General features: G+C 38.2%; 2 protein-coding genes across 6 annotated transcripts; one reads left to right on the forward strand and one right to left on the reverse strand.

The window, feature by feature from the left end:
• Nucleotides 1-607: 607 nt before the first annotated feature.
• paqr6 (progestin and adipoQ receptor family member VI) lies at nucleotides 608-21698 on the forward strand. 3 transcript variants are annotated; one of them, XM_053227857.1, is made up of 8 exons: nucleotides 608-1347; nucleotides 11322-11566; nucleotides 12539-12666; nucleotides 15046-15251; nucleotides 16637-16763; nucleotides 17546-17642; nucleotides 17750-17894; nucleotides 18175-21698. In XM_053227857.1, the coding sequence occupies exons 2-8, from the start codon at nucleotides 11438-11440 to the stop codon at nucleotides 18456-18458; spliced, it is 1116 nt and encodes a 371-aa protein (XP_053083832.1). In that variant the 5' UTR covers nucleotides 608-1347; nucleotides 11322-11437; the 3' UTR covers nucleotides 18459-21698. The 3 variants fall into 3 exon arrangements, with proteins under 3 accessions (XP_053083832.1, XP_026779882.3, XP_053083833.1); XM_026924081.3 differs by lacking the exon at nucleotides 608-1347 and adding an exon at nucleotides 1393-1900; XM_053227858.1 differs by lacking the exon at nucleotides 608-1347 and adding an exon at nucleotides 2159-2176.
• A 6354-nt stretch (nucleotides 21699-28052) lies between these two features.
• ntrk1 (neurotrophic tyrosine kinase, receptor, type 1) lies at nucleotides 28053-53236 on the reverse strand. Of its 3 annotated transcripts, XM_053227856.1 has the most exons (18): nucleotides 52862-53001; nucleotides 52024-52134; nucleotides 49957-50031; nucleotides 49513-49584; nucleotides 45909-45977; nucleotides 44217-44368; nucleotides 43994-44136; nucleotides 43297-43435; nucleotides 39917-40249; nucleotides 39000-39017; nucleotides 38811-38872; nucleotides 38618-38720; nucleotides 37161-37325; nucleotides 36951-37081; nucleotides 35777-35949; nucleotides 33360-33600; nucleotides 33050-33208; nucleotides 28053-29825 (listed from the first exon to the last, which is right to left on the reverse strand). In XM_053227856.1, the coding sequence occupies exons 5-18, from the start codon at nucleotides 45953-45955 to the stop codon at nucleotides 29640-29642; spliced, it is 2052 nt and encodes a 683-aa protein (XP_053083831.1). In that variant the 5' UTR covers nucleotides 45956-45977; nucleotides 49513-49584; nucleotides 49957-50031; nucleotides 52024-52134; nucleotides 52862-53001; the 3' UTR covers nucleotides 28053-29639. The 3 variants fall into 3 exon arrangements, with proteins under 3 accessions (XP_053083831.1, XP_026779880.2, XP_026779879.2); XM_026924079.3 differs by lacking the exon at nucleotides 52024-52134 and having other exon boundaries at nucleotides 38811-38869; nucleotides 52862-53236; XM_026924078.3 differs by lacking the exon at nucleotides 52024-52134 and having other exon boundaries at nucleotides 52862-53236.
• Nucleotides 53237-72089: the final 18853 nt, after the last annotated feature.

Raw genomic sequence — 72089 nt, forward strand, 5'->3', positions numbered from 1 at the left:
TTAAAAACGAGGAATTGTACGTAACTTGACTTTCAGTTACAGCTGAACACTAATACGTTATCGTTTCTATAGTAACAGCTCGTTCACGGGGATTTGTACGGTGGACACTCGACTAATAAACGGATAAAAAAAAAACGTGTAACGTGTGATATGTTGAAGTTTTCTGCAAGGAGACCTTTTTTTAATTTAACACTGATGGAAGGAGTCTCCAGTGTCAGCGCTTTGTAACAGTCAGAGGTAAAGCTGTAACTTTCCAACACCTTCAGGACAGAGGAGTTTACGCTTCATTGCGGTTTCTCGCTAACATGACAAGCTGCCTTTTTTAGTGTGTGTTTTTGTCGTAGTAACTTAAGAGCAAGAATTAGTTTCGCAGACATTCCACTTCAGTAGATGTAACTATAAACAGATAAAAAGTATAACATGGTGCTGTTTAAGAAATAAAAGAATTGTAATTGTTTACGAAGCTCTGTGGTATAAGAGAGGTAAAAGACTTCAGGCTGGTAACTGCACCCCGTCGTTGATGATTTTCCTCCAACAGCATGACACGGAGTGTTTTATTACTCACTTATGATAGCGGTAGTGTACAGTGTCACTCAGATTGTTTGCTCTAGTGTTTAAGAGGTCTAGCAACTTTTTAATGAGTACTGAACTGAACGTCCCTCAGAGGTGTGTCTTCTGTCCCGGGTGTGTATCTCTTACCTGGGAAATGGCCACAGTGCACGTTTAAATCTCATCTGAGATGCATGATTGTACCCTAAATGGACAAAAAGTAAACTAAGCTCAAGCTGTCCTGTTGCATGAAGATTCGTTATTTATTTTTATTTATTTATTTATTTATTTTTTAGGCTTTAACTTAGTTGTATGGCTGGATTTGAAGGCCTGGTGTCACGCAGCCTGTTGTGAACCGGGTGTTTTTGTGCAGCTTTGTTCTCTTCACTGTCTCCTGATTCCGCAAAACAAAGCGTCTTTTCTGCGCGCTGTCCAATGAGCGCTGCGCTCCGGAGCGCACAGGCGGAGGAGGATCTCCACTCTGCTCCAACAGCTCAGCTCTGCGCAGCTCCACACTGATCAGCTCCACCAGCTCCACACTGATCAGCTCCACCAGCTCCACTCAGCTCGCTGCGTTTCACAGCTCTGCGGCGGAATGTGAGGGGGAAGAGATGATCCTCCACTCCACTGGAGCTTTCTGCTTTCCCCTCATGGAGCTTTAATCCCAGCTGGAGCTCAACACACTGAACACATTTCACTTCATAGAGAGACAGGAATCAGCCCTGGATTCCAGGCTGGCGGCTGCGTCCCTGCACCCGAGACGCGCTCATGAGCTCATAGACCAAATCAAGTGCAAAGGTTTGGCCTTTATTTCCTTCATCTGACCCATTTTCATCTGTATAGCTGTGTGGGTGTCTTGTTAAACTCGTAGTGCACTAAGTAGGGCTCATCACTCACTCTTCCACACCCTACATACTTCTCTTGCTTTTGTTGTTTAGATGTTTTTCACACCACAAGTGCCACTAAATCCATGTTGCCAAACCAAACACAATAAAACGCATCACAGCTTCAAAACAACTTTTTTAAATACTTATGGTCTTAAAATCTCACTTCATCCCAGTCCCTAAGCAAACATGAAGTTCTTTTGGAGGAGGTTTGGCCACGCCTACTTTGGGGCCGCGTCCCAAATCGGTCAGTTAGTCATCCCACTTTATAGTGCGCATGGATAAAGGACTTCTTTAAAAGTGTCTAGTCTGCTCAAGCACTCAGTTTAACCTCCCTCGTAGTGGAGCACTAGGTAGGGTGCTAGTGCGGATTGGGACGCGGCCACGCTGTAACTTTTTCCCTCCACTCACTCAGAGGTGGTGTGCAACAGTTTCTCTCGCAGGGATGAAGAACATTCCTCAGCACTGTACGTATCCCAGTTTTGCCACTTGTTTATGGAATTATTTCATTTTAGTTTGGGTTCAGATCTCCTTGGGGAACTTCTCTGCATGTTCCATGGAGTGTAAAACAAACTGCATGTGTGTTTTTATGATGTTTGAGTATTATTTTTGTTTGTTTTGTTTAGCAGTGGGATTATAAACTTTTCCTGAAGTGAGGTTTTGGAAAATTCTCTCTGCGCGTGCTGGTACTTTTTTTCCTCTGCAGCATGCACACAGCAAAGCCTTTAAAAAAATTCATCTATGTATGTATGTATGTATGTATGTATGTATGTATGTATTTATTTATTTATTTAGGTAAGAGTTGCACACGATTTGCTTGTAGCTCGTGCTCCAGTATGAACATGAACATTTTCTAAAAATATACCATACACATTTGCATTTGGTTTATCATTAACACACTCTCAGGTATAAAGTTACCTAACTGTACTTGTCCTTGTCCCAGGTCAGAAGCATGAATGGTGCATGCTCTATATATTTGCTATTATTATTATTATTATTAATATTATTATTATTATTAACCTGGGAAGGGCCCTTTACTTACCTTTTAGAGGTGCTTCAGTGGTCCATCATTTATCTTTCACCTTTAAAAATAAATACTAAAGGTACAGATCATGCAAACGAAGGAAAAGTACAGTTCAGTGCCTCTTATTTTTATAAGCTGAAGATCAGCATTTGGCACCTGATGATAACAGAAACCTTGGCACGAGTTCTCTTTTGTTTTCTCAGAAGTCACATCATTTTCACACATTTCACAGCTATTTCACGTCACATGCTTTATTGCACATGTGCTGTTGCTTCAGTGTAGACAGGCTGGAAGTTTCCCAGGAACCCATTCACTTTGCATTTCTGTTACATTTCCACTTCCTAAAAATGCACGTTGAGCAAGCTGGGTTTTTCTTACAGCTCTCTGAACAGCAGCTCGGACCTTCCTCAGTTAACAGCTGCACTGAAACCTGACATTAAACCATCGTTTGTAGGTCAAATCTCTGTCCTGACATGCAGCTGATGAAACGTTTGTGTGTGTAACCGGTTTGGGGATGAATTATTGAATGGATTTGTTTAAGAGGTGGAGGATATGACCAAATTATCATGATCCTTAAAGACATTTCTGCGATACTTGATATGTATCATGATGAACAGGTTTGCTAACAAAGTGCTGGCAAAACAATAGCGCTTTTAAAAATTTGTTTAAAAATAGGTAAGTGATTTAAGACGGGGAGGGGGGTTTGGGTGGTAGGGGTCCAAAAAAATGAACATTTTACTGTTTTAAAGATTCAAAACTGTACAAATCGGCGGCTTTCTATCAGTTCGTAACTATTATTAAAAAAAAAAAAAAAGAAATATTATAATATTATGTGACAGTAGTATATTGTGACATAATCGATATCCATGATATGGATATTATATCGTCATATCGACCAGCCCTGTTAAGAGGTGATACGCAGGTCTACATTCGGTGACCTGTAAGTGCAAAACACACTAAAAAACCAAATACACTGCCGTGAAATCGAACAAACTCATCAACTCAAAACAGAAAGGGGAGGTCCTTATTCAACACACACTTGTTTCAGTATTTTCAAAAATGCTGTTTGTGTGAACGGGGATTTTTTGAAAATATTGTTTGTGTGAGGTCACTTCAGAGTTCAGAGTTCACTTCAGAGTTCAGAGTTCACATTAGAGGTCATTTCGAAAACACTTTGTGTGGAAGGAGATAACTTCAACAATGCTGTTAGTGTGAATGGGGATTTTTTTGAAAATATTGTTTGTGTGAGGTCACTTCAGAGTTCAGAGTTCACTTCAGAGTTCAGAGTTCACTTTAGAGGTTGTTAGAGGTCATTTCAAACACTTTGTGTGGAAGGAGATAACTTCAGAAATGATGTTCGTGTGAACTGAGATATTTTACAAAATGCTGATTGTGTGGACAGAGAGATTTTCTAAAAAAAAAAAAAGCCATTCCTGTGGATGTTCATTTGCTCGTTTACGAGCCTCTTGTGCAGTTGACGCAGCTGCAGTCGGCCTCCTGACTGCGTCCACTGCGCAGACGTGAAGCTCGACACACAGCAAGCACAGACTCGTACTGTGGACCACGAGTGATAAAGACGTCTATTGAGGATGGTCATGTGACCAAGTCACGAGCCGAGGGGGAGAATGGAAACTCGTCTCGTCTTAACCTCATCTCGTCCAGACACACGGAGCTAGACGAGACGAGTTTAGGACGTCACGCTGTTGGGAAAAGTGTGTAACAGTGATGCAACAGTGTGAATGCATCAGAGTTCATCTTTATTTTATTTCCTGCAGTAACACAGTGTTACATTTTCGGATTAAAGCTGAGATCAGTAATATTTAAAACAACACTAATATTAGTAATATTGTATTTGATGATGTTTTTGCACGTATTTGGGCAGCTTTAAGAAAATTTCTGCTCAGATCAGGTGTGAATCTGAGTGAGATCGTTTGCACACAAATGTTTAAAATAAATTACATATATTGAATATGTTTTCATAAAACATCTGCTAGGATTATATAAATAATTGTATTTTATTAGCTAGTAGTTCATGTAACTAGCTAGTGATAGATAAATTAGCTAGTGGCTAATGTTAACTAGCTAGCTAGCCTGGTAATTATAGCTTATTGGTTGATGTAAATTAGTTAGCTATTTAATGATAGATAAATTATCTAGTGGTTAATGTTAGTTAGCTGGCTATCGTAGTTAATGTTAACTTAGCAGTTGATGCAAGTTAGCGAGGGATAGCTGATAGATAAATTAGTAAGTGAGTAATGTAAATTAGCTAGCTAACCTACCCACAGCTTAGTGGTTGATGTAAGTTAGCTAATAATAGGTAAATGATCTCTTTACTAAAGTTAGCTAGCTAACTGGTTAACCATGTTAGTGTCAGCTTAATGGTTGCTGTAAGTTGGCTAGCTTACTAATGATACGTTACTTATCTAGTGTGTAATGTTAGTTAGCCAGCTAACCCAGTTCATGTCAGGTTAGCAGTTGGTGTTAGTTGTTAGCTAATTAACCTTAACTGAAATACCAACTTGTATTTAAATGTTAGATGATTTAGCTAGCATGCTAGGGCTGGAAAGTAGTTAATAATAACATTTTAGCAGACAGAAGAAGATACAAAATCTTTTTCCATGATATATAGCGATATTCGATCCACACTTCAATTTGTTGTCACTAATATGTGATTTATAAAAGCTGAGAAGATGGCAGGGGATTGTGGGTAAAGAAATGTCTCATAATAAAATGTATAAGATGCTGTTGAGGTTCTCAGATTAGCGAGATTTTGTAATGCAGAATTGCGCTAATAGTGTGAGTGTTTATTGTGAAATGACAGTAAACATCATGAGATGCAGTCATGGACTCGAATCAAATCACATCCCTGAGTCATGAAAAAAAAAAAAAGCAAGAGCTTCTTCAGCAGAGCTGTGTGTATGTGTGTGTGCGCTAATCTGTTGTTTATAATGCAGTGTGTTTATCAGCGGGGGACTTGGAGGAAGTCTTGCTCATCGTCATGTTCGACTGTTTTATCGTTGTGGTTGTCGCTGAGGGAGTTGAGCTACTGTTTCGGAGTGTTGTGAAATAAACTGGTGTGTTTCCAGGCTAGAAATGTTGTGGAATGTCACAAAACAAGTTAGCGCTTACGTTATAGCAGGGATTCCCAAACATTTTGAGCAAAACCTAAAAAAAAAAAGGACATTATGAATTTTCTGCCTTGATCGGCTTATAGTTTTTTTATTCCAGATTTATAATTTAAGAATTATTGTAACATGTGGACATTTTATTACATATAAGTGATAACTACAAACCTTTTAAGTGCACACAAAGATATATCTGCATACTCTGGTGTGGTTTTTTTTGGGTTTCTCGTTGTTTAGAATCACTTGTGACTCCATATTCAAGAAATGTTCTGTTGTTCCACCGAGTCAGAGTCACTCAGTGTTGTCGAGGAATTAGCAGAGAATTCTGAGAAATCCGTTTGTCCATTTTTATTGCTGAATTGCTATGTGAAGATGCACTCTTTATGTACACTCAGTAACATTTCCAAATAGCTACAAACAAAATCCATCTTCATAGCTAGAGCGATGACAGATAATAGATAAATATGATAGATAAGATAATAAGATACGATAATGATCGATAAATTATTTAGTGGTTAGTGTTCACTGGAGAGCTAACCTAAATAAAGACAGCTTAGCAATTGGTGGAAGTTAGTTAACTAGCTAATGATGGATATATTATCTAGTAGTTAATTGTAGTTAGCTGGCAAACCTTGTTAATGTCGGCTTAGCAGTTTGTTATCTAGTGGTTAATGATGTTTGTAATTTTAAATTCATAAAATACATGAATGAAACAACCCTAGTTTGGGAATTCTGCATTTGTCAGTGGTTGAAATATATAGTATATTTTTCGCAGATGTGTGCCAGTAAACTACGAAAACAGTGAGGCAAAAGTCCAGCGAAACTGCAACCTAAAAATAAGATACAGTCCCGTCTTCCTGTTTTCTATTGGCTCACAAGACCGTGGTTTGTGAATTCGCAGGTCACGAAGATGAATTCTGTGGAAATAAATGAAAATAGCCATTATGTTTGTGTTTCAATTCCTTCTTTTCCCCTTCAGTGAATTTTATCTGCATGTGTACTGACCGCTGCTTTACCCAAGAAAGAAAAAAGCGTAATTTTCGGATTTGGCACCCCTATCACCATAGCAACCAGATAAAATCATAAGTAAGGTTAAACCGATGGTTGGCACCTCTACTCTTGATGTTAATAAGACAAAAAATGCAGGTTGTTTACCAAGAAACTGGGAAAAGACTTTCCCGTGGTGGAAAACTAATATCGCTAATGTTCGCTAATTTAGCTAGTTGGCTAGTTAAGTGCTCGTAAACGTTCTCCAGATTGATAAGTGGGATTTCAGTATCATCATCATTTTTCTCACTGATTTATTTATTTTTTATTAATCCAAAGCCAAACCTGTCAGAGTATAACGTTACCATGACAATTTAAGGTAGCTAAGGTAGCTAGCTCGCAACTTTAACAGGGAGGTTCTCTGAGGAGAATTTCTGTGATTGGTTCGAAGACCAGTGACCAGTTTTATACAGTAGTACTCAGAAATTCTCAAGTCTTTAAGGCGTTGTTAACAAATCTAAATAAAACGCCAGACTACAAAGTCAGAATTAGGCATCTCTGACCATTTAGAAATCACTTTCTTAAGTTTCAGACCCAAAACACAACAGCTGGGAACAGCAGGCTTCCGAATGCGACCTTAAGGCATTGCTGGGAAATTAAAGTCGGCTCTTTTACGGAGACCCTCGTCACTTTTCTGCTGTCAGTTGAGGGCAGTGAACGCCGGTCCAGTGACGGCTATGTACAAAACTTCACCATACAACAGCAACAGTACTGAGACGCGGCGCATTTCCATCTGTTTTGTTTGTGAATGGAGACCGCGGTCATCTATATTTTCATACTTAAACATCCTGCTTCTTGTTCAGTGTTTTACATAAAACCACAGTTCAGTTTAATTCTGGATTCTGATTGGTCATTGATATAGTGACGTTTTCTTTAAGGAGGTGTTTATTTATGGAAGATTTATGGAAGGAGTCTCCAGTGTCATTGCTTTGTAACAGTATGTTTTCCGCCACAGGAAAGTGTTTCTAGTTTCTTTTTTCACAAGCTGTTTTTTTTTGTTTAAGAGAGTGAAAAAAAGGAGAGGCTGGTGAAGGAACAAAGAAGTAAATGTAACTATAAACAGATAAAAATACAACGTGTCATTCTTTAATAAATAAAAAAATTGTAATCGTTGGCAATTTGCTGTGGTGTAAAAGGAATAAAACACATTGTGACGTGCTGTTATAGGAAAATTATCAACTTCAGGATGGTAGCAGTAACTTTGCGCCAGCACATCACTCCACTGTTGATTATTTTCCTATAACAGCACAACACAGAGATTGTTTTTTCCTCAGTAGTTATGTAGTAAATGATCAAGGATTCCAATGTGTTCTACTGGGATTGGGATTTTAATTTTGTTTATTTCAAAAATGCAAAAATTGTCTTGTTTTATTATCTGCCAATTTTAAAGACAATTTATTTTTTTAAATATATATTTTCGAATTCCAGTGGATGGAACTTAAACGTATTTGTTGAAATTTCTCTTTTGACATGCAGTGTAAATAGTGCAGTAAAGCAAGATGGTATCCTGTTCTGATGTTTAATCTATAAGCAGGAAATCGTAAATTATTTTCTCGAAGATCTCCCTCACCGAGCAGGGTTTAAACTGGAGGAACCTGCTCTACTAAAGTTTCTTCACGCTGTTGCACTCCTCCACCTCTCTTCAGCAGGGGGGATCCAGCAGAAAAACCACCCCGAGCCTCCCTCCTGAGTTCTCCGAGTTCTTTCCCCTCCCACATTTCCACGAATTAGTTTTTTTCCAGGAATTTGAATTGTTCAGAGGAACAGAAGGACAAACTCTGGTGTGGGATCACAGGCTACTCTTCTTCTTTTTTTTTGGGTGTACGATGAGTTCTTTAGGAGGTGAAATGTTTCTCTTGACATGGTTTTCCTTCTGCGTGTCTCTGCTTGTCTGTTTTTTTGACACACACGTGGGGTTAAGTTCAGGTTTTCCCAGATGCTTCACTCTTATAGATTACTGTACAAGTGTGGGCTCAATCATACCTTTAGAAATGTCATGACGTAAAGTAAGTGTGTGTGTGTGTGTGTGAGAGAGTGAGTGTATGAGAGAGAGAGAGAGAAAATATATCAGGATACAGAGTGACAGCAAAACATTTAACGTTTAAGTTAACACGGAAGAAAAATATATCTTGCCGTCCAAATAGCTACTAGTTTATGAAATATCACTGGATTCATGCAGGGTATAAAAGTAACGATTCTTAGAAAAGTGTAGTGCGACATAATTTATTATGATATTGATTTTTTTCATTAATTAAAGAAATATTAAAGAACTTATTAAAGTCCTCCTCTGTCCTGAAAATGTAGGAAGACATAAACTTTTAGCTTTATCTCTGAATGTTACAAAGCACTGACACTGGAGACTCCTTCCATAAATGTTAAACAAACTTCTCAGTAACTTTCTTACAGAAAACTTATCAACGATTATACATGTTTTAAAAATAACTTTTAGCATCGGCTTTGCGAGTCCCAGTGAATGACGTGTTACTATAGAAACGATAACGTATTAGAAAGAGCGCATTAATATAAACCTAGGATTTATAGCTGCACTACTGGCAGAGCCGCTGTTATAGAAAATGAATCAACACCTTCTGACCAATCAGAATCCAGAATTCAACATCACTGCGGTAGACAGCAAAAAAAATATTATAAAGCTTGAACAAGTGAAGTATTTTGGATTTTCAGAAAGAACAAAATAATATAATCAAGCAGTGTTTTAGATGTTTTCTAGATTCTCATCATATTCTGAAAAAGTATTTCTGGGGGAATTGATTGTGATTATCATCATCGTACATGAGAGAAGTGACGAATGTGATGAAGGATCTGAAGCAGGTCACACAGTGTTTAGTACTTTTAACGTGCAGTTTAGGTCTTCGGAAGTTTTAAGTGAAAGTGTGAGCATTTCTGTCGTTCTTTCTTCCTCATTTTTGTGTGTGAGACGTGAAATGGTAAATGCCAGCGCTTATTATGTGTATGTGTATTATTACATGAACAGGGGAGCGTGTTACGTGTTGGTGAAGAATAAGAATAATGGGCAGGAGAGCATGTCGTGTGAATGCGAGAGTCAAAATGAGCGACGAAGTTTAAATAACGACCCAAACCAGACTGCACATCAAAAGTGCTAAACGCTGTGTGACCTGCTTCAGATCCTACAATAGTCCTTAACTAAAATAAAATCACAATATCTTAATAATTAAAGACACTTGATTAGAAGTGCAGTTTTATATCATGGATTGTCCTCAGCTCACAGCTCCATGCACGCTTAACACGTAAATCACAGTGAAATATAAAGATAAATATAAATGTGTCAGGAATGTTGAGTGTGTTGCCAGAAAAAGAATAAATCACTTTCATAAATAGCATCACCATCCATACAAAAGACACTTGTGTGTGTGTGTGTGTGTGTGTGTGTGTGTGTGTGTGTGTGTGTGAGATGATACGGCAGGCACAGAATGGTGTGTTGGCACGCTAGCATTGTTTCAGGCCTCACATCAACACTGACCTCTGTGTGTCTGTGGGTGTGTTTGGACACATCACACTGCTGCGTTATACAAATGTGACCAGGAACAAGATTACACAATAATATACTGCTACAATAAAAGTTTACACAATAATATACTGCTACAATAAAATAATACACAATAATATACTGCTAAAATAAAAGATTACACAATAATATACTGCTAAAATAAAAGATTACGCAATAAGAAGCTGCAATGACAGAGTCAGTGAGTCACTGTCATGAATACCACAGAAACGAACATAAAACTAAGCTATACATGTTATCTGTTTAAAATATCAGGCTAGCTAGCGAATGTTAGCTGTCTAGCCAGGTTAACATCACATAGCGCTCCCTAGCTTTACCTCAGGGTTAAACTTGCTGCAGTGTCATACTGATATTATTTTTAATCAAACATTTATATGACAAACTAATGAAAGAAATAATAATAATAAAAAAAGACGGAAGAGTTTCATTTGCTGTTTCAGGTAAATGCTTTTAGCGGCTAGCTTTACAGTAGCGTTAGTGATACTAAGTGTTTTGCTGTGTTTTTACAGGGTTTTTTTTTTCCTGTAATTTTAATTTACATACAGTGTATTGGTGTACAAATGTTACTGGAATGTTGCACAACTAGTACAGACTCACAACGTCACAGAGTTACTCTGCTGCTAAGTATCTACAACTTTTATTTTGTAGTTGTCTAGTTGTTATGGTAAAACTTTGGTAACAGGAAACCTCGTGGCTGTGGAATGACGGCGTAATTTGGTAATTTGGTTAGCCGGGGTGACTGTGGGAAACAGGAGCCGTCCTCTTCATTTAAAAATGTTACAATGTTCAGAGTCACGCTATTGCTTTGTGCTAACTGTATATGGGTCATATGCAAATCTCCCCCCCCTTTCTCTCTCTGTTTCTCTCTTTCTCTGTTTTTCTCTCTCCCCTCCTCTCTCTTCCCCCTGTTTCTCTCTCTCTCCATTTCTCTCTCTCTGTTCCTCTCTCTCTCTCTCTCTCTCTCTCTCTCCTCTCTTTCTGTTTCTCTCTCCTCTCTCTCTCCCCCCTCTCTGTTACCCCCCCCTGTGTGTATCTCTCATCCCCCCCCCCCCGTGTGTATCTCTCATTCGCTCTCTCTTCATTTCTCTCTCTCCCCCTTTCTGTCTACCCCTCATTTCCCCCTCTCTCTCTCTGTATCCCCCCCATAGTGTTTCCTGTGTGGGCGGGGCCTGGCAGGGGCCGAGGCTGGTCCTGGCCTCTCTGTATAAAATGGGAGGCCGGTGAAGGGCTTCAGTCCTGGGGTTTGGACTCTCGGGTCTGGTGCATGCTGTGCCACGGAGGCCGAGAGAAGCTCGAGCAGGCCTGTCAGAGAGGCAGGGGGGCGCTGCAACTACCAAAAGCCATGCTCCAACTCAGACTCCCTCGCCTCTTCAACATCCACCAAGTCCCAAAGGTGTGTTTCCGTTCAAGTGCCCTAGGTGTAATCTAGTACACTTCCTACCTTTTATACCTTTTAGGAATAAATGGCGTGAGACAGAAGGCCAACTTTCGCAACAGACGTCCCACAGGTCCAGACAATTCTGTGAGATGTTATAACACAAGCGTGAAATAATATTTTACTGTTAACAGCGTCAAGTTGATTATTTTCCTATAACAGCACACCCCAAAGTGTTTTACTCCTCTTAAACTACAGCAATTTGCCAAGTTAGTTCCTTTTCTCACTTACGTTATAGCAGCTATAAACATTCGTTCCCTCACCCGCTTCTTTTTTTTTCTACCTCTTCAAGTTAATAAGACAAAAAAAACTCAGCTTTTCACATTACTGTGAAACTACAAAGCCTTCCATAAGCAAATAAACATCTCCTTTACAGAAACTTCACCACATCAACGATTATATGCTTTTTTGTGAAATAACAACACATTTATAAAATCCATTTATTAATATGTTTAGAGTATGTGGAGCGTCTACTGTACAAGCCACTGTGAATGAGCTGTTACTATAGAAACGATATAACGTCGATATAATGTGGTGTAAATATAAAATACTCTCATTTAATAGCTGTAAATGCAATACACTCGGAAATAAGATGATTATGTTTTCTTTTTTAACTTTTTTTCCACATTGCTATTCGAAGATCTAAGCACCTTGACCTGTTGTTAAGCTACACTCTTTCTAAGAAGGTTCCTCAACAGTTCTAGCTTTCGAAAAGGGATCTGCTTAGAAGATTTCTAATAGGAACAGTTTGTTTTAGGGTTCTACATAGAACTTTTAACGTTTCTTCCTGAGAGACGAATCAGAAGAACTCTGTGGAGTTTAATATAAATTATGTTTCATGTTCATTAGCGTGTATATAAAGTGATGAAAATTTTGTACAGATTTCAAAGCTGAATTTTACAGTGTGGACGTCTGCTTGGTCATACCCAGGTGTTTTGGGAGGACGGCATCATATCCGGTTACCGACATCCTCAAAGCTCCGCCCTGGACTGCATCCTCAGCAGCTTTCAGATGACCAATGAGACGGTGAATATCTGGACCCACTTCCTGCCAACATGGTGAGAGATGCGGAGCAGCATGTGATGTTCACTCGCTGCCAAGTCTTTTAGTCGGCTTTTGGGGAAAAGTAGATTAGGCAGCAGTGGAGTGTGCACGTGTAGTTCCTCTTTGTGGTATGGCATGCATTTTTCAGTTCTCCTATAGCTTTTAACTATTAATATTAAGATTGTGGACTAATTTGTAAAAACCTGGTGCACTTGTCTTGGCTTATTGTGTTTATTTTTGAATTTCATTTTAAAATTCCATCGTCTGTATACATTACTTGGCAGGCATGATATAATTAGTCTTATAAGCGGCTCACTTATAGCCCCGTTTGGTAGTGATCGGAATGTTGACTCTTAAGTGAATCAAATCATTTGATTCAATAAGAGTCGACTCCCAGATGGCTCCCAAATGACTCTTTGCCATTTTATGGGAAACTCTGCAATATTTTGACCATTGAGAAAGTGGTTTTTTTTTTTCCCAAAAGAAATGATGACATGGGGACATATATTATATGTTTCAGCCATAGAGTACACTCAAGCTAAACCCCGCAGTCCATACAGTAATGATGTGTCATTTAAAGATTTGAGATTTTGTCATTCAGCTAAAAGAGCTGATTCAAAGAGTCAACTCTTTTGCGAACAACACATCACTAGTATTTACAGTGAGGGAAAAAATTATTTGATCCCCTGCTGATTTTGTACATTTGCCCAGTGACGAAGAAATGATCAGTCTATAATTTTAATGGTAGGTTTATTTTAACAGTGAGAGACAGAATAACAACCGAAAAATTCAGAAAAACGCATTTCAAAAAAGTTATAAATTGATCTGTATTTTAATGAGTGAAATAAGTATTTGATCCCCTATCAATCGGCAAGATTTCTGGCTCCCAGGTGTCTTTTATACAGGTAACGAGCTGAGATTAGGAGAACTCTCTTAAAGGGAGTGCTCTTAATCTCAGCTTGTTACCTGTATAAAAGACACCTGTCCACAGAAGCAATCAATCAATCAGATTCCAAACTCTCCACCATGGCCAAGACCAAAGAGCTGTCCAAAGATGTCAGGGACAAGATTGTAGACCTACACAAGGCTGGAATGGGCTACAAGACCATCGGCAAGCAGCTTGGTAAGAAGGTGACAACAGTTGGTGCGATTATTCGGAAATGGAAGAAACACAAAATAACTGTCAGTCTCCCTCGATCTGGGGCTCCATGCAAGATCTCACCTCGTGGAGTTTCAATGATCATGAGAATGGTGAGGAATCAGCCCAGAACTACACGGAAGGATCTTGTCAATGATCTCAAGGTAGCTGGGACCATAGATAACCAAGAAAACAATTGGTAACACACTACGCCGTGAAGGACTGAAATCCTGCAGCGCCTGCAAGGTCCCCCTGCTGAAGAAAGCACATGTACAGGCCCGTCTGAAGTTTGCCAATGAACATCTGAATGATTCAGAGGAGAACTGGGTGAAAGTGATGTGGTCAGATGAGACCAAAATCGAGCTCTTTGGCATCAACTCAACTCGCCGTGTTTGGAGGAGGAGGAATGCTGCCTATAACCCCAAGAACACCATCCCCACCGTCAAACATGAAGGTGGAAACATTATGCTTTGGGGGTGTTTTTCTGCTAAGGGGACAGGACAACTGCACCGCATCAAAGGGACGATGGACGGGGTCATGTACCATCAAATCTTGGGTGAGAACCTCCTTCCCTCAGCCAGGGCATTGAAAATGGGTCATGGATGAGTATTCCAGCATGACAATGACCCAAAACACACGGCCAAGGCAACAAAGGAGTGGCTCAAGAAGAAGCACATTAAGGTCCTGGAGTGGCCTTGACAGTCTCCAGACCTTAATCCCATAGAAAATCTGTGGAGGAAGCTGAAGGTTCGAGCTGCCAAACGTCAGCCTCGAAACCTTAATGACTTGGAGAGGATCTGCAAAGAGGAGTGGGACAAAATCCCTCCTGAGATGTGTGCAAACCTGGTGGCCAACTACAGGAAACGTCTGACCTCTGTGATTGCCAACAAGGGTTTTGCCACCAAGTACTAAGTCATGTTTTGTGAAGGGGTCAAATACTTATTTCACTCATTAAAATACAGATCAATTTATAACTTTTTTGAAATGTGTTTTTCTGGATTTTTTTGCTGTTATTCTGTCTCTCACTGTTCAAATAAACCTACCGTTAAAATTAAAGACTGATCATTTCTTTGTCACTGGGCAAATGTACAAAATCAGCAGGGGATCAAATAATTTTTTCCCTCACTGTAGATGAGTACTTATTCTATTTCACGTTAATTAACAAGAAAAATCCACATCTGAATAGTACTTATAGACTACAGATGGTAGTGAGAGTACGCCTCTGCTTTGTTCCCGCTCTCGCTCGACTCCTCAGGTACTTCCTGTGGCGCTTCTGTGTGCTCTGTTCCACGGTGAACTTCCTGTCCGAGAGCTACACATGGCCGCTGCTGGTGTACATGCTGCTGATCTGTGTGTATCCGTTCACATCCAGCTGTGCTCATACCTTCAGCACAATGTCACCCGAAGCCCGACACATCTGCTACTTCTTCGACTATGGAGCGCTCAGCCTTTACAGCCTAGGTACACACACAGACGCACACACACACACACACACACACACACACACACACACACACACCAGGCCATTGAAATGCTCTGGCTGCTACTGTTCCATTAACTCACACTGTTTGCTTTTTTTGGACTTTGCTTGTGCACAGTTATTATATCATGTTCAAAAGCTACACTTCAAAGCTCTCAGCTCACTATGGAGGATACGTGCAAATAAAATAACACGTAGCTGAGTTTCCTGGTTTCCCAGCACTAATAAAGAGTCAGAGACTATTGGACAATAAGCCAAAAAAAAAACACTTGATGTGTTCAAATGAAATCTCCTGAATTGATTCTTTTGACGTGGGAAGACAAAAAAAAACTGGACGAACTATCCTTAAAAGTTGTGAGAATAGCAAACAGGGACGGCAAACCTAACCTTCTTCATAACCAAAACGAATGATTTAGCATATAGCTGTTAAGACAAGACATGGAAAATATCAACATTTCCCTCAGATGTGTTGGTAAATAAAAAAAAATAAAAAAGCTGTCATTATAATTACACTGTAATGCCACTTAGCAATGACAGAAAACCGAACATGTTCAACCATATTGAGAAAGATCACCACTGTATTATGGCTCGTATAAGAGCACTTTAGGATTCTTATGAAATCCAGAAACAACCATGATCTCCATTTGTTCATGCTCATTCCTGCTTATTCAGGATAAAAAAAAATTCTAGTAACTAAAATGTTTGTGATTAAGTATATAATAAAAAAAATCCTGGAATTATTTCCTAAAGGATCCACAAAAAGCTGTTCATAAATGTAACTGACTAAAGCCGAGTTCATGCTGTACGATGTTCGACCAGGAGTTGAGATCATATAGTACAACCTGCTCACGTTGTCTGTGGCTGCTTTAGTGCCACTGTGACCAAAGACGGACGACGACAGACTTCTGTCAGTCCAAGAAATGTCTGATTAAAATCTCAGTGTGTGAGCGCTGCTACGACACACGTTTAAAATCCACCAGTAGGACGAAGGCAGATTCATGAGACAGCTACAAATACATTAATGTTGATGGAGAAACATAAACGAAACATGCTAATGGACAGAAAAAATCTCCTTATATAAACTTAGTCACAGATTGCTTGTGTTTACGTGAGCCGGTTTTCTGATCTGATGACGCCGATTGATGGCGTAAAGCAAGTCTACCGTTAGAGGATCTTCACGGAGAACACACACTCTTACAGAATCTGTTATAGAGTTCAGCCCAGATCTTATCGTGATCTTGTACCGTGTGACGATTAATACTGTGAAAAGAGCGCTGAAATTCGGTTTATTGCTCTGAATTGTTCTTTATTTTCAGAAATGAAATGCAGCTGGTTTTATCGTGGATTAAATCTTTTTATTGCGCAGGTTGTGCAATCGCATACGGGTCCTACGTGATGCCTGATTGTTGGGTGAACGGTCGGCTCCATCACCACTTCGTACCCATCGCCATCGCGAACACCATCTTCTGCACCAGCACGTCCTGCTACTCCAGGTGAAGAACACAATCACTGAGTCACGTTGATTCATTTTCTATAACAGCAGCTCTGACACTAGTGCAGCCGCAAATCCCAGGTTTATAATACGTTATCGTTTCCATAGTAACAGCCCATTCGCAGAGATTTGTACAGTGGACGCTCCAAATAACCAGAATTAAAAATGTGTGTCAACACTGATATGGTGAAGTTTTCTGTAAGGAGACGTTTATGTAACATTTATGGAAGGAGTCTCCAGTGTCAGCGCTTTGCAGCAGAGGTAAAACTGTAACATTCGATTTTCCGACATCTTCACGACAGAGGAGTTTACACTTCTTTGCGGTTTCTCGGTAACACGCCAAGCTGCGTTTTTTTTGTCTTAGTAACTTTAAGAGAGAGAAATAAAGAGAGGCTGGTGAGTGAACGACTGTTTATAGCTGCTATAACATACGTGAGAACAGGAACTAACTTGTTTCGCAGAACATTAAATGTAACTATAAACGGATATTAAGTATGATGTGTCAGTCATTAATAAATTAAAACTTGTAATATATGTGCTATAAGAGGAATAAAACACACTGAGGGTGTGCTGTTATTGGAAAATAAACAACCTCAGGGTGGTAAGAGTAACTCCACTTCATCACACCACCCTGTTGTTGATTATTTTCCTATAACAGTGCGACATGGAGGGTTTTAATCCAACAAGAATTCATTCCAACTTACACGGAATTAGAAACACAGTTATAATGATTTATAAATCAGGGCTTCGTGCATCATTTTTTCTTTTTCTTTTTTTCTTCAGGTTTTTAGAGTTGCAGTTCCCACACAGGAGTAAAATCTTGCGGACCGGAGCGTTCGTTATTCCCTTCATGTTCGATAACATCCCGCTTTTCTACAGAGTGAGTGATGATGAACGTGATTTCCACATCTTTGTGAACGTGCTTGCTGGGAAACGGTGTGTGTTTTTATTGGTGTTAGTAAGTGATGATGTGACGTTGTGTTGTAGCTCTTGCTGTGTTTCGGTGGAAGCTGCACTTACGCAGACGCTCTGTCCAGTCACTGCTATCACCTGCTGTTTGCTTTCCTCACCTGCTTCCTGTTCGCTTCTCACCTGCCCGAGAGACTCGCGCCGGGACGCTTCGACTACATCGGTACGGATTGGAAAGCGTTTGTGTTTAAATCTAATGAAGATGTCACCCAAGCATGTTATTCCTGAGCACAGAGCTGTCTTTGAAATGTGTAAAAAAAAAAAAAAACACTGTTGAATTCTGGGTTGTGATTGGTCAGAAGGTGTTGATTAATTTTCTGTAACAGCAGCTCTGACAGTAGTGCAGCTGCAGCCGTGTGTGCATCGTCTTGGCTCAGAATGCTGTCGTGTTATGAAATGTTCTCATTTCATATACAAATGTATAACTTTTTTTCCTCTCCCAGGCCACAGTCACCAGCTGTTCCACATCTGCGCTGTGATCGGCACACACTTCCAGATGGAGGCCGTTCTGGCGGATATGACGTCACGCCGGAGCTGGCTCACCGCTCACTCAGCCGCTCCGTCCTTCCTGGGAACGCTGGGAGCGCTGGTGCTCGGCATCCTGCTCAACCTGGGCATCATCGTCCTGTTCAGCGCCAGTCTGCTGCGTGCTCCAAACCTCAGCTCCGAGAAAGGAGTCACTACAAACCGCACGCTGCAGCCCAGCACCGCCGCGAAAGACGAGTAAAACTCTCAAGCACTTCAGAAAAATAAACTCTAAACATGGCCCAGGGACTTCTTTAAAAATAGAGATGCACCGAAATTTCATTTCATTTCAAATAATTCTGCCAAAAATTAAGCTTTTTTTGATATGAAAAGATAACAGTGCTAAAAAGATTAAAAAAAAAAACTCCAGAAATTTTTATTTTAATTATTTAAGATTAATTTTTAAATCATCTGATGTATAAACTCAAAAGGAATAACAGATTTTTGTGTCTGAGAAGGTAACAATGCCAAAAAAATGAGAAAAAGTTCTTTTAATTATTTAAGATTAATTTCAATGATAAAATCATCAAAATAATCAGTTACCAATTTTATAATATAAAATTATCAAAATCAAAGTCACAATAATCAAATTCTTTTGTTGTCTAAAAAGTTAAAAAAAAAAAAGAACAAAAATATTGAAAAAAATGTTTCAGTCAAATGCATAAAAATGTGAATGACTTTTCGCACAACTGAAATTGCTTCAAAAATAAAAAAAAAAATATGATTTAAGATAAATTGTAAAATCTTTGCTACATTCTTGCACTAGTAAGTTGTTCAGTGTTGCGAAATGTGGAGGAGTCTTCCATGATTGGTTCATTTTTAATCACCTTTAAGCCAAAAAAAAAAAAAAAAAAAAGATTTTTGTAATTTTTGGCACAAACCCGTGAATAGCGCACACACGTATACGTTTTATACTAACTGCAGGTTCTACGTATGTTACTGTTTCGTGTGTGTTTGCGTTTTGGGGGTGAGTGGGGTTTGGCTTGTGAATGCTACAGAATCCGAAAGTGTTTAAAAAAAGCATTTTCTTATAGATTTATATTCAGAATTAACAGCACTTCTTAAAAGCGTGACTGTTGGCTCCATGAGCCACTTGTGTGTTTGTTTTTTCAGTAATTGTTTACATTTTAAAAAAATTATAAAAATTTATATATATTTAAAACTCAAAAGATGAAAAAGATTAAATATATGTAAAACCTTAACATTTAAATACAAAATTTTAACATTAATATCAGCTGTTTTTCCTGTTTATAATTAAAAAAAAAAACCCAAAATTTTATACAAAAAAAATAAATATATATCTGTGATATCTCAGAGAAGCATATTTTATACCTCATAATTAATTCATCACAATATTATATCGTCATTTAGCCCAGCCTTAATGTTTTTCATCTGAGCTTTATTCAGAAGCTTCATTTAAAAAAAAGAGATGATATAAAATATTATATTTCATACAGTTTATGAAATGGTACGAAAAAAGCAAATTACAAAAAATTTAGTCTTGAAATGTCTTGAATTTTTGCGTTTTCAGTTCGGTGCATCGCTATTTTAAACCATTTCCAAACAGTTTAGCACTTATGCAGTATACTACTTCATATTTGATCTACTTTATAGTTATTTTAGTTCTTTATAGTTCTATAGTTTGGTATTTCAGCTGATGGCCCTGATTATTTTTACGACCTTTCTGTTAGAGAATTGTTCTGTGGTATGAAACAAGCAATATATATATTTTCTGAAAGAAAGTCACTTCAGAAAGGTCAGGGCTTAAATGAGGCGAATACTGAATTTTCTATGTTGCATTTTAACACAAGTGCCTTCTAGGGATTTTTATGTACAAGATATTATTACATCACTAATTTATGCAAATGTTACTCGTAACCGCAACCAACTGGACGACGTTAGTGCAGAATCCGTCAGGGATTTCTTTCAGATTAAATTCCTCATTTTACACGGTCGGTGATGGCGGTGAGCGGTTGTTGCCGTTCCTGTTTTCTGATCGTTTTACAGTTATAGGTTTATGACTACAGTGTAAATATTTATTATCTGGGAATTTTTTTGAGCATTATATAATCAAATAAGCTAATCAGAGTGAAATTCTTTCATGCTAATATTGATTAAGAATATTGATTCATATCGAGAACTGATTCTGTAATAAGATAGTGACACATCTGTGCACATTTACTTCAGCGCAACACGGAAATCCTTCTAGGAAATTCCGTTCACTCAGCAGCCATCTTGTTTTTTGGTTTTTTTTTTCAGTCCTAACAGAAAAGATCATATCTACTTGACCATACAAAGATCATATCTACTTGAACAAACCAGAAACACATCAGATGACACTTCAGACACAGATTTCAAATAGCTGTTAAAATCTGACTAAATGGCGTAAATGTACGGCTTATAACACGTTTTAAAAAAGCGTGCATGCACTTTTCTCCGTAACGAACGCAGCAAAGCTGTTTCTGTGTAAGAATCTGATAGGCTACGCGTTTTATGCTAACCTCTTACCCAACAATTGGGCGATTGGATATTTTTACTGAAGGGCGGGACTTGTGTAATTCAGCCGCCATTTTGAGTGTTACACAGTGAGACTTTTCCTGTGACTTTTACTCAAAGGTGGTGGTTATAAAGCTTCTTAAATCTTTCCTGACAACTGACATAACCCTACATAAACTTTTATAAAGACTTATTCCAACAGACGTCACCTGCAGGACTGCATTTGTCGACTTAAATGTCATAAATCACCTTCAGATGATATAATGACGAAATGTATATTATATTAACTAACTATGTATATAGTTACACTTTTGGTAACTTTCAATAAAGGTCATATCTCTAATAAACTATGAACATGTTCATTACATGTTATAACGCATTCATAAGGTATTATACACCTTGTTAAAATTATTGCTGGAGATGCATTACACTTTATAGCTATCTTTATTAATCATTACGCATCGTTAACACAATGCATTATTATAAAAATAGTGTTCATAGTGTTCACTAAATGCACATGCCCCACTTTGCATAGTGCATTATGAGAAGATTTAATGGCGTTATGATGTTTTATAATGCATACGTTTTAACATTTTATAAATGCATTATAAACAGTGCTACAAACTGTAATGCCTTTTCATAAATAACTATAATGTTGAATATAATGCTTTATTAATGCATTATAACATTGTGAATGTTTTTGTACGTCGTTATACATATGGCCTTCATAGAAAGAGATTTAATACATTTAAACTGACTTTACTAAAGTGCCAGGAATAAAAATATATGTGTATATATATATATATCTGTCATTAAGGTGTCATAGAATTATTATAACATTTCAAAACAATCTTTATAAATAAATAGTATAACAAAAGCATATTTATTAAAAATCACAAATATAGCAGTCACTTGTCATGACATTCTGATGTAAAGTGTTATTACATGTCACTCCACTCAGGTGTCATCTCGACATAAACAGGGTTTTTTGTTGTTGTTTATATATTTTTTTATTGATAGCTGGTTTCTACAGGAACAAACCGTTATAAATGTTTATGTAGGCTTGTGTAGGTTTATGTCAGTCATAAAGGGCTTATGTCAGTGTTATGTAGTGCTATGAGCACCACCCTGATGTAAAGGGTTACCTGTAGACTCATAATTCAAACCGAAGAAGCGATGTGTTTGGATAGAATGGACCAATCTTACCTGAAACAACATGAGTGAAGAGAAAATGTTGATTTTTTTCAGTGTTTTTCACTTTTGAAGGAAACAATAATCGCTGACTGTCAGCATTTTTTTCTGTATCTACATGAAAAACATGAACGTTTTAGTGGAAATACTGATGAGAAAAGCTCACAGCGCAAGCAGCAATGCTTGCATCCGGTTTGCGGCACCACGTTGTGAGTTTTTTAAATTGTAAGACATTTTGTTTACAGTCCTGAGTGTTGCACGCTCAAAACACATTCATGTTTAGATTAAAGACGCTTCACTGATCTCTGGGGATCAGCCACGTTTCATGACGCTGCTGTGACCGGGGCTGTAAAGGTGCTGCTAACCTGTCACGAGTGTAAATGAGCAGCAAACTCATTTACACACACACACACACACACACACTGCCAGTCGAAAGTTTTTAAACCTCTTGAGTCATGGGCAGCAAAAAAATGGCAGAATTAAATGATTGTCCGATGCTGAAGCGTCTTGTTGAAGCTCTATCCTCGGTTGTTTGGCAGAGATTTGAGGCATTATGACAACGATATTCCGCTTCGTTGGAATTAGTAGCTTCGGAATTGTCATCTGGACAAACGCTGCAGCCGCAGGATTACGGCTCGGACGCGGATCCTAAAGCGTCATTGAATAAAGCGTTGTAAAGTAAAGAGGGTTTAAAAACCTTGACCTGGCAGCGTAAAGTTTAACTCTCTTGTACGCCCCTGTGACCTGATGTGACCTGAAGGATTTAGAGCGCACTAATGTTTCATTTATTTCCATGATTAGGCTCATTAATGTTCGTTAAGGCTGCGTGTGCTGTTATAACCTCGTCTAGCGAGCTGCAGGTTTCAGTAGGAGTTGGAAAGGGTTCTGGGATCATGAAGGAAAGCAATAGTAAGTGCTGAGATGGTTATGTGGCGTCGCGCTTAATGTATCTAGAGCAGAAATCCTGTGCAGTGATATTTGTTTTTAAATTTTATTTATATCCGAATTAAATCAAACTGAATTTGTTTATCATTCATCTCAAATTCAGCGTACGGTTCAGCCATAAAATAATCAATTGTACAAAATTGAAATTTGAATTTTTCAGTTGCACAATGCATTTCAAATTCTTTTTACGGCATGCAGTATTTATATTTATACATATTTATAATGTCATTTTAATTTTTTTATGATTTCATTATTTTTATTTTCTCTTACTCCCATTTTAGCTTGTTTCTTATTGATTTATAGTTAATTATTATTTCGTCTCATTTATATTTCTTTTTTTATTTTATTTAAATAAATAAGTCAAAGTATTATGTTATTAATTATAATATTCCTTCCATTAAATTAATTGTTGCATCCAAAAACTCCAGAAAAGCAATCACATATTCAGGTTTTTTTTTTTCTTTTTTTTTTTTTGGTTAATTTGTGTTTTGTTTTTCAGCAGTCAGTAAATGACTCGGTGCTCAGTTGTGAATTTGAAATGCTTCGTGTTGTTCCACCAAAATGAAATTTTTGTACATCTGATTATTTTTAAAAGTAAGTTTAAATACATTTTCATGCACGTTTGTGGTTTTTTGATCATGTTTCTGCTGAAAGGCGGTGTGTAAGGGAGTCGTGTTGCAGGTAGCGATGTTATGAAACTTTAGGTTTCAGTGCGTACGTCAAAATGTCGAAGTCTGCCTTCGATCTGTTAAATAAGACAAACTTTAAAACATGTTTAAATACTTATTTAATAAAGAAATGGGCTTTTCTATACGGGGCACATGTTTAAGACGTTGTGGGTGGAGAGCAGGAAGGTTAAAGGGGAAAGGCAGGTTTTATTTCCAAAATGTTTATTATTTTTTTTTTAATTAATCTCTAACTTTATTAAAATTAGATTCGATTTCTGTCGTTTTCACCACAGAATAATGTGTTGATTTATGCTGATAACCCTGTTACAATAATACAGCACTTTGTGACTATAATCAGCTTTAACACTGATTAATTGCCCGTTTTTACAGTCGCCAATAAAGTATTTTTATAACTCGTGTGTGTGGAAGTGTGATTGTCAGTGAAATTTAAAAATAAAATGCACTAATAACTGTGCGATTGTGTTTCTCCTGCGTTCAGAGAATAAAATCTGACGAAATCTATAAATGTATACGAGGTTAAATGTGTAACGTGTATAAATCTAAACAAGCGTCTTTTTCCTTTACACTGAAGATGCAAAGCATTATTTCTGATGTGTGCAGATTTTGAAAATGAAATCGTGATGTGGTCAGAAGGGGGCGTGAGTGGACAGAACAATTTTTGAAAAATAAATAAATAAAAAAATCTCAGCTCCACAAATACTAAGAGTGATGGAAGATGATTAAAATGATATATCAGTGCTGATTATTTAAAAAAAATTCTTTGTATTATTGCTTCGGTGTAATATACACTAGGGTTCTTCTTATAATCATTTATTAAATAATAATAATAATAATAATAATAATAATAACAATAAATATGAATGATTATTATTACCATTTCCCCAGCAGTTCCTGTGTTCGCCTTTTCACTGCACTTCAGTTTCATGTTTATTATTCTCATTTTTCTCATTCTGTACATTTAGCTAAACTTATTTCCAAACTGTCCACATGTGCAAAGATTAATTGTGCAATTAAAATAAAAAATCTATGGTTTAAAAAGTCCTGAAAGTGGAATTAATCTATAAAGAGAAGTAAAAGAGGAACATGATGAAGAAGGATTGAACTGACTGCTGTAAAGGTGGGTATAAAATTACATCATAATAATAATAATAATAATAATAATAATAATAATAATAAGGAATCTGTGCTATTTCAGGAAATGTGCTTTTGTGTTTAGAGTAAGCTGAAATGTGTATTTTGTTAAATATTGCACTGATATTGTAAAATACTTGAGAAGGAAAATATTCCTGCATGAATAATATTTGATTATTAATTATTTAATTATTATTTATTTAAAAAGCAACATATTTAGGAACGTATTTATTATCTGCAGCTGCTGGAGGAATAGTATTTCAGGAACAATGGACATAACAGTTCTACACGGCTCTCAGTATACACTCTTTAAGAAAGGGAACCTGAGGAACGTTTTCTGTAGAACCTTCAGGACTTCCTCCAGAAGGACAGCTACAGAAACCTTCAGGATTGTAGTTTTCAGGGTGCAGAGACGTGACAGTGCTGTTTCTACATTTATAAAACACTGCAGCCTGCTTCTGTGCAGAACAATAAGACCCGCGCTGTTAATATGTAAAGCTAATAATCAATAATAAACTCCTAGGAGACGGAGAGAAGAAAAAGAGAATGAAGGAAGCAAGGAATAAACAAACTAATAAATAAATAAGACAGGAACAAATCCATGGAAGAAAAAAAAAATAAAGGTAAAAAACATTATTTCTACACTGATTTGACTTAAATTATCGAAGGTTAATAACAGAAAATATTTTAACATTTTAGTAAATATTAAAGAATCTAATTCATGAATTAATTGGGAGCAAAAATGGTATAAATGGTATTTCTACACTGATGTTGATTTGATCTACTGAACACTGCGAGCAGAATAATTTAATATTTTAGCAAATATTAAATAATTTTCCCAAACCAAATATATTAATCTTTTCATGTCGTAAATTATTTTAAGAACATATCCACATTCTTTAGCTGCTTTTTATTAGTTAAAAGCGCATGTCAGGTGAAATTTGCCTTTTTCTAAAGATCACTCGTATTAAGCAGTAAGAGGATAAAACATTATACCGGAAATAAAAAGAAAAAATCTTCCAGTGTGCTCATAAGCAAAAATCGTTAACATTCTGGTCTGAAAATATTTAATGTTGTGGACCAAATTTATAGACGATACTAGTTTTTATTTATAAAAATATACCAATTAGATGTAATTTGATACTGTTGCATGATGTAGCTGAATTCAGAGGTTAAAAAAAAAAGTCTTCAATTAAAAAAAGAGCTACAGTGTCTTCACTGGAGTTTGAGACGATTTGTTTTATTTAATTTTGGAATTTAATGTAAAAAAAAAAAAAAATTTAAAGATATACCAGAGACAGACTGCATTCAGACCAGCAAATAGTCTCATACAGTCTCAAGTGATTCCGGAGATGAGTTATATTATGTTTATATTTTCCTTAAAAAAAAAAAAAAGGGGGCGGGCCTGAGGGGCGGGTCTGAGGGGCGGGCCTGAGGGGCGGGCTTCTCCTGTGAACAGAGAACAGCGCTGTCTGTGTTTCTGATATAATCAGCAACATTGGACTTATTTCCTGTCATTGTTTTTCCACTTGATTTGGAAAATAACAAGGCCATAAATCTGCGGCTGTGGAATATTTATGGCTTTTAAACATCTGCTGGATAAAATGCATGGATTCTGATTGGTCAGAAGGTGTTGATTAATTTTCTATAACAGCAGCTCTGACAGTAATGCAGCTACAAATCACAGGTGTATATTAATGCACTCGTTCTGATACGTTATCGTTTCCATAGTAACAGCTCATTCACAGGGATTTGTACAGTGGATGCTAAATATAAACAAATAAAAAAAATCGTTGATATGGTGAAGTTTTGTCCTGTAAGGAGAAATGTGTTTATTTAACGCTTATGGAAGGAGTCTCCAGTGTCAGAGATAAAGCTGTAACTTTGCATTTTCTGACATCTTCAGGACAGAGGAGTTTACGCTTTTTTGTATTTTTTTTTGTTTGTTTTATTAACTTCAAAACAGAAAAAATTATATAAACGTAACTAAATGTATATGTCTAACTATATACTGTAACTATAAACGGATAAAAAGTGTTGTAATCATTGGCAAATTGCTGTGGTATAAGAGGAATAAAACACCTCAGGACATGCTGTAAGGGGAAAATAATCAGCTTCAGAGTGGTTTATTAACTGCGCTTCATCACACCACCACGTCACTGATTATTTTCCTCTAACAGCACAACATGAAGTGTTTTACTCCTGACTTGTGCAAAAAGATATTCTTTTCTTGTAGATAGAAAATCCTGTTAGTTTCAGTGTAGTTAGTGAATAATTAGCTTTAAGAGAAGCGTAAAGGGTTAAAATCTTTATTATTTAATTCACACAGAAGTTTCTTAGTGTTTCTTACTTCCTAAATAAAAATAAAAATAAAAAGCTCCCACAAAGGCTTATATCAAGACTTCTTATTCGATATCAAAAGTCTCCTCATCTCTGTAGATGTATTTATAATTCTTTTATATGCATTTTTTTTTCTTCTGAAACATTTGAGGGCAAAAGTTTGCATTGTGTATGATTTCTGTCTGAAAAAGGGATTTATCTCTAAAAAAAATATTTAAAAACACATTTTTTAATTAATAAAATTAATTATTGTTGTATTGTTAAATAATATTTTTAAAAATATATATAACATATTCCAAAATGTTAATAAATAAAATAAAATAAAAATAATTATAGATTGTAACAAGACAACAGCTTGGATGCAGTTAAAAAGGCAAAAAGGGAAAACAAGTTGGAGAATGTTTCAGAAACATTCAGAAAGATTATTAAATGATGTCATGTTTGTGTTTTTGTTTTTTTTAACTATTAATAAATCTTGATACACGGTCAGACCGTTGTAGTAATTTAACTGATAATAAATTTTTTAAAAATCCATGAATCACTAAAACACTAAATGTCTTGTTGCAATAATTAAAAATTCCTTGTCTTTATTTTGTCCTAAAGGTGCACAAACTTTTGCACTCAGTGTCAACCATTTAAAGGAAGAAACTGACCACTGAGTGTAAAATTTAAACTGAACTAGGAGCGAGATTGTAGGAAAATTGTCCAATTTTATGATTTTTTACAAAAAAGGGTAGAGTTTCATATTTTAAGAAGAGCAAGTTGATGTGTTAATTCTGGAAAATATTATAAATAGAGTTTTCTCTGGGGTTTTTTTTTCAGTTTTTTTGTGTGCTTGTTCTTTAAACAGCTGAAAAAGCATGAACATCAGCTGACGGCTTTTAATTAGCATTCAGTGAGTCTACTCTGTGTGTGTGTGTGTGTGTGTTGTCCTTGAAGAAAATGCTTTATTTGGATAGGAATTGAATAGGATGCCTCATTAAGCATGCGCCGGCACCAACAGCTTTATTCAAACTGTAATTTTTATTTGTGTAATAATTACAAACGGCGGATCTCGCTGACACTGAAACTGACACTCTGCTGATTCGTGAGCAATTTCCCTTTTTTCAACCGACAGAAACACCGCAGGCTGCATTTAACACGGCTAAAAAGGGCTCACGATGCTGCAGAATGAATGAAGGTCTGCGCCCAGTTAGCATGTGTGATGTGTCTGAATCACAATTCTACACATATAAATTCTCCGTATAAGACCAGCAGTGCTATTTACATCCTAATTAAAGTCTGTTTGACAGTTTAATGTACATTTCCGCCAAATTAGCATTGTGAAACAGTTAACATTTTATATACAGAGTGTTTAAATGTAATTGATTAACCATTAATGAAGAAAATTAGCTTATGATATAAAATAAATGCAGAGAAAAAGTAAACATACAAACCTGTAGCACAGACATATCAACTTATTACATCATCGACACAGTTATGTGTGTGCCTGTGTGTGTGCCTGTGTGCCTATGTGTGTACCTGTGTGTACCTGTATGTCTGTGTATCTATGTGTGTATGTGTGTGTCTCTGTGTATTTGTTGTGTGCCTGTGTACCCATGAGTATATCTGTATACCTTTGTGTGTACCGATATACCTGTTTACCTGTGTGTACCTGTCTGTGTACTGGTGTACCTGTGTAACTGTGTGTAACTGTATACCTGTTTACTTGTGTGTATGTGTATCTGTGTACCTCTGTCCCTTCCTGTGTACCTGTATGTATGTGTGTACCTGTCTGTGTACTGCTGTACCTGTGTAACTGTGTGTACCTGTTTTCCTGTGTGTGTACTTGTGCTGTACCTGTGTTTATACCTCTGTACTTGTGAACCTGTGTGTGTAACTGTATGTACCTGTGTACCTGTGTGTGTAGCGGTGTGTAACTGTGTACCTGTGTGTGTAACTGTATGTGTACCTGTGTAACTGTATGTGTACCTGTGTACCCGTGTGTGTAGCGGTGTGTAACTGTATGTGTAACTGTGTACCTGTGTGTGCAAATGAACTAAAAGGGACGTGTGGTTAGAAAGACATACAGGGATTTGTGTAAAAGGTGCTGTTTAAGAATAAGGAAAGTCCAATACATGCGATTTTAGTGCACTCATAACATGTTTCTATATAATACAGTGAATATTCACAACTGCAATACAAGGGACGTGTGAACTTTCTGATGCAATCCACTTGGCACGACACTGCGAGCTTGTAAAACACCGCAACGTGACTTATAGGAGGAAAAGAGACACAAAGATCACATAAAGGGGTGATTATGTTCCTGCCTTTGACTTTAAAACAAAATACGAACATTCTCCCGCTAGCTTGAACAAAAGGGTTGATTTGACTCAATTCAGTTTCCTGATTTCTTAAGACTCAAGGAGTTATTATGGAGTTATGAAATGTTCTGGCCAACTTTGTCCTCCTCAATGGTCCTGATGGACGCTCAGTTTGACCGAACACAGAACGAGGGACTCTTGGATCTTCTTCAGTCCCTTTGTCTCTTTTTCTCTCCACAAATTTGTCTCTTTGACCCAAACCTCCAGCCGTCCCTTTGCAGATCTGTTTCACTCCAGGATGTCCAGGTAGACCGGAGGGTTCTTGACCAGGGCCACGAGCCGGTTGTAGACTTCCTTGATGACGAGACGTTGTTGCGGTTCTCTCTGCCAGCACCCCTGCATGAGTTGGTGGACCTCTTTAGGACACGTCCGCGGCCGCTCCAGCTCCCGGCCCTGCGTGATGCACTCGATCGCCTGCACATGAGTCAAATGTTCAGTCTTGGTTCAGGGTTTCTGCAAAAATGACTAATACACTATATTACAGACGTCCTGATTATCGTCTATGACTGGAACTGCTTCTCTACTTAAACGAAAATCTTCAGTAGTAGATTAATGTCTGCCAAAGTTTCTCTTTTTCTGGGAAATTCAAAAAGTCAGCCATTTTAAACCACAATATAATGTTTGATCCATTTCTTATTGCCGTGTAGCTTCTTCATTTTACATTTATTCCCCATAATCCAAGTAAAAGCCACCATTTTCTAATCAGGGCAAATCCAAAATGGCTTCGTGTTCTCTCTGTTCACCTCCTACACAGGATATACCATAATGGAGCTGAAGGTCCTACCTAGTACCCTTACAGAGGTTTTAGTGTAGAGAGACATTTGAGATTTAGCCCCAGAAAATTCACGACATTATTTGCTTGTGTTAATTTTTGCATTCAAACTCTTCTGTACATTCACTATAGATTAAAGTATTGGCGCCCTTGGATGTGTTTGGGTGTGTGTCCAGCCATTAAGTGAACGTTCGCTCCTGTTTATTTTCATATTGTCATAATTCAGCCATTTAACATCGAATGAGAGATTTTCATTTCAAAATTGTTTCAAGGAGTATTTTACTACTCATGCCCTATAACCTCCAAAACTCCTCCTACTCTCGGGATAGGGTACGGTTACGTGATAAAGTGATAAAGTGATAAAGTAAGGCAGAATTTAGTAAAAGAAATTCTAACAGTCTAAAGGGTTCTTCAGTTTGTCTCTTTGGTGAAACCCTTAAAGGTTCTAAGGTTCTCAGAGAGGGTTCTAAGTAAAACAGCAGAATGAAGTTCCCAAGGAGTAGATTGTACACTTTCCAAAAGTCAAATGAAAGCATTACTAAAATGATTCACTGAAAAAAGACATCTTGGCAAATGAAAATATTTTGAATATAGTCAGATTTATCCAATATTTCCTAGTATAAAATTACAACAAAGCAAATATAAGATTATTAAACATGTTTCTATACATTTTTACTAATTTCAAGCTTGAAATAGTCTTGATCTATTTCTAGAAAGAAGCAAAATTATCTGCTACTAGAATAATAAAGTTTAAAGCTTGAAATTAGAAGAATGTATAGAAATAGGTTTAATAATCTTATATTCGGTGAACTGGAAAACTGTATAATTTGACTATATTTAATGTATTTTTAGTTGCTAATATGTCATTTTTTGCAGTGTTGTCCATATATGTAAATACTACTCTTGAATATAGTCAGACTTATATAGTATATATTTCCTATTAAAAGATTGATCCTATTTCTATACATTTTTATTAATCTGAAGTTTGTGTTTTTCTAATTCTATTGGCAGATAATTTTGCTTCTTTCTAAAGAAAAAAGTACTTGGAATTAACAAAATTATCTGTCTGCAGAACTGGACTATTTCAGGCTTATATTTGGTTTATTGTAATATTATAACAGGAAATTCTAGATACATTTTGCTAAGATGTAAATTTTTTTGCAGTTTAAGAAATAAAACTCGCTGTAACTGAGGTTTCAGCTTGAAATACGAGTTCAGACAAACACAGGTCTGTGTGTCATGTCATTGAAGCGAGAGTTCCTCAGGCATCATTCCTGCATTGATCACTGTCACGGTGTATGAGAATAAGCTTTGTCACTGGTTAACCCTTCCAGAGCTGGTGACTTTAGAGCGAGCGTCCGTCCCACCCAGCCTGTAGGCATTGTCTCTGAGTAATTGAATGGTATGGTAGTCTTCCATCAGCAGTGCACTACATCATGCCGAAATGGCCTATCAATCACTCGGATGAATTAACAAAGATTCGCATTGACCCTTCCGAAATTCTGGATGGAAAGTCACGGGCATTCTATCTACGACCCTTCCAATTACAATCTCTATAATTATCCCTGTCCATTATGAGTCGGTGAGGATTAGGTTAACAAGGTTAGGCGACGTCGGCTCAGGGTGAAGATCAGGCCTAATCAGATAAAAATTGAGTAAACGGGAAAAGCGATCTACCCTGATCTTGAAAGAAGAGAGGCTTCTCTCCCGTAATGGCACAGTTGCGGTCACACGTAGAGTCCACTTCTCAGTCTTTAATCTGAGAGGTCTGGGCTGTTCATAATACTGATAAATCCATCGATTGCTCTGTTATGAGTGCCTACGAGTGCAGACTGATCACATTCAAGGGCTTGTGTTTGTACCTGACATCACTGTTGTTCTGTCCTGTTAAAAAACACAGGTCCCTGCAAAGCGTTCCAGCCTAATGTGCATCATTTCCTCCACCACAAGTGTTCAAAAAGTCTCTCAATTCCCTCAATCGCAGCGTGTTTACACACCGGTACATTGTGATCATGAAAATCTTGCTTTCTAAATGTAAATAATCTACTTTGCGATTACATTTGTGACTATGTATTATTTTTATTTTTATTTTTTCTCTACCTGGCACTTAGGAGGCATAGGAAAGCAGCGGAAAGGTAGAAAGATGTCATTACAATCACATTTTGGATAAATTTGACAGGAAATCAAGCTGTTTTAGTCCAAACACTGTACGGTTGGTGATTAGTGTTAAAGACTGTAATAACGTACAGATAAAATATTGGCACATTAATAAAAACAAGCAGATATTTATATATATATGTATAGTAGATTGAGCTTAAAAATACTGTGTGAAGAAGCTTTTTTTTTTCCTAAACATTTTTTAACCTCTACAAAACAAAAAAAAAATTATTGGCACCCTGCAATTCATTTTTAATGACATCTTCCCTAGAAAGAATAACTACAGCATGAATAAATTACAATAATGCAATATTAATAAAAAAATAATGTACAGTTTTGACAAGGAAATATACAGGTTTTCAACTCTGAGTCCACTATCAAAGCTGTTTTGTGTCATTTATAAAAATGTATTTGATATGACCAATTTTTCAGCTTACAATTCACAAATACATCACTTAATAATGTTACAAATCTCAAAGCTGTCTGAAATGTACTTGTAGTGTAAAACTGAAATATATCCCAGTACCCTGTGCATAAATGGATTGCTTCATTAATTTTTTCTCTGAAATGTTAAAATGCTTCTAACAGGAAACTATGATGCAAACTGATTTGAGAAATATAATATCACAAAACCATATTAATGAAATTGAAACAGTTGTTGATAATGGATCCAGAGTTTTAGACCCTTCTGTATGTTTCCAAGGTGTACCTCGCTGTTGGACAGCTGATACCACGGCTGTTTTCCGTAGGTGAAGATCTCCCATAGAACCACCCCGAAGCTCCAGATGTCACTCTCTGTGGTGAACTTTCTGTACATGATGCTCTCAGGAGGCATCCAACGAATAGGTAACATGGTTCTTCCACCGACCTGAGAGGTAAGGAATGATAGACCATGAATAATATATAAGCTCCACCCTGAGGAACCTTTGAGGAACTCTGAAGTAGAGACAAGGCAAACAATTTCACCCTACATTCATCACATAAACAAACAGCAGAGATTAACAAGAACTTAAACCAACCCTGTAGTAATCAGTGCTGTAGATGTCTCTGGACATGCCAAAGTCACCAATCTTCACCACGAGACCTTCACCGACCAGGCAGTTTCTGGTGGCCAGGTCTCTGTGCACGAAGTGGAGTGAGGCCAGGTATACCATACCAGAGGCAATCTGGGCTGCTATCTGGAGCATCTGCAACAGGGTCAGCTGACCCATCGGGGGCATCTTTACCTCGTCCAAGATCCGAGCATCTGGACCATGAGCCCTGCACAAAGAAGATGAAGATCAGCAGCCGTTTACAAGTCAAAAAAGGTGCAAATTGGATGCATTGGAGGTTCCTAATAATTCTTAATGATGCATTGTTAATGATATCCAATGTTCTTGGTATTTCTTAACAAACAGTCTTGATCAAACAGTTGCACTTGATCAATGATCAACGTTCTTGGAATAACAGGAAGTGCTGAGTCAGTGGTTAAGGTTTTGGGTGAATGAACAGAAGGCTGTGAGTTCAAATCCCAGGGCCACCAAACTGCTTGAGCAAGATTCTTAACATTCAGTTGCTCTGTGCATCCTGTCTCAGTTGTAATGCCTAATTCATACTTGATGCCTACCATTGTTCACACACTCACCTGCATACTTAATGTACACCAGTTTCCTTAAAAAACCTTCCACCATTGCCATCAAAAACTCCGTCCTTCAATTCAAAAGTATTTACTAATCTAGAAGATCCAGAAGACTGGTATGCAAGATAGACCTTTTGGTAGGTTTGAAGACTACATGAGAGGTTTTTTAAAATTGAGACCCAGCGCTAGTTCGTTTACTCAGTTGCAGATAGCGTGCCACGTGGTGCTACACTGCCCCCACTATTTATGCTGGTATTGCACCATTCAGACCCATATCGTTAATTTCTGAAGATTTGCTCAAGCAACATGCCAAATTACTGCAGGATATTTTATGCAGCCATTTAGTGTATGTGTAAGCGTAGTTAAAAGCAAGTACAGTCCAGGCTTAAGTGGCTTTAGAGATAAGCATTGGCCAAATGAGCAGCTAAATGAGCTCCTGCTGGAATCAACGTTGCTTCACGCTGTATAAAAGAGGGAATGGTACTTTCGTTTAAAAGTGAGTATTCTTGCATTATGGTCTTAAATTTTAGGGATTGAAGCTTACAAAACATAATGGCACAGTAAATCTACATCTCAACTGGCAGATTCAGCACAATCATGACCAAGCATGCAACTTCTGACAGACTTTTCATATATTAATATTCATCATGATGGGGAACCTCCTACCAAACCCCATTCTGGCCTTCCCTAACTCATTAATGTTATAGAGTTGCTGAGCAGACTGAGCAAAGCTCCCCCCTTCTGCAATATCTCCATTCATCCTACTATTATTGCCTATCCATGCTGTCACTTGTTGGCCTTTTCCTTGTTCTTCAGAGATCCCCCAATGCCATTACTATTCGTTTATAAGGCAGGTGGCAGGAGAGCAGCAGCTGTTGCACAGCCTGGAGACTCCATCCATGGACTGTCTACTCAAAATGAGATTTCCACCTCCTCAACAGCATGTGTGTCCCCCACTCCCAATCTGGCCTCAGGACCACCTGGCAGACTAGATCTTTGCGCACTGGACATGTCACTGAGACTCCTCTGTGCTGGACATATGGTCTCTTCATTTCCCACCACCGTCCAACAGGCTCACACATTTCATCATGTTTGAGAGATGAATGCAGCTTGGATGGAGTGTACAGTGCTCCTCTATGCGTAGCCATGGTGCTTGGTGCTGATGTGGTTAGGGGGCCAGGAACTTGTTGAAATTTGGAGGAACCAACTCGTAAGGAAGGTTTTGGAGTGATTGCTGAAATGTGGATGGGTGAAACAACTTGTACATGCAGATAAAGTTAAAGATTAGGTCTAAGATTGATGGTAACTTTTTTGTGAGCTTGGATTTGCAATTTGACAAAATTGCACCATTACCGTGATTCCTTTGTGATTGTGACAAGTATAAATATATTTTAATAGACCCTCCTAAAAAGTTCTTTTGACATGCTCCTTGATGGAGGCTTTGTCTACTTTAACTAACCACTTACCATACTTCAGATCTATTAGAGAACTCGCTAATGGTTTTATATTCTATACGGCTGGCAGCTATTCAGGTTTTTTTACACAGAAGGTTTGTGAAATTGGCCAAAGAATATTGTGCGCTGTCTGTCAAGATCAACCAGAGGGAAAAGTAATAGGACCGGCTTTAATGCTTAAGTTGTATGACCTTAAAAAGACAAATGCATTAGAAGAAACCACATCATTTTGTGAGGATTACAGGGATTTACACTAGCTACGATTAGCTTCTTAGCATGGTCAGTGTGGTTTTTGAGGTGAAGCAGTGGGATCTGACGTTCACAGATCATTCACATCTTTGACACAAAACCTCCAGCTACTGACCTGAGGAAGCGGTTGAGATCGCCGTGCCGCATGTACTCAAACACCATGGCGAGAGGTTCTCCGTCCGTGCACACCCCGTAGAAGCGGACGATGTGCTCATGCTGGAGCACAGTCAGGAGCTCGGCCTCGCGCTGGAAGTCCTGTCGAGTCGACTCGTTGGCGTCCTTCAGAGTCTAGATGAGAAAAACAGTCAAGAATCTGCTTTGTTGATATTGTCACAGATAACTGACGAAATATTGCTGGATTATCAGTAGGTATATACAGTTGAGAGCAAAAGTTTGCACACCCTTCCTAAATGAATGAACAACAAGAAATTAAAATGAGATGGTTTCACTAATGCAAGTAGCAACAATAGTCCAAAAGTGTATTATAAGATATTAATAAATAATGAAACCATCTTTTTTTTTTTTTTTTGCAAATCTCTCTTACAGTTATTTTTGTTCCACTCTCTGCTTATGTCTTTGTGTCTTCTTCCATTTCTAAATGATCACTTTCACTGTCTTCTGATATCTTTTTATATCCTGTTTTGTAAAATGACAATATTTTCTGTATTAGATAATGTTTGATCGCATTCACTATTAACTCAAGTGCTTACGGTAATTTCTCATGATTTACCAGCACTGACTGTTTCAATGCTGAACTCATTAGACACCTAAATGAGCATGTGAAATGGGATGCAAACTTGTGAGCTTGCTTATAAAGAGTTCTACTGACTGAGACTCAGCTGCTGTGATGTTTTAACATTATTTCGATGGCAAAACGGCGTTAAAGCATGACATTCTCTCTCTCTGTGTATATATATGAACTCACAGAGAAAGAAAAGGGGGTAAACTTTTGCACTCAACTCTACAGTCCCTGCCATGTTACTGTATGTTTGTGAAGTCCTGCATGAGTTTGACTGTATTACTACACCAGATAGCAAGCTTTTATTCAACATATAAAACATTATGTAATATTTAGTTGAGTGTAAAAGTTTGTACACCCTTGGGGGGAAAAATGAAAACAGAAAATTTATTTATAGCAGTGTATATATATAATATGGATGCATATTTGCTTCTTCTTGTACTGAGAGGCAGAGAGAGAGAGAGAGAGAGAGAGAGAGAGAGAGAGAGAGAGTGTGTGTGTATTGTCTATAAAATGCTTTTTAAATGGCCTCTGTAATGAGTCACTCTACCTTTATGGCCACCAGCATCTTATCAGTGTCCGGGCAGAGGTTAGCACACTCGGCTAAATAAACCTTCCCGAAAGCTCCTTCTCCCAACTCCCACTTCAGCATGATGTCCTGCCTCTTAATGTGCTGCACACCTGCAGTGATTCATTCCTCACATTACACATTTCAGAAGCAGGAAAACAGGAATATTTTATAGGAAATTAATCAACTTACACATGTCCTTGTCTTTGATGATGCCGCAGAAGTACTGTGGGTTCTCCACAAAGCTGGAGAGCCCGGAGTCCAGCATGCCTTCATCCGAGGACGGAGGACTCGCACCAAAGTTCATAAAGCGAAGCGAGACAGCCAAGTCGTCTTCCTTCCCTAGAACAGACGACCCTGTTAACACAAAAAGGGAACAGAAAAGAGGTGTTTTTACACAAATACACCTGATATCTCTAAAAAAAAATCATTTTAGCTCTTAAAAAAAAATATCAGCTGGATATCGATGTCGGCTGATACTCAAGGTTTCAGTATTGACATCGACATTGGAAAAGAAACAGCGATATTATGCCTTCTCTAATAAAAAACAGAGTTAAAAGATTCGTACTGGGTCTGAACAAATGCCTTGTAAAATACTTTATATGTGTAAAATGCCTTATAAATGCATTATAACGTTATGAATGTAACCCAGAGTCAATATACATACAGCCTTGATAGAAAGTGTTGCCAAAAATGTTTATGACAAAAATCTGGATTATATCACAAATTCAAATAGATTTGGAGCCTCGAGGCTGGAGACAGGAGATCTGAGATGTGAGCTCTGAGGCAGTCAGTTTCACTTAGCCACTTTGGTGACTCAAAAGCTTCGGCTCCATCACTTTTCTTTAATGGCTCGTGTTCGGCTGCCTCTCCTCGTGCTCTTTACTTTTGCAAACTGTAATTAAGACTTGGCAGCACATCTCTAGGCTGTTAGGCTGACCATGAGCAAACTTACAGCTCTAGTGGAAACCGTATATTGCTGCCGCTGCCACCACTGCTGCATTACTTAAAAAGCAACGCCGTGTCCAGCCAAAGAGCTCGAGTTACAGAACGGTAAAAGGATGAGGTGTTTCAGCCGTGTGCTTTTACTGAGATTGTGTGTTTCTGATTGATTTCTGCATGTTGTCGTCTTGTATCACTTTCTGGATTGTTGATTAATTTTCTCTATCAGCAGCCCTGACCATCCTGCAGCTGCACATCACATCAAGTTTATATTAATGCACTCGTTCTAATACGTTATCTTTTCTGTAGTAACAACTGAAACATAAGCATGTGTAATCTTTTATATTGATGTGGTGACGTTTTCTGTGAGGAGACGTTTATGTAGCATTTAAGGAAGGAGTCTCCAGTTTCAGTGCTTTGTAACAGTCAGAGGTAAAGCTGTAACTTTTACAACATCTTCAGGCCAGAGGAGTGCAGTTTCTCTGTAACATGGTAACAAAAGTTGTGTATTTTTTGTCTTATTAATGTAAAGACAGAGCGCAAAGAGAGGAAATTATTTCACAGGTGTTCCAGAACATTAAATGCAACTATAAATAGATAAAAAAGTATGTCTTTATTTAACAAATACAAACTTGTAGTCGTTGGCAGTTTGCTGATAAAAAATCATATAATTTCTCTAAAAGTACAATGGATCACTCCAGACTTACGATGGATGCCAAACTTGGAGTGCTGCCCGCACTTATTGATCACCAGCACCATGATGAGCAGGAAGGTGCAAGCGAATACAGCCAGACCCACAGCGACAGACACCTACAAACACAAAAACACAACCCAGCAATGAGTTCTGCCATGAAGGAGATGTTAAGCATCTGCTAGAAACCGGACCTGTCACGTTCTTACCCCGAGCAGCCGGCTTTCCAGCTTCTCTGTCACGTCCTCGGTCGACTGGTTAGTAGGCACTGCTGAAATAAACGTTACCCAGTGCGAATGTGGATTTTATTCAGTCTAGATTAGTATACTTTATAATCTAACACAAAAGATTCAAATATAATGGAGTAGAATTGGGAAATTGAATTTTAGAGGACTTACTTGGGTCACTGGTTAGCACTGGCATGTGTCGGAGAGAAAAAAAAGACATGATTATCCTTTGTGCTTTTTATATAATTATGCTGTAATTCAAGAGAACTGACAGGGTTAAAATGTCATTTTTACATTCTCAGGTAGCGTTCTCACCGAGTAGTGCTTTAGCTGATTAGCTCTGCTTAGATTACTGTAATTTCAGTTCATTAAGAAAACAAAAAGCTTGCTTTTTCCTTTAAAAAAACACGCTCGCAAATGCAGTCCAATATAAAAAAGACCCCATTTTCTATGCGAGGGGTTCTAGTAAAGGTACATAGCAGAATGCTGAAGCTTGAACACTGCTAGTTTCAAACAAATAGTAAAAACTGTTAAAAAAAAGATCTTATGAATACTAAATCATATAAGATGTTTTTAATGCTCATGAAAAATATTCTAAATAATCTGTTATTTATGTAACAGCAACCAAATTGGGCAAAACACAGTGTTACTATAACATCGACCGTGATTTTGTTACAAAAATATGTTTTTTTCGTTACTAATATTAGCTACGTTTGCTAGCTGGCTGATATAGCACATAGGCTTTGTGGCTAAAAGTCAGTGATTAGCCAGTGATCATCGTCCTCTATTATAATTTGCATAAGATTGAGTTTATTAAAATGAGATCATTAACTGGGAATGTAGCCCCGCCCATCAATCATGAATTTACCAAATTCTCAGTCTTTGCTTAAATAGAAAAATGGGAATGTTTAAGAAAACGAAACATTTATATATTAGCTTATATAGATTATATATAAAAGCCACCAACGAAGAGTGAACAATTATGTTTTTGAGTATTTAATTTGAAAAAATGTTGACTTTACATTAAAGGTTGCTCATGAAAGGCTTTAGCATGTTTATCTCCTGTAATAAGCTTCTCATGTGCTCACCAGGGATAATGCCTTCAGGGTCGAAGGGGTCAAACGGGTTGTCCATGAACTTGCCGCTGGCCGTTGCCTCGTCTCGGCCCAGCGTGTTTTCCACGATGAGTGTGTAGTAGCCATTGTTGAGGTGAGTGGGCTTGTTGAGGAAGAGGCAGCCATGTTGGACGGAGCCGTCGTCCGAGTCCGGGATGAGCTGCGTGTAGGTGTACATGGTCTCCACCAGCGGCGTGTTGTTGTACAGCCACCTGATGCTCGGCGCTGGATTTCCGTCTACGGCGAAGGGGAAGCACCAGTGATGCTGCTGCTCCGGCTCCTTCAAGAACAGGATCCTCACCGGGACTGGAGGAGAGACGGAGACGCAACACTTTCCTTTAACGTTCGGTAATAAAACCATTATAACCAAGTAATAAGTTGCTTAATTAGTAATTAATGAGTAATGAATAATTGTTGTATAAGCTTATAAGTAACACGTGTTCTGTGTTTAAATAATAGTAAGATATTTAAAAAAACAACTAAACCCAATAGTTTAATAATTAAAGCTTACTGATTAATTAATGAAAAATATATGAATAAATATTGCACTTTAAACATTGTATTAATAATAAAGAAGGTTTATTGTTTAACAACTATGTTATTAAAACAATTAATAGTTTACTAATTAATACTTATTGATTAATTACAGAATAATTACAGCATAAGCATTATGAACCAATTATAACCAATTAATAAACACTTATAAATACTTACATAATGATTATTATATAATTATTATATAGGGTTTAAAATTCATTTTATATGTTTCATTAATAATAAAATATATGGTTAAAAACAATAGGTTAATAAACCAATTTTAATCCCATAATAAGTATTTCCTAGCTAAGTCTTATGTTTAATTAATAATCAATTAATGAATTGTTACTGTGTATGATTAAAATACTTTTTATACCTTAAATAAACAGTTAAAACCTTTAAAGTAAAGCATTACGTTAATCAATACTTAATAATGAAACTAATAAAAGAGGCAAAACTTACATCGTTGGAAGGCATTGGAGTTAATTGTTTAATTAATGTACTAATGCTAATTATACCACAGTACTGTTGAATTTTGGAATCTGATTGGTCAGAAGGTGTTCTAATACGTTAACAAGGAATCCAAATTACTACTAATATATTAAGAAAGATTTAGAAGCAAATTTAATTAGTGAACTAAATTGTATTTATTTATTTACTTACTTACTTACTTACTTACTTATTACCAGACCTAAAGTTAAATGTTGAAATTAAAGACAGTTTGTGCTTAAGATTTTTTTTTTGAACCCTTATAGTACTGTCACAGACTTTACTTGTGTCAGTAAAATCCATGCAGTTTTTTGTCGTAACCACATCTCCAGCTAATTCAGTAATAAACGATCATAATGAGGCTAATTCGGGAACGTTAGCATCCCGACGCTTTCTCAGAAGCTGTGTCATAATTTCCGCATGAATCAATAGACTCCATCTTCACTCTAAACCTGTTGACCTGTCATGAATAATAAATCTCAGCCTGTTTTAGGGAAACTAACCGCAAGAAGCACCTGGACGCTGAGTGGATGTAAGATGCCGGAAATGTTTCTTGGATCAGTGAGGAACCTGCTGATGCACGCGGCCCACTCACTCGTCTATAACCATTTCTCTGCTCTTAACCTGTGACCCTGCCTCCCAAAAAGTGCTTTGCAAGGAAGAAACACAGCCATTTGTGTCATATGACAAAAGACACACTCCTCATTCCAGGCTCTGATGTTAACAGCTCAAGTCCATGAACTCGGGTACGCACCGAAGCTAAAGGAATTGAATAATAGCCCTCATCAGTCCCTGGTTAAGATGAGAGGTGGAACTAATTCGTCTGGCGCTGCTGAAAGGAGTTTTTAATTTTACCGTACAGTACAAGTTGAATTGGACTTGGGTTTTAGGGAGTAATTAAGCCGAGGCTGTTAATGAGACGCAGCCCACTACTGATGGATTAGCAGCTAACGTGCTTACCGTCTGCCAATCAATCCTCACAATTATGTTTCCGGACTATGAGGGGGTTGGGTGAGAGAAGTCCATTAGCAGAGAACAAATAAGATCTGACGACAGTTATCATCCCATTTCCCTGACAATCATTATCACTCCCATGACAGTCATACATTTGTCTGAAGTCAAGCACTTTTGTTTGTCCTTCTTTCCAAAACGGATAACGATCCGTTTCACTGTAAACATTATTAAGTTATTATTAACGCTTAACTCTGTTCATCGATAAGGATGTACGTCATACATCCTGTTTGTATCTACATATTCACAAGTTGCAATTAAATCCTCTGCTTCTGGTTTCACACGCTTGTGTTCAGCAGAGGCTCATGATCATACATTTTGGTGTTGCAGGATAACGTTAATAATGACATAGCCTCAAACAAAATGAAGTCCAGAGGCTATTACACTTAACTTATGCTATAGGCTACTATCTAGAGTAATACAGTCATCCAGAGTACAAAATTTCCAGCCCAAATACATCTCAGAAACCACACAAAACCCTGAAACAATTTGGGTATTGAAAAAAAAGAGAGATACTTTTGTTCCTTTTCTCAGCCTTTACGAGTGAAACAATGTCACTGTGGTGCGCGCGCATTTCATACATTATCCACTGTCTCAATCTTCCTTTCTCTCTCCAACTTTGTAATATATCTTACAATGAAATTGTTCTGTACCTCATAGACACACTGTCTGCATTTACACTTTGCCTTTGTTTGCGGGAATTTATTACATTTATTTCGGATTATTTGCTATTAAACAAGATCTTGGCGGTATTTTTAAACTAGCCCAATTTGCTGGGAAAAATGCAACTCTGGCAACCCTGTCATTACCTGTCCTGTCTGCTGCTCCTCCCCTGAGCATGGGGCAGCGTGATTCCAGCCCCAATGGGCCTCTGTTTTCTAGCGCTTGTTGCAATTCCCATTTTTGACCACTAGGTGCATTAATAACGCTACACAGCTAAATGGGCAGTGAGAAAGCTGTGCAGCGATTGCACAACATCTGGAAATGCGAGAAAATCAATGGAACATCAGCTTATATCTTTCAAACAGCAACATTTTTTAAATTATTGGTCAGTTAAAAGAGGTGATTAATATTTAAACAGAAGTCAAAATGTATGGAGGTGTGAATGAAGACTTGAGGACTATGAAGGTTAACATTTGTTGAAAGGCTGATATATACAGTATCGTGAGGATCTGCACGGGTAAGTCAAAAACTAGAACACTACGCACCCCCCAGGAGTCTACTGTAATGTACCTGGCAAATAAACAGGATTCGGATTCAGATTTGGTTGTTCATGCAGTGCAGATTTCAGGGATTTAATAGAATAATGGACTTACACTCGATGTTGAGCTGTACCATCGCCTCTCCGGGGCCCGCTTCATTCTCTGCCTCACAGGTGAGATTGTGCAGGTTGTCCACATACGACACATTTAACAGGTGAAGAACCAGCTCCAAAGTGGAGCCCCAAATCCCACGCTACACACACACATACACACACACACAGACACACACATATACTTATAATGGCAGTTATGAGACTGAGTAATAACACGAACTTACCCTGATTATGGAGTCAAATTCAAATTTCAAATTTTGTAATTTTCATCAAAATTCGTAATTTTACGCATTGCAAATTCTTAATTTTGTAATTCTGGAAGGAGTCTCCAGTGTTAGCTCTTTGTAACAGTCAGAGATAGATCTGTGACTTTTTACAGATTTTAACTTTTCTGACATCTTCAGGACAGAGGAGTTTACGCTTTGTGGTTTCACAGTAACATGACAAGCTGCATTTTGTCTTATTAACCTTAAGAGAGAGAAAATAGAGAGGCTGGTGAGGGAAGGACTGTTTATAGCTGCTATAACGTAAGTGAGAACAGGAACTAACCTGTTTCCTGAACGTTCCAAAACATTAAATGTAACTATAAACTTATTCTTTTTATCCAACAGCAATTTGCCAATGATTATTTTTTCATTTATTAAAAAAATGGCAAATGAGTTGATGACGGTGAACCTTCATAATAACATTACACGTACCTGCAGAATAAAACTGGAATGAAGGTGCTCCGTCCTCCATCTAACTCTAGGCATTGGAACACCAGTGACCTGGCACTCAAATGTCAGATTTCCACCCTCCTTAATGGTGAGAACTGGAGCGGTGATGGACACCTTGGGAACACCTGAACAACAGGGGACTGGTGTTGCAGACATCATAAATCAAGACATAAATCCAAGTTTTCCTCCTAGCATATGTACTTACTGCAGTTCTCCATCACATAGCTGTCGAGCAGAACGCTGCTGCCATTGTACAAGCAGCTCTGTTGGCTGTCGATGTCGGCTCGCTTCATCTTTTGCCACTGCTGTAGCCAGTACAGGCCACATGAGCAAGTGAGAGGGTTATCCCTCAGAACCCTGAGAACATGAAACGTGATTTATTCTTGGTTTGATTAGGTACATGTGTGTTATTCATGTTCTCTATTAATTGATAAATGGAGAAAATATACACAGTTAGAAAAAGAGTACCTTTAGGGTTCTTTGGTAATTAAGTGTTCTTAGCTTCCAATAGTGGAACTACTTAGAGATTAATGAACTAAAAAGACATTAAAGACATCTTGTGTACAGTGAGTGCAGACCACACCTTCACCTAGAGGCGTCTATCCACCAAAAGTCAGTGACAGGGCAAAGAGCGGATTAGACAGAGAAGCAACTAAGAGGCCATGGGTAATGCTCAACATGATGCTACCACCACCATGCTTCAGAGTGGGGATGGTGTTTTCAGCGTTAGGGCTGTCTTGAGACTGTGTATTGACTTGTTTCAGATTATTGGCATTTGTACTTGGACTTTTCTCGGTCTTGGGCAGTAAATAAGGTCTTGGTTTCGACGGGGAGTTTGTAAAGATACTGGTCATTTTGTCTTTTCTTTTCGCATGCACAAAGGATGACAAGAAGAAATTCCTTCTTTCAGAAAACTGACTCAATGAATAAATGAAGCCAGTTAGTTGAAATAATTGGTCTTGAAAAGGATTTGATGGCTTTCGGTCTCGATCATGATGTGGTCTCACTTTTATCTGGACTTGATCTTGACTTGATCTCGACCAAATTAGAACTTGGTCGTGGCTCGATCTCGGCTGGTCCTGGTCTTGGACTTGACCAGTGGCATGCTTGATGAGCAGTGCTGAGTTTCTGCCAAATGTACAGCTTTGTACCAAGAGCAAAAATTTCACTTTTGGTCTCATCAGAACAGAGAACCCATTTTTACGTTTGCTGAGTCTCCAACATACCTTTCAGCAAACCTCCAACAGGATTTCATATGGCTCACCACTCTTCCATAAATTCTAGCTTAGTGTAGTGTACAGGTTATGGTTGTCCTGAACTCCCATTTTCTCCCATTTCAGCTGGGGATCTCTCCAGCTCCTTCAGAGTTACCCTTGTTCTCTTGGTTGTTCCTCTGACTAATCCCCTCTTTACATTGACTTTTGGTGGATGATCTCCTCTAGGCAGTTGTGTTATATTCTTTCCATTTTTAATAATGGAATTAATGATGTTCAAATTTGGGATTTTATAGCTGAACCCCGATGTGGGAGAGTCCAAGGTTCAAATACGTATTTGTTGACATTAATGAAACTTTTTTTTTTCAGAGTAAAGGTTTATAGTATATAATATAATTTTCAAATTACAACCAAAATTGTATGAACTTTTGTATTTTTAATTTTAGCAAGTAAAAACCAAAGCAACATGTGACATAAGCTAATGCAGAAAAGCATTTGCTTTAGTTTTTTTCTGAGTAAATAATGAAGCCATTTTGTGTTTAAGACATGAACATAAAACAAATGGTCCTCTGTAGAATCCTACAACTTTCACCTTCCAAAAAGCTTCTAAAGTTTTCTAGAAGACTCTTAAATACCGAAAGAACCATTGAAGAACTCTCGAAAAAGTTTAAGATTGTACTCACAGATTCAGCAGAGGAAGCGAGTGGAAGACCTTCCAGCCGATGTGCATGAGTGAGTTTGCGGCCAGGTTCCTGTGCGCCATCAATCCGAGAAAAAGTGCGAGACACCAGAGAAAACATTTGAGCTATAAAAGCATTACACATTCTCTGCAGAGTTGCAATTTCATGCATTGCAAATTCTTAAATTGCAACAGTTCTCATGTGACATTTGCAAATTTTTAAATACACCATGTGTCTCGAATCACATTACTTAGATTTGATAGCTTTACTGCAACTTGTAGTTTTAGCTCTGCCCCCTGAGCTGTTGGGTTACACCCACAATTCAATCAAGTTGTGTGTGTATGGCTGGATGACAAAATGGAGTATAAAAGATTTTATTTTATCAGCTTTTATTTTATCACGATGAACTTAATTGCAGTACACAAACAAATAGACTAATCCCAAACTTAGACAGTGTTATGATTATTATGATTCATCAGATGTGATGAAAATCCAGGGTATGACATCAGACAGAGGTATGTCACAGTTCTAATTAAATATAGAGGTGAGTAATTGATATCGCGCATTTCTCAGTAGCATGGTCATGCATCCTGAGTAAGCAGTATGACTTGGCAGATACCGAGAAGCCAAAACAGGCTACAAAAACAAGCAAGTATTGTATCATTTTTTGAGGAACTATTTTCCATGTTCACGACTACACCAATGTTTAGCTTTATTACATTATAAGAATCATATACTGTTAGAGTCCCTGCACACCCCTTCAGAAAAATTGCTGTTTGGAGCGCTTATTGTGCTGATATGAAAAACTGCACACTGTAACCATAGTACCACTCTTCCCAGTCCTAGCTAATATCAACTAACTACCTACTCTAGCTAGCTGTCTACAGTAGGTTTATTATTATCAGTAATGCAGATGAACTAAAGATTGGTGTACTGAGGTTGTTTGCCTTCACTGTAGCTTTGGAGGCAGAAAATAAAGAGAATTTAGTTTCCGAGAGGCACAACAGAAAAGCTTTCACTCTCTCATCCGGAGATCATGAGTTTGAATCTCGACAATGCTAAGAGAGCAAAAGTTGGCCATGCTCTCTGGGTTGGCGGGGCATATTCTACTCTCCTGTCAATCAGAATGATGCTAGCCAATCATAGGCATCTGTGAGCTCATGTATGCAGAAGAGGGCGGATAGCACTTTCCTCTGAGTGTTACGCCGCCCTGTGATGCAGCATGAGCAGCAGTTTGAAAAGAAGTGGTTAGCTTCATGTGGCTCAGAGGAAGTTGGCTAATGGGTGGGAATTGGACAAGACCAAATTAGGAAATGGGGAAAAAAAATCAAGTCAAGTCATGGTGTTATATTAGTTCAATATTCGTACACTAGCAAGACTGCTTTTTCACTATCACTTTGTGCTATATGTTTGTTTTTCTCGCTTCCCCCCATAACTTTCTCAGTGTGCTTCATAAAAGTTTTTAACATTTTCCAACTTTGACAGCTCCACTGTAACTATTTATAGGCAAGCACTTCCTGTAAAAACATGTGCTTGAGGTTGACAGCAAAACACTAAGTGTGAAAGCAGCCTTATATTTGTGCTTGCTGCCAATTATGACTTTTCCTTTTGATTTGCTTCACACTCTGTGGCTATGAGGATGCCAGAGGCTTGTCAGATGAAAACAAAGGCCAAAGTGACAGCAAGCGATGGCTCTCGGGATGCAGGACACTTAAGGGATACAGATTCTCTGTGGCAGGACTAATGGGTGCCAGCAGGGGTTCAAATATTTGTTTTCCCCATCCTCAAAAGTTCATGTCAGATGGGTGAGCCATCAGGGCCTATCTATTACCGGCTCGATTCCTCTGCATTGCCGTGGGGGGGGGCACGAGGGGGGCGGGGAAAGCAGCTGCCACCTAGTACTGGAAGAAAGCGCACTTGTCAATGGTTTGAGACGTGATTATTAACACAGCAAGAATTCCGGGAGATCGGTCGAATAAAACAGCATACGTACTGTATTCCTGCTCTGTTAGTCAGCTGTATATTGTATTTTCCAGCTCTTTAGCCTTGAGCACCCCTCATCTCTCTCTCTCTCTCCCCCTCTCTCTCTCTCTCTCGCCTCTGATCTTAGAGACACATCTGCTCCCACTACACAGCGCTCTGTGAAATATTGATTGAGTCATAATGGACCCTTAGTGGAGTGTATTTATTATGCATCAGCTGTCAATAAGACGCCAAAGTGAGCGAGTAAAAGGTGACTGCTGGATGTCGAATCAGATTTCGTCCCCCTCCTCCTCACTCTCGCCACCAGCTCCCCAAATCCCATGCCAGCGCCCCCTCCTTGACCGCTATCGCCCTGATCAACAACACCAAGCATGTTGCACAGGCAGCGAGGGAAAGCCTACAAGATGGTGGCGATAAGGTCACAGATGACACGAAGCTGCCTCTGATTACATGTGTGTGTGTCCACAAAAGCCTGAACTGTAAAACAACATATTCTCATTCTTTAGCATCTTTCTCAGGTTCAAACAGGTCCTTTTAATTAATGCCACTTAACAAGAGGGTTCATGTTATCTTCTCAACAATATCAGTCCTTCAAGTTCAAGTCCAAGAATTCAGATGCTTGAGGTTATGCAAAGTCAGGGTTAGACGATAATGCCATAACTATACCACAGTGCTGCTGAATTCTGGGTTCTGACCTGTCAGAAAGTGTTGATTTATTAGTGCTGGTTTATATTAATGCGCTCGTGCTAATACGTTATCATTTCTGTAGTAACGGCTCATACACATGGGCTTGTACGGTGGACGCTCCATGTAAACGGATTTAAAAACCGTGTAATCTTTGGTCTGTAAATGTTTTCTGTAAGGAGATGTTTATTTATGGAAGGAGTCTATAAATGAATAAAAAGTATGATGTCTTGTTGTTTAATTAATAGAAAATTGTAATTGTTGGAAACTTGCTGTGGTATAAGAGAAATAAAACACTTCAGGATTTGCTGTTATAGGGAAAATCAACTTCAGGGTAGTGAATGTCCCAAAATGTTAGAAACAAGGTCATGCTTGACTGTATATATATATATATATATATATATATATATATATATATATATATATATATATATATATATATATATATATATAATGTAAAGCATGACCTTGTTTCTATTGTTATTGTTGTTTTATATTTTTTGACTGGATAATGTTGAAAATTGGACTTAATCCCAGGTAAAGATTTTTTAAAAAGGTGTTATAAAGGTGTTATAATTTAGAGTGTTACAACGTAATAAAGCTAGATCAACAAATCCTTGATTAACACACCTTGGTTTAATCCTTGTTGGTGTGAATTTGATTAAAAATTCCTCTAATCCTCCTCATTCTGTCATTATTCCTCATTTTCCCTACTTGTGCCGTGTGAATTCCTTTATGTCTCGAGTTATAGCTCCTACACTCGCATGCCGTATTCCGTGCTGTTGTTTAAGCGCCGAGCAGTTCTGATAACGCTTTTGTGGTTTTGTCACCTGATCCGAAGGCGGCTGGCGACAATCATCAGTTCTGTCAAAAAGGTGACTGACACTTACAAACAAGGACACAACAGGAGATTGGAGGAAAAAAAATAAAATACACTTACACATATTGCAGCTTGGCGTTGTATTGGAAGGCTTTATTGGAGATGAAGAGCAAGCCGCAGTCTGTAACTGTGCTGGAAGGAAAACCACACACACACACACACACACACACACACACAAAGTGAAGGGTGGTCCGACAACCAGTCGACTGATCATATCTTTAGACAACGACATACATCACAGCTGATTAGTTCTAATCTCATAAGTCAGGCTAATCGTTTCATGACCCAATGAACCAAACAACCAGGAAACATTTTAAGCCACATTTTGAGTCTTGCCTGTCGTTTTCTCCTTTTTTTAAATAGGAAAAATCTTTTTAATTCTGAACATAATATACTTCTAAAGTGTAGATAAAAAAAGACATTGTCATCTTACATTACAGTGAATCAACACTTGTGTTTTCTTGCTAAAGTGTACAAATCTTGCATGATCCTTTAAAAACTCACAGGTTCTTCAGCTCTCTGTAGTTAATGAAGTCCACGTCTGTGATTTGCTCCAGGTTCGGCTGGTTCTCGATGTAGCTGTATGTGTTGATATGTGACATGTTATGAAAAGATAATCTTTTATTTTTCCTTTTTATACTATATTATACATTATACCACAGCGCTGCTGAATTCTGATTGGTCAGGAGGTATTTTCTATAACAGCAGGTTTATACTAACAGCTCATTCTCAGGGACTTATATGTGTATAAATGTTTATATAGTGAATTTTTCTATCACAAATATAGGAGACAGAGGAGATGTTTATTTAACATTTAGGGAAGGAGTCTCCAATGTCAGCGCTTTGTAGTAGTCAGAGGTAAAGCTGTAGTTTAAGTTTTCCAACACAGAAGGAGGAGTTTAGGCTTTGTGGTTTCTCAGTAACATGACAAGCTGCGTGATTTTGTCTTATTAACTTATTTGTGATATCTTCTTTCGTGCCCATTTCACAATGTTAAATGTAACTATAAATGGATAAAAAGTAAAGCTGTAACTGTAGTTTAAGCTTTATGATTTCTCAGTAACATGATGAACTGTGTTGAGGGAACGACTGTTTATAGCTGCTATAACATAATGAGAACAGGAAATAACTTAGTTGTTTGTAACTATAAATGGATAAGAAGTATGACATGCAGTTCTTTAATAAAGAAAAATTGGTAATCTTCAGCAAATGGCTGTGGTATAAGAGGAATAAAATACTTTCTGATGTACTGTTATAGGAAAATAGCTAATAGCTTCAGGGTGTTTTTATTAAGGTGTGATTATTTTCCTATAACAGCACAACATGTCATATCTAAACAACTTCAGGTCAGAATGGTGTCATTACACTAAAGTTTGGTTAAATTGCTTCTCAGATACTTTTAGAACTATTAACAGGTTTCTAATGACTTTTTTTTTTTTTAAATAAACTGCTTAACTGTGTATCTGGGAACAATTTTTATCCAAATATTAGCTCTGCTTCTTTTTTTTCTTTTCCTGCTATATAAAGATTAGAAGATAGTGTGTCACTCAATACATTTTAGAGTACACTCTAAACTGATAGTTAAACCAGACTAGAGTATGTACAACCACAAAACTAATTAAAAAAAATAAATCTAGTCTACAGCAGTGGAAATGGCAGGAAAACAGTCAGGGTATTGAATGATGCCCCAGTGCACGCTCGGGTTACCTATCGTATTCTCAGTTAAGGGAGTCTTCATCTTTTATGCAGTGTTTCTAGATGCCTGTTTGCATCTTCAATCGTAATGATTGGCATAGAGGCATCTTTAAAAATAAAGAATATGACTATTATCACCAGGACAACCATCATAATAAAGATCAGGATCAACTTGTCATTTCAAAGAAGAAATAAATAAGATGACTATATTAGATGATACTGTGAAATTATGATCAGCATCATTATTCCTTAACTCATAAACACAATAATAATAATAATAATAATAATAATAATACTCCTAAAAGTGTTTCTTTCTCAGTCCACCACTATGCAACATAGTCCAGAGCACCAGCACATATTTATTTGTGTCTGATTGAGCCATAGGGCTCGTAACGTAATTACAGGGGAGGTGGGACGAGGATCTTGAACCACCCTCGCTTATTTGATTGAGCCAAGTGGGTAATATTTCATCTATTGTTCTCGGCATTTGTCGGCAATTCGCAGAATTGAATTTATAACATGATGCATGATGAATTTCTACTGCTGCTTTGGAGGTAATGGCTCCTTGTTGATGGTAGTGAGGTAATGCTTCTCTTCCCAGCAAAAGTTATGTCCCTGCATCTTACTAATATAGGAAATGGCTTTTGTTTCATGAGTACAAGTGTTCTGTATAAACACATCATGAAAGAGCATTGTGGATGGGAACGGCTCGAGGAAATACTGTATTTTGTTTTCGGTAGTTACCTGTAGTTCTCCAAAAAGAAAAAAGAAATCAGCTAAATCATACAGAGAGAGTTTGGAGAACAAGAAATTATTGGCTCTTTGATTTTTTATCTATGGTAGATACGATAGAATGTTGCACAGACTCCTTCATACCTTCTTGACAGTCTGAATGAGTCTGAAGATCTTGCCAAAGTTCTCTTATCAGTGTTTAAAGGGACAGCTTGTTATTTGAGATAATCAGTCCAGAGTGTCACTTGGAGAACCCTGACCCAAACAGCAAGAACAGAAACACCAAGACTCTTAATGACTGCGACAGGAAATGCACTGAATTTACATTCCTTAAAAAGTATTCCAGTAAAAATTTTTCCCCAATTGGAAATTCCTATTAAGGAAGCAGCATCTCTGTGATGTTTACCCAAACCTCAGTGCAATGACACCACAAACCAGAGGATGCATCACCGATCCAAATCATGCAAGAAACACTGAAAATCCCAAGCAGTTATGGTGCCACATTTGGAAGACAGTTCTACAAGAATGCAGTTATCAGTGCTCAAGGTTAGCAAACACAGACTAGCACTAGGTATCTAAGGTTAAGGTTAATCATATCTCTCAGACTGGTTCTGTTTTCTTCCAGTTTCTAATGAGACTGAACTCTTTGTAACAAACTTTCCCAACTGCATGCAACTGTTCGTGTAATCTCTTAGCTGACTCCATGGAATATTGTGTGGAACTAATCATAAAGGCCCATGGATTGATGAGCAGATCTGTAAAAACCTGATGTTTCTAGAATGATGAATGTCTAGGATACATTTGTGCACTCGTAATGGAAATACATGCAGGTCAATCACCTTATATTTTCACCATGCAATACTTTCTCAGAAATATAGGAAACACATCAAGCAATATGCCATAAACATACCAAATCATCAACAACCCTAGACCTGACAATCAGAATCAACCTAACAAACTTTGTCTCCCAAACCTGACTCACATTTCCGTGACGTTCTCGCTCTCCTGCTGTGCCAGCACCGGGATGCTGTTGATGCCGTCCTGTTCCAAGCACTGAAGCATGGCGAAGGAACATCGACAGGCCCCGGGGCAGCCGATCCAAGCTCCGGCTGCCAGGCTGAGCATCAGAGACAGAGCCAAGGCCACCTGGCACACGGCCCTGCCAGCCATGGTGAGTGTAACCTGCCCTCGGTTCTCTTCACCAGCGATCTGGACAACTGGATCTCTTGGCTTGTGAGGTAATTATCAAGCCACTGGAGCAGCAGTGAGGCAAGGGCCCAGGGGAACAGTGGGCTGCTGCCTCCTCTCCTTTTCCTCGCCTCTCGTCTCTCCTCTTCTCCCCTCACTGCTTCAGAGTCAGAGATGGAGAGAGGGATGGCAGGGGAGGGGCAAGGCAGTCCATTAGCTGGCGGGGTGTGAAAGGGGAGAGGGGAGAGAAGAGGTGGCAGGGGGTGGAGGGGGGGAACAGAAAGACAGAGAGACAGAGTGCCGTGGTCATCAGACACCTCCAGGACATGAGCGGAAGCTGGCCAGAAGACCGACGGGTGCTGCAGGTGGACAGGATCGAGAGCAAGGCCACCACCTGTTGGAGGGAGGAACTGGGAGGAAGTGAAGGATCAGAGGATAGATTGGGGGGGGCAAGACAGAGTTTCTGTTTGGATTTATCACTAGGAGATGTCCAAACATCCAAGGCCGAAACATCAAACGATGAAGATGCTCCAAAATGAATTTCTGAGAGATTAAAGCCTCATCACGTTCATCAAGCACCTCCAGTTTTCACACAAACCTCCACACTGATGAAGATGTAACTGGACCTTGTTTTGATGCTGGTTTGTTTTGCGTCCAATAAAAAAAATTGCACACTCAAACCTAACATACACGGGCCTTTGTCCTTTGGGCTTCCTGAAAGACAGAGACAGACTTTTTTTCAAAATCACTTCTAGGAATAAACTTCGAGCCCAACCCCCGTCTCTCACTGGTCATACACATGAGAGTAAGGTCAGAGTGCGCCGACCACAATTACCGAAGCTGAATTGCCCTTTTTTCGGCTTCAATCAGGACATAGCGCTGGTTCTTCCTTGTGTTCTGTCCCAAAAACCGACAGAAGAAGGACAAATCCATCTACGGTGGCGTTCATGGCTATTGTCCTCAAACACTGTCTTTAGAGTCTGAAAAGATCTTTTCAGCACCTTCAAAGCAGGAGCTCACGGAAAAAGCTTTTAAGCCCATTTCACACATTTGGCTCCTTGCAGAATTATTATTGCCAAGTTGTTTACCTCTTTATATCCAGCTTCAGTCGGCCATTGATTTATTTCTTTTTTTCCCAGACCTTCCTTGGCTGGTTCAGAAATAACTTAGATGGCAAGAGGCTTCCTTTTTTTTTTTTTTTTTTTTTTTTTTTTTAATTAAAGCCTTGCTGTTATTTATGATATGTACAGACAAGCAATTCTTCAGATGATGGAGATTTTTATGATTTTTAATGTTTCTGTTTTCAAACATTTCACCTCATTATGAGATGAGATGTTTCAATCTGTGACAGATTTGAGTGAACTTAGAACTTTTCTAATAAATGCCACATATTATTCATTCTTGACTGTCTTCTCTTAGATTTGTTTCACTGTAACCTGCTATAATAATTTCCTCTGCTTGTTTACCATTGGACATCTTGCTAGATGGTTAAAGGATATGCTAGTTAAGGCAGCCGAGCCAATCAGAGCTTTTATGATTTTATGATTTTGCAACATAAACCGGATTCTGTTGTGTGCGTGCTTTGCTCACATTTTTTGAATTTTTGAATTGAAGTTGAATTTGGACCACTTTATTTTGAAACAGTAACGTTCCCCAAGCCAATCAAAATATAACAGATAAATCCAAAGTCCAACCATCCCTACTATTCTGTTTCACATGGAAATGTGTCACCTTTCCAAAGAAAATTGTGTTCAAATTTCCATTTTACTTAACATTATTTATTTAATAATTTTAGTTTACATTTGACTTTACATTACTTATTTAATAAATAAAAGTACACACATTAAAAAATTTTGCTTCTGTGGCAACCAAAATGATGCCCAAACGTCCATGAAACATCTTCTCACTTACATTCTCTCTTGAAGTTAATAACATTTGAAGTTAATAAGACAAAAAACGCAGCTTGTCATGTTACCGAGAAACTGCAAAGAAGCGTAAACTCCTCTGTCCTGAAGATGTCGTAAAACGAAACATTACAGCTTTACCTCTGACTATAAACACTGACACTGGAGACTTCTTCCATAAAATGTTAAATAAACACATTTCTTCTTACTTCACCATATCAACAATTAAACAAAACAAAAACGCTCTCGTTTTTATGTGTTAATTATCAACACGTTTAAAGAGTCCTTGTCTAAGTTAACATGTCAGAGTGAGCGCATTAATGCTAACAGGAAGTAACTTGTTTCTTGGACATTCCACAACATTTAAACAGTTAAAATGTACAATGTGTTCTTTATTTCATAAAAAATGATATGAGCTGTGCTATAAGAAGAATAAAACACTTTGAGAAATGCCGTTATAGGAAGATAATCCAGCTCACGGTGCTAACAGTAACTCCGCTTCATCAGACCACTCAGATGTTCATTACTTTCCTATAAAAGCAGGACATGGTGTGTTATATAGTATTTCAGCATTGATATATCAAAGACACTTTCCTTTTTGTACATTAGAAGAAAAAGCATCCATTTTCCCCACTATCAGCATTATAGCAACGTGTTTTTTTAAAAGTAGAAATTCCTCTTTTTTTTACTTCTTCATGTTTTCTGTCCTCCTCTGGCCCTCTTTATTCTTCCTCACCACATTCCTTCTCTCTGATGACCAAGCCGAATATGAATACAGACTAAAGAGTGCATTTCACTCGAGGCCCACTCTCTTATTATTGTTTTTTTTAGTAATATCTGATTGCTAGCTAACAAACAAATGATAGTGACTCATCTTCTGAGAATTTGTAAATATGAAGTGCATGTAAGTATGTGCTCTTTATACAAATTGCACTCCAGAAAGAGTAAACATGAAAACATCAAAAACACGCAGTGCGCTGCCATGGTGAACTCAGAAAGGTGAATTCGGCTTATTGATGCTCTGAATCAAACCGCTATTCAAAACCGCTAATTACAAAAGTACCCGACTCCACTCCGAGAAGGAACCCGGTGTGTGTCTCCAGGCTTGATCATGATTGACGGAGTACAAGATGGTTAATCACTTTCCCCCCGTGTCAAGGACTCTCTTTCATTAGGCAAAGCAGTGCAGGAGGAGCCACACTGGCTTCAGTTCTTTCATTTCACACAAACACTCCATTTCCTTCCTACGCACACGTTCCCAACGACGTTCCAGATCTTTTCTCTTGCTTATATTCATCATCTTTTTTATTAATTTCGAGTCTGTACAGTTGTGTGTTCGTGCAGTTTCATTACAGACCCTTGAGAGTTATTTGATATTTGAAAATTCGTACAGGATTCCCCAAAAATTCCAATTTCAATTCAGTCTAAATCTCAGGGTTCTCGGCTTCCTAAAATGGTTCTACGTGGGATTCCTTCTGGAAGGGAAAGCTCTGTTGAAGAACGTTTATGGATTTCCCACAGATGGGCAAACTGAAGAATCTTTTTGAAAGTGTCATTTGATATCTTTTTTAAAGACTATACACTCTAAGAAAATCTAGAACCTTAAGGGTTCCTTGTCCCGCACGGGGAACCCTTGAGGTTTCTGTGTGCCGTAGAACCCTACAGTAAAGTGTTTCCCCATCAGAAACCTAAAGATAGGGAAAGCTAGTGACTATTAATTATCCAGTGAACTCTTAAAGAACCCTTGAATATTCATTTTTTTAGTAGAGTGTACTTCTGCTAGTACAAATACTGACGTTTTGTCACTTTATACTTTATACTAAATAAACACAAATGAAACGAAGCAAAATGAATAACAGTAACAGTAAAACACTTACTGAAGGTGTCTTTTAGAACCCTTAAGAGTTCTTAACCCAAAAACCCTTAATCATGTCATAACCCTTAAAGAACCCTTGAAGAAAAGTGAACCAAGAGCTAAATGTTAAACACCAGACAGGTTCTAGGCATTAAGAAGAAACTAACGAGCAGTAACCAAGGTTCTTCAGGGGTTATGTAAGGGTTCTTAGCTTCCAAAATGGTTCTACTTGAATCCCTTTCTGACAGGAAACCATTTTGTTTTAGGGTTTTACATGAACCCTTTAAGGGTTCCCTCAGAGGGAACCGGTAAGGGTTCTAGAGTACTCTATGTGGTGTCCTGATCACAGGTATGTAAGAACCCATACAATCCTCTTTTAATAAAGGTTCTAAATGATTAAGGTTAGGGACAGGGGGTGGGATTAGCAGTCATAGCATTTCATAGCTGAATTTATTTTACAAAAGAATTAAAAACACAATTTCACATGTTGCTCTTCACCACACAGTTCGATGATCCAGATGATTTCAAGCCACACTAATGATGTCCTAAAGTGCTGAGTCAGCCGTTCAGACATCTTGACTGCTCCATTGTTTTGCACAACGTTCCCAGATCTCATAGTCTGATAAGCGGCATGTTATGGAAAACAGAATGAGCAGCGTGGCCGGAGGGGGTGCGTCTGCTCGACATTAAAACCTTGCTTAGCATAAAGCCTGTCGATTTAATGTCCTGCCGCGGAACTCAGGACCAGCGTAAGAGCTCTTCTGGAACAAGTACAAGGCTTTTACCTCTGCAGTGGTTAATAAGCGCTCCTGCGCAGGTCATGCCACTGCTGGACACTTGCTTCACTAATGGGTAAAAACTCTGCTGGGTAACTGAGGTGTGAGAAATGTTATGGTTTAGTGCTTTTTCTGCAAACTTGTGCCAGAACCCAATAGTCATTTGGATTTGTCATCAATTCACCACTCAGTGAGCTGAACGGTTCCGCTTGTTCTTTGTTGTCTGTGTGCTTTTGTTTGTTTTGCCATGTGCCCTCATTTTGGCTCTAGTCCTGTCTCCATCTCAGTCCTGTCATTGGTTGATTACCCTAATGTGTTCACCTGTTTGGTGTTTATCCTCTAATCAGTTTGTAAGTCTTTGTTTTGGAACCTTGTGGCATTTTCACACACGGTCTGAATACTCAGCACTGATTCTGGGCTTGTTTGGCGACGGGGCTCATAATCGAAGGTTTACATTCATCATATTGAAGAATTTGATCTGAACAGTGGATCGAACCGATTGTCCTTTCATACCAACATTCCAGCAGTGAAGAAAAATTCTTTTTGGATTTAGGTTATGTCATCATACAAGAAAACTGATATAAACGAGGAGTCATTCTCATATAAGAAGATTGTTAGCCATGCTGTCTTGTTTTATATAACCATAACGACTCTTTTGCTGTCATCACAAAAGAAGAAACAGGAAGTAACGTGACAAGTTGAACCTATCACATTACTCAGCATGCAGTGCTAGGAGTGGCTAGCTTCCAGACCACTGTTTGTAAAGAGGAGCAGGGATTGGCTCTCTGGACTGCTCCTAGGCTCGAAAACTGCGTTCACACGTAATCGTACTGAGAAAAAAATAACACAAGTGTGAAAATTACCTTAATTTCTGTGTTTCCTGGTTTTGACCTTCGACTGTTTATTCAAATTTGGCCCATTTTCCATATATATTATGAGGGTCATATCTAGTATAATGATCTACACATATGATCATAACATGTTCTACTACATTTTTTCAGGGTTCTACACCAACCAAGGTGAATACCTATACAATCACAACATTTACAATTTTTTCATAAATAATTCATAATTATAATTTATTAAAAATAATTTTGCAATCTATATTGATTTTGTTCCCTTCTACATCAATATTATGGGCTATTTTGTTTAGATTTGTGACATATAATCCCAATTAAATCTATTTCAGTTCCAAACTGCACCACTACAAAATGGGTCTGGTGGGTGGGTGGGGTTGTGAATACTTATGTACCACACTGTATATGAAATGTTCAGGACAGCATTCTGCATTGTGTTTCTCTGTTTTTATTACACTTAGAGCAGGACTGTGAATGCAGTCAGTAATTTTCATTGCTCAGAGGTAATTATGGTTATTCACCAACGCCCAGTACACTCCACTCCAAAAAAACCCAGCTTTTTCCATCATTCAATCACAGCCGGTTGTAGAATGCAAGAAAAGAAGTGCGAACTGGAAAAAAAATCAAAGGATAAAACTAGGAAAAAATGTGTTAATGGCATCAAAAGACGCTCTGATTTTAAATAGTGCTATATTAGGTGTGCTCCTGAGTCTGAATAATGTTCTAAAATGTGGAGAAATTGTGTCCAAACCTATGACTCACATTGTCAACTGTCTTTTTTGGAAAACCAAAGAAGCAGCATTAAAATGGTGGATCAAAGATGTTTTTGTAGGTTAGTGGCAAAAAAAAAAAAACTCCTTCAATCGATAAACTACGTCAGAGAAGTGTAGGATTTAGCCGTCTCCATTTTCAGTCTTTTTTTTTCCACCTCTCAGACCTTATTTTCAGTTCACATCTCCTCTGTAGCAGGAGAAAAAAACCCATCAACACCCAAATTGTAATATTCGGAGCAGCTAACAGGCGGTGATAGTGAAACTCACTGGGGTGAACCTGATCGATAGGCTCGTGCTGCCGGGGGGTTTCGGTAATGTAACCCAATCCAGGCTCACTCATTAGGAGCCTTCTCGGGCCGGGGCTGGGGACTCGACATGGCCGCCTTCATGCAGATGAGCCGAAACCCGAGCAGCTCGTGAGAGAAACCGTTAGAGCGAGACTAATGAACAAACGGACCTCTCCTCATCTCGGCTTCTTCTTGTTTTTGTCTTCTCTTGTTTTTTTTGTCACTGTTCCTCTTTGCATCTCCACCTCTTTTTCACATCTGTTCTATATCTTTCTCTCTTTCACTCTCTCCTCCTTCCTTCCCACATTCTGTATCTCAAGCTCCCTCTCTTTATGTCTCTTCTTCTTCTCTGGTTCTCCTCCTTTTCTTTTTTTCTTATTATTCTTTTCTCAAAATTGTGTCATGCTTGAAAATTCATAAGCGAAGTAGAAAGGTTAGGGTTAGCACATGGTCGATACCTTCCTTCGTTTCCTCGTCTCATTCCTTGAAATGTGGGTGTGTCTTAGAGATCATATATGGAAATAATAGTTGCTCAGAGTCGGTGTGGCGTAGATGGAAAATGTAGGCATGTCTTAGAGTCCATATATGGAAATAATAGTGGCTTGTAGTGAGCGTGCCAGTGACCCAAATGTAGGTGTGTTCTTGAGCCCATATATGGAGGCTCAGAATGGGTGTGACAGAAATGTGGGCGTGTCTTTGAGTCTATATATGGAAATAAGAGTGGCTCAGAGTGGGTGTGCCAGAGATGGAAATGTAGGCAGGTCTTAGAGTCCATATATGGAAATAAAAGCAGCTTAGATGGAAATGGAGGTGTGTCTTTTGGTCCATATATAGAAATCAGAGTGGCTCAGAATGGGCCTGCCAGAGACAGAAATGTGGGTGTGTCTTTGGATCCATATATGGAATTAAGAGCAACTCCCAGTGGGGGTGACAGAAATGTGGGCGTGTCTTTGAGCCCATACAGATGGAAGTAAGAATAAATGTAGGCGTGTCTTAGAGTCCATATATAGATTACTGTGCCATCACCTGTCATCAAAGCGTCATTTTACAGGCGACGCCCATTTAGGGGAAGGGTCATCCTCAAGCTTACTCCTGACCAGTACGGTTGGATGAGGAGGATAAATATAGCCAAACACAACTTAATTGCTTATTTATACAAATTTGCAATTTGTAGGAAAGTTAATGAATTGTTAATGTAAGAGGCAGGGTTAGCGTTCATGCCTTTTATATATATATATATATATATATACATATATATATATATATATAAAACAGATATAGAACAAATTCCAGCCTCTTGAAATCAGGGTTTTGCTTCCTCATCTTAAAAGTCCTCTTTCAGTCCTCCTATCCCTCCTTCCTTCTCTCTGTCTAACATGCCGTATTTTTATTTTCTCTCTGGCCATCTCTCATCTCTCTTTTTCCATGCTTTCCTTCTCTCCTTCTTATTCTCGTAACTCACTTGAGTTCACTTCTTTTCTGCTCATCATCCCATGTTTCTCATTTCTTCTCACACAATCACACTTTCGATAGGCTGGTAACTTTATTTACGTCGTGTATATGTAAATAAAGTACATGTACATCATTATCATCTATAGTGATGTGGTGCTTGTGCAACCTGTAGATATAATGAACATTGTTTTTTATGGTACTCTTACTGCAGGAACTAACAAGAAAACCGCAGCACATACGGAAGGCATGCGGTGTTGATTCAGTCTCCCTTCTGAGTTACTCTTTTACAATTTTTCTTCCTCTCTCCCTCTTTCTTGCTGAACTCACAGGGTAAGAAGAATGTGCAGCCAGATTACTGAAGAAAAGTCTATAATGAAAAACCTCGCATGAGGTCACCTGCTCATAGAAGAATTCTAGACGATTAGGGTAATCTTTTTTTTCCTGAAAGTCTTTGCCTACCCTATTTCTCAGAGAGCCGCTCCGCACTCTTAAAAAGAACATTTCTAATTGGCAATATGAACTGAAGAAAAGTATAATAGGTTTGAATAAAAGAGGTCCAAGGCCCTTAAGAAAATTGGACACTGGAGAACTGGATGGAGTTGGAACCCACCATTACAAAGTCCAGGGTCACTTTGCTATTCACAGGCAAGAAAGAAAACGTTGTCCATGCTTGATCCTTGGAGAAGTAGCCAATAACAAGCCATTCTTGCATCTATTCATTTTCTATTTAAATCTAAAAATTTGAGGATCATTAATATATGTCGCTGAGGAAACACGTGGAGAGTTTAAGGACGATGAGGGTCGCTAAAAAATATGGCATATTGATCTAATCTCTGATTTTTCAGTGATTTAAAGATGTATGGAAGGGTATCAAGAAGCATGTGTCATGTTAGCATCATTTATAAAACATGGTCTCAAATGCACATTTGGAGCAATTTGAATCTTTTTAATGAAAAGCGTTAAAGGTTAGGGTAACGCCTAGGGGCGGGGCTTGCATTCATATATTTTCTAATGAAAATTATGTAAATCAAACAAAATCCGAGTACACTGTTCTCATGTTATTTTTTATGACAAAAGGCTCATTCTGAAAAAACAAACTTTACATTCACAACAAAAATTCCATGTGTTTTATTCCTCTTATACTACAACAGCAACAACACATCAAGCTTTTTTCCATTTATAGTTACATTTAATGTTGTGGAACGTCCATGAAACAAGTTAGTTCCTGTTCTCACTTGTGCTATAGCAGCTATAAACAGTCGTTCCCTCTCCTGCCTCTTTTTTTTTCTCTCTCTTGAAGTTAATAAGACAAAAAAACACAGCTTGTCATGTTGCAGAGAAACTGCAAAGTAGCGCAAACTCCTCTGTCCTGAAGAAACTTAAAGTTACAGCTTTACCTCTGACTGTTGCAATGCACTGACACTGGAGACTCCTTCCTTACAGAAAACTTCACCATATCAACGATTACACATTTTTTTTAATCTGTTTATGTAAAACGTCTGTGTACAGGTCTCTGTGAATGAGCTGTTACTATAGAAACAATAATGTAGTAGAACAAACGCATTAATATTAATATAAACCTGTGATGCACTGAGCTGCTGTTTCAGAAAATTTATCAACACCTTGCAGAATTCACTCCCCACAGAACGGCAAATCAAAAAACTTTCCCTTGTGTAGCCGTATTTCTTTCCGTTTAGATTGCCCTTCTCATAAAGGATCATAAAAACAATATGAAGATCCGTATAAGTTTATTTCAAAATGCACTAAGCACGAGGAACAATGCAGGTCTCTAATATATATACAACTCATCTCATGAATTCATGACCATGAACAATCCAGTGAGCCTGGGACTGAAGCTCAGCTGTGGCATTGAGCTCATGTGTGCAGTGTGGAGGCAGTGTGTTCTCTGTGTCCTTGTGTTTCAAATGTCATTCAGATGCTGGGAAAGGAAATCTTGGCATAGCTCAAGCTTTTGTACGCACACATGAAGGGACATGCAAGTTTTGAGTATTGCCCAGACGTGAGCTTTCGGATGAAAGAAAGAACTAATCAATGAATTGTCTACTGGTTAAACAATCTATATTACTAGCGCTTGTTTTGTTGCAGAGGCATCAACATGGCTAACGAGAAAATCCTAGCATACAGTATATCAGGTGAGATGTTCGATGCTAACAGTGTGAATGATAAACAGCACATTCAATCAAGAGCTCACAGCCCCACCTTCTTGTTTTCTATTGGCTCACAAAACTTCTGTCAATTCTGTCAGTTCTGTCAATTCACAGATAACCGGTTGTTGATTATTTTCCTATAACAGCACAGCATGGAGTGTTTTATTCCTTACATAAGTAATGATTTGAGGGCTTTTTTTTTCTTTACGCTTCCTGAAACTCTCAGGTTGGAGGTGTTGGGAGGAGACATGGAGGAGACATGGAAGTGGTGGTGTATATGAAGTTAACTAAGTAGGAAGAAGGTGGAGCTTCAAGGTGTGTGGTTTTTCAGTTATTTCACATCTCCATTTTCGTGGATGGAATATATTGCACAGGATCAGCAGAACAGTGCTTTTCTATTCCCAGCATCCCGCCTGTCGGACACACTCGGGAAGCAGCTTGGATTTGAACTCGAGTTGCCACGAGCGGTCCACATGTGCAGGATGTGAGACGAATGTGAGATCTTTCATCACGACAGGAGCGAGGAACGTGCCTGGCTTGCTCTGCGACTCTGAACCAGCAGCACCCTCGGGAACGGTGAACGCAGCACAGATGGGGGTCACGGCGCGCTACACTTGTTCTCCCTCCCTTAAAAGCACAGCCTTGTTTTTGTGTGGATTCAATTTACTGCCTTTCACGAGTGGTGGGCGGGGCAATGGTGTGTGTATATGTGTGTGTGTGTGTGTGTGTGTGTGTGCGTGCTCATAAAAACATCATCTGTGAAAGGAGAAACGAGGTCGTCCAGCAAAGAGCTGATTGTTCGTAGAATATAAAGGGATGAGTCCCCACCCCACCCCCCAAAAAAAGAAAAAAGAAACATTACTGTGTGCTAATAGTTAATATAATTTTGATAGGTTCCTTTTTGAAACTGGGACATGGAGTGAGCCAGCTTTTTATGAAATGATACCTCCGGGTTTTTTTTGTTCCCAAACACCCAGAATTGTTCAGACCTCCTACTTTTGTCCAGTAATGGGACTCCATTTGCTCCGTGCGAGGAGCAGAGAAAATGAAAAGCTAATTATCAAATCTTTCTTTGTAAGCTAGCAAACATTTCTATCCGAGATGAAAATTCACATTCACTCAAAGCACATTTAAACACAAATCTGATACACACGAAAAGTTTTCAAGTGTAATGCAGGCATGCTGGTCAAACATTACAGCGCAAAAGATGACATCTTAGCAAGTCAAGATATCTTTAATATACCCTAATCTAATATTTCTAATTATAAAAGAACAATAATAAAATATTTGTGAATTTATCCTATTTCTAGACATTACTAGACATGTTACTAGTTTCAAGCTTGAAATAGTCTTGTTAGATTGGCAGATAATTTTTCTAAGTTGAAGTGTTTATTTCTAGAAAGAAGCTAAATGATCTGGCAATAGCAGATCCTTTTCACACACTCAAAAGTAATTGGACAGTTGACTGATAAACAGTTCCATGGCCAGCTGTGGCCTGTTTCCTCGTTATTTCATGACAAATTAAGGAGATAAAAGGTCTGGAGTTGATTCCAAGCATTGTATTTGCATTTGGTAGCTGTTCATGGGAACTCTCACTATGTGGTCCAAAGAGGTGTCGATGCAAGTGAAGGAGGCCATCATTAGGCTGAAAAAACAAAACAGACCTATCAGAGAGATAGCAGAAACTTTAGGAGGGCCAAATCAACAATTCGGTACATTCTTAAAAAGAAGGAATGCACTGACGAGCTCAGCATCATCAAAAGGCCTGGGAGGCCATGGAAGACAACTGAAGTGGATGAATTCTTTCCTTGTTGAAGAAAAATCCCTTCACAACATCTAGTCAAGTCAAGAACACTCTGGAGGAGGCAGGCATATCATTATCAAAGTTTACAATCAGGAGACGCCTTCAGCTGTAATGTTGGATTATATGATGACCTGCGAAAACCTCAATCAACGTGATCAAGAAATGAGCTAGTGCAGAAAACGAGCTCGCATAAACACAAAAACAATGAGATTTTTTTCTGTCCATTAGCATGTTTTGTTTAAGTTTTGCTGTTGCTGCTACTGTATTAGCGGCTGTTCAGTGAGTTTGGTGTCAGGCTATACTGTACTCCCGTCAGTGGCTTTTAGACGAGCGTCGTAGCAGCGCTCACATTCTGAGACTTTAATCTGAAATTTCTCACACTGCAGAACTTTGTCGTCGGCTGGTGAGCACCAGAGAACTATTTTATGTGAAATTTCTGTCTCCAAAATTAGGTGAAAAATCATGCACCCTGTCAAACCTGGCTTTATTTGTTCTAATGATGAACAAACATTTGCATTCAACTTCATGCTGGATGAAGTATAAAGCTGTTTTCTGCTTAAAAATCAGGAATAAAGAAGAAAAAAGGTGCTTTATTCTTTCATCAGGAGAAAAATAGTTATGCATTTTATAACTGCTCCACTCTAGTCACATTTCTTGTAATAATTCAAATAATAGCACGTCTTAGAAATGTAATTGCTGTAGTAAATGCTTGCTAATGACCCGCTGCTGAAATAGCGCTGTGAAATGCTTTTTAAGTGCACATTATGCAATTAATTGGAGTAAGGTTCTTTTTTTTTCCTCAACATTTCTGCATTTGTGTAACCCATTTAAAAAAATCTGTCTAAACACAGCGTGACCCCTCTGGCCGACTTCGCCGCTCCGGGTCGCAGTATGGCTCCATCAACATCCACAGATCAATAAAGGCCAAGCTGAGCATTGATCATGTCCAGAAACGGCTTCAGTCGCTCTCGTGCACCAGCCGTGTGTTTGAGTGTTGGGAGGAAAATGCATCCAGTAGGACAGTATGACACCACCAAACAGAAAACCCCACAAACATCCCAGTCCCAATCGCAAATGAGGTATTTCATATTCAAGAAGAAAAACAGCGCTAAAAAGAACATAAAACTCTCAAGAATTATTGCCACCCTTCATTAAATTACTGGCACCCTTCATTTTGAGAGTATACATAAGAGAAATCTATATGGTTTTATTTCCATACAATTTTTAACATGTTTTTCTGCAAAACTCTATAATTCTGAAATTATGTCTAATGCCTGTATCTTTTTTTTCCCCCTTTCCTTATTTTCACTTTTCTTTCCTTAATAATATTGAATTTATTACTGCTCTTCAGCTTGTAACGTTACTTCAATCTACATTTAATTATATTCTGTCTATTTTACCTTAACATTTAGATTTTTATTTTTATTTTATTTTTCAATTATTTTTATTTTTATGTGCACTTTTTCATTTGATTTGTTAAGCACATTGAATTGCTTTGTATATTAAATAAATATAAATAACAATTATAGAAATAATATAAATATATATTTGCCTCACCGTGCCTAGAAACGTTGGAGACACTTGTAGAGGATCTTGTGGAGGATTTTGTGGAGGATCTTGTTCCACTCCTCTGTCCATTTCAAGCTCTTTCATAATCTTGTGCATATGGACAATGTCTTCGATGCAGCCCATAGATGATCATTAAAAGCTCCTGCTCAGTCACGGACAACAAAAGGGTTTGTGGAGATGAAGAACAAATCAAGGAGTACAATTAATTTTATATAATCGTTGGGGTGCCAATAATTTTGCAACATAGAGGTAGAATGAGAGCGATATTTAAAGGGAGGGTGAAAGAGGAAGCAAGAGACAAAGAGGAAGTGAATACAAATGAAAGTGTGAGAGCAAGAATGTAAAAGTATAGAGAGATAAAGATAGTGTTCTCCAGAATTATTGGCACCCTTCATTAAAATGAATAACATGCCTTGAGTGATATTTTGAGTGCATACAAAAGAGGAATCTGTGTATTTTAAATTCTTTTTCCTGCAAAACAGCAAGTTTCAGAATTATTAGCAAATCCCGAGACTGAGATGGCCATTAAGAACTCATGTTTGGTCAGAGAAAACAAAAGACTTTGTGGCGAACGAATCAAAGAGCACAATTTGTTTTAAATAGGTTTTAGGGGGTGCTAATATTTTTGCAACAGGGAGGTAGATGGAGAGAGGGAGGATGAAAGAGAAAGAGCAATATATAGTGAGTGAGTGACTACAAAGAAAAAGTGAGACAGAAAGACATTTGTATGCAGAGTGAAAAAGAAGGAATGAGAGAGAGAGAGAGAGAGAGAGAGAGAAAAGAACGAGAGCGAGATGATTTGTGGGCCTCTCCAGTGTGCTAGCATTACAAGAATGGCCCTCCTGGGTGGCATGAAAGGCTGCTTGATTGTATGGAGTGGTAACGTGATATCGGCGCTCCTAGCCCTGATAGATTTATTTACATTTCAGCGCCTCGAGCCAGTCTGCAGTGCAAGACAGAAAACAATGTAAGAAGGACATCAATATTTGTATTGATACGATCGTGCTTGGTTACTCTGCTGCCTACACGAATGTTCTACGCTGCTGTATTATCGTTTCTTTCAGAAGTTTTACTTAAAGCCCAATGTCATAGAAGCTCAGAGGAACTCTCTCTGACAAGGCTGTGTCCCAAACCACTGGTTTTCTACTAAACATTAGGGCTAGGATGACTTTTCAGTTTCACTAGCCAACTAGCTGTCTCTTCCAAAGTGAAAGAAAAAAAAATTTCAGGCTTTTAATGAAACTACAATCATAAACAGGCTGCAATTTACATTTCTAGCTACAGTGCAATTGATGTGCAAAATAATAATTCCTTACATCATTCAAGGAATAAAACACAACGGGGCTGACTGTTAAAGAAAAATAATCCACAGCAGGGTGGTGTGATGGCGCCCAAAACGAAGCTACAGTTACAATCCGAAGTTGATTATTTACCTACATATAAGGAGGGCCATTCAGCACGTCCCGAAGTGTTTTATTCCTCTTGTACCACAGAGTCTGGGTCTGCCTCTGAACTAGCTGAGTGGGATTGTGAGCTGATCACGATTTTAAAGGACAAAAAAAAATAACGGCGAAAGGAATTCCTTTGTGGCGTGAGTAGGAATGGATTAAAAAAGGGAAAAAAATGAATGTTGTTCCATAAACAACAAAGAGATGTCGATCCAGGAAGATGTCCCGCTAGAACGCGTCATGTAGCGCCACTGCTAATGTTTACTCTGTCTGTAGCAGTACAACATTATAGGCTCATTAATATTTGAATGCTTTTGAATAGTAAACCTTTTAAGTAATTAAAATTTGAATGCATTTTTAAAGAGATTTGACAGCACTAGCACACACCCACCAGGAAGACTATCCACAAGGATGAAACGAGGTTTTAGGTCTGTGTTTTTAAGCTAATTTTACTGTAGTATTGCTTAAAAGGTGTCACGGGACAATGGCAGCTGCTTTGCTAGTTTGTGTACATGACAGGGTTTCCCAAAAGCGTTAAGTGGTAGAGCGAGTATTACTATGAGCGCTCTCTCTCTCTCTCTCTCTCTCTCTCTCTCTCTCTCTCATCAAGCTGTCAACCTGTGACTATTACTATGATCCAGATTCAGTTTCTTATTGAACACTGCTGGCATTTCCGAACAAATATAACAAGCTTTTCTTCCAGTTATTGTGCGTCAAGCAGTAAATGGGAACTAATTGCAGGTAGGAACTTTAGTTGTGAGTTGGGAACTGAAGAAATGTCAGACCACGTGCTATAGGATAGGTCCGGGAATTATTAGAGCCAATTGTTTGGATTTGTCGCTTTACAGCATCATGCTGTTGCTTTGTTGCCTGCTGCTGTCCCAAAATTTGTGGCTCCATGTCGCACACGTACATGGAAAATCGCTTTGTCGCTTGCTAGTGTGAACATAGGGTTAGCGTCGTAGTACTACATACGTCAGCTACTCCTTCTTCTATGCACAGACGGTGTGTCCATCATTCTTCTGTATCAACACAGCGTTTATTAGCGTATATGAGGTGCACAGATACAGGAAACAAAGGTAGAGTTTATAAAAACGGACACACCTCAGCCCTGAGAGTATGAGAGAGAGAGAGAGAGAGAGAGAGAGAGCAAGCAGAGTTCTCATTTAGGATAGTGGAGCCTATTTAGCCTGGCGACCATTAAATATGAATTAAAAACCACACGGACCTCTTTGCCTCTGAAATGTCATTACGCGTCTTTATGGCAAGCGATTGTTGAATAAGCATTTCACAGCGTCCCCAGGGTGGAGGGGGGGGTCTGTAAGAGGTTCGGGGCGGGGGGGTGTAGGAGGGTGCCATGGGGCAGCTGCCTGTATTGCTAACAGAAAGGTCTGGAAAATACGCAAGGATAATAGCCTCTGAAATGGAATTTACATTAAGAGCCCTAACTGAGTGGACCACTTCTGCCTCTGGCCCTCTGTGGTGGTAAGAGTGTGTGTATGAGTAATTGTGTGTGTGTGTATGTGTGTGTGTGTGTGTGTTTTAGGGAGTGAGATGCTTTTTTTTTTTTTTTTTTTGCCTCACAACTGCCCAGCTGGGGAAAATGAAAATTAAATTGAAGCAGGTAAAAGGGAGTGCGCTACTTACAGTAAACATCATCTCTCTAATGTTTCTGGAGTGTTTATGAAAGACCTTTTGGTGCACATTTTCCAGATTGGCCTTCTATTGTACGCTTTGTCCTCAAAACCCAAAAACAACCATAATAGCACGACGCCACATGGAGAAAAGGACGGAAATTTTTGGGGTTCTCCAAACCAATTTCTTATAAGTTCCATGCAGATTGATTTTGTTTTGTAGAGATGGATAGTGTAATATGTAGATACTGTAAATATGTAACCAGAAGATAGGGCTTTGTAAAAACGGCAAAAAATATGGCTTGTAGTGTAGATTTTTAGCATTTAAATGATTTTATTGCTTCTGGTAACCTATATAATTGTGGTAATGGATGAGGCAGGTCAGTAGGCTGAAGAAATCCTGAAGAATGCATTGCCCTGTGAAAAGGGGGTGGAACCACACTGAAAATGCAGTTCACAGTTACCATAACACACTACGTTTCCAATATAGTCCTTTTACAAATCGCTTCTCTAATATCACTTATAGAAGCCTGTGAAATGTTTCCACACAGCCGGCATTTTTCACTGTCGATCTGCTCGAACTTTTCGAAGGCATCTGTGCAGACAGGCAGCAACGGAAACAAACAGTCACGATAAACGCGGTCTAATTATCATTCCCAATAAAATTATTTGTAAAATGTTGCATTTGAGACTTCACTGTAGGCCTATTTAATATTTTTTCAATCAACCTTTTTTCGTCTTTCATCCATAAACTGAAAAAGTGCTTTGAAATTTCGGGGCATTCCCAATAAATATAGTTAACTCTTAACGTCTAATACATAATAGTTAAAATGTTAAATATATATACTAATGTCTAATGTTAGCTAAGTCGACCATACTCTGATAAATTTTATTTCATATTAAGTCGAGACGAGAGCAAAGGCTGAAACATTCCTAATGTGAAATCACAGGAAGGGGGCGGGGCTTTGAGGGGGTCAATTAATATCAGAGAGTTCAAAACTCAGATGCAAATGTCAGTCATTTCAGATTCATATGCTGACTAGCTCATCTGCTGTGTTTCCAACAGACTGCTCTCTGGGTGTATTTTGGAGTGATAAGTCGTACTCTGATGTTAAAATGAGGAGCTCCTACGCGAAAGTCAGCATGTCTGACCCGCGCATAATAGGGGTGTAACCTCACATATTAATTTGATGTGAAAATTAATTTGCCTGCTGAGATGCACTGTTACTGTAACATGGAGCTTTTGAAATGGATGATAATATTTTGTCATTTAAAAAAAAACAAAACAGCAGGTTTGTGAAACATTAAACTTGAATTCTAAATGAAGGAACAGCATATCAGGAGTTATGGGTTCCAGAGCAGCAGATTTCCGGGATGGAGTTGAATCAGCTCTGAGTACTTTGACCCAATCTGAAGTGGGTTCATGTTGAGTGTTAAAAGACATCATCAGTGTGGAGCTGTAGAGGCATGCTTCTCCCAGCTGGAGCATGAAATACTGAATGTACACATATTACTATACTTTCAGGGGAAAAAAATCCATTAAAGAACACTTTTTTCTAAAAGTAACTAAATTCTAAAAGTAGCTAAATTCTAGATGTTAAGCAAACAATAATAAAAAATATTATAGTAATAAAAATAAAAAATTTTGAACCATTAACGGTTCTTTGGTTGTCCTTCTGGGGAAAAGTGTTTTCCTGTGAGAAAGGATTCTAACCCTAACTCTAACCCTAACCCTTTTATAAGAATCTACTAAATTACAAGGCATTTTCCATAAATTGTAAGATGTTCTTCTGGGAAAAGCTTATAAAAAAAGTGTTTTCCTGTCAGAACGGGTTCCGAGTAGAACCTTTACTCAAAGGCAAGAACCCGTAAAGAACCCTTTTAAGAGTGTACCAAGTATCAAGACATTTTACCTCGATTTTAACTGGGTTCTGTTTATTAAGAATAAAATAATTGCTCATACTAAAAATAAACATTCGTCACTGTCCTTCTGGGGGAACCCTTAAAGGTTCTGCGTAGAATCCTACAAAAAAGTGTTTCCTATCGTAAAGGGTTCCACGTAGAAGTTTTTTTTTTTTTGCAAGACAAGAACATGTAATTATTTGACTAACCCTTAAAGAGGCAGTGTAGCAAAACTTTAAAGGTTCCATGTAGAAGTTTGTATCTTTTTTGGTGAACTCTTAAAGAACCTTTTTTCTAAGCGTGTGTGTGTTGTCTGCATTAAGTGTCTGGAACAAACTCCAAATTATTGCTCATTATTTTCTTCTTCATACCTAGAACCTGTCCAAAGTTTCATCTTTAGCTCTTGGTACTTGGTACACGATAACAGTTCTTTAAAGGTTCTTTAAAGGTTGGTTGTATAATTAAGGGTTCTTAGCCCCCTAAAAGGTTCTACGTGGAACTCCTACTACCCTGAACACTTTGTTGTAGGGGAGAACCTTTAAAGGTTCCACCAGAAGGAAACTGAAGAACCCTTAAAGGTTCTAATTTTTTTA

This window comes from Pangasianodon hypophthalmus, chromosome 22, assembly GCF_027358585.1.
Source record: "Pangasianodon hypophthalmus isolate fPanHyp1 chromosome 22, fPanHyp1.pri, whole genome shotgun sequence".
NCBI lineage: Eukaryota > Metazoa > Chordata > Actinopteri > Siluriformes > Pangasiidae > Pangasianodon > Pangasianodon hypophthalmus.

Bases quoted from the DNA above. Each gene is read 5' to 3' on its own strand.
- paqr6 (XM_026924081.3), top strand. From the start codon at position 1,879: ATGAAGAACATTCCTCAGCACT. The intron at 16,764-17,545 runs GTGAAGAACACA...TTTTTTCTTCAG, and splicing joins AGCACGTCCTGCTACTCCAG to GTTTTTAGAGTTGCAGTTCC. The intron at 17,643-17,749 runs GTGAGTGATGAT...GTTGTGTTGTAG, and splicing joins ACATCCCGCTTTTCTACAGA to CTCTTGCTGTGTTTCGGTGG.
- ntrk1 (XM_026924078.3), bottom strand. From the start codon at position 53,049: ATGGCTGGCAGGGCCGTGTGCCAGGTGGCCTTGGCTCTGTCTCTGATG. The intron at 50,032-52,861 runs GTGAGTCAGGTT...CAACACATACAG, and splicing joins AGCGAGAACGTCACGGAAAT to CTACATCGAGAACCAGCCGA. The intron at 40,250-43,296 runs GTAAGTCCATTA...TCTCTCCTCCAG, and splicing joins GGTACAGCTCAACATCGAGT to TCCCGGTGAGGATCCTGTTC.